General features: G+C 37.6%; 1 protein-coding gene and 1 long non-coding RNA gene across 2 annotated transcripts; one reads left to right on the top strand and one right to left on the bottom strand.

Annotated features, from left to right (window-relative positions):
- The first annotated feature begins 19,908 nt into the window (after positions 1–19,908).
- On the top strand, positions 19,909–23,288 carry LOC105637294 (uncharacterized). Its single transcript, XR_001047003.4, has 3 exons — positions 19,909–20,335; positions 20,984–21,141; positions 22,967–23,288. It is a non-coding gene; the product is annotated as an uncharacterized LOC105637294 (long non-coding RNA).
- A 372-nt stretch (positions 23,289–23,660) lies between these two features.
- On the bottom strand, positions 23,661–29,769 carry LOC105637293 (copper ion binding protein). Its single transcript, XM_012220725.4, has 4 exons — positions 29,611–29,769; positions 28,913–29,023; positions 25,612–25,650; positions 23,661–24,162 (listed from the first exon to the last, which is right to left on the bottom strand). The coding sequence occupies exons 2-4, from the start codon at positions 29,012–29,014 to the stop codon at positions 23,941–23,943; spliced, it is 363 nt and encodes a 120-aa protein (XP_012076115.1). The 5' UTR covers positions 29,015–29,023; positions 29,611–29,769; the 3' UTR covers positions 23,661–23,940.
- Positions 29,770–72,089: the final 42,320 nt, after the last annotated feature.

Raw genomic sequence — 72,089 nt, forward strand, 5'->3', positions numbered from 1 at the left:
ACGGGACACTTAGATTTTTTTTGGACTTAGACTTTATCTGGAATTTTGGCTTTGGATTTTTTCTTTGGATGTATGTTTTTCGGACTTAGACTTTTATTTTGTTTTTTTTTTGTTTTTTTGAACTTTATGGACTCTTTTGCTTGACGCTATTGGAATGACATTACAGTTTTGACTTTTGGGCTTTCCAAGCATTTCCCAATTTATTTATTCAAGCTCTAACTTTTGCCTAAGCCGCCCTTTCGAGTTTTCAGCTTAGCGAGCTACCCATTTTTGCCTAAGCCGCCCTTTCGGGTTTTCAGCTTAGCGGGCCCCGACTTTTGCCTAAGCCACCCTTTTCGGGTTTTCAACTTAGCGGGTTTTTTCCTTTTTTTTCCACTTTTTCTCTTTTCTTTCCTCTTTTTTTTTTTTTTGGCAAAGAAGAATGAATTATGAAATGATTTTTTTTTTTTCATTAATGTTTAGACCGCGCCCAAAAGAGGGCTGCCTACATATCTCCGATACATAATTTCTTTTTTCCGAGGAGAATCAGGTCTAATGTAGCTCTTTTTTACATCATGCAATGATTATAATTACACATAATATCTCTTTAACTGATCTAAATTATATGGATTCGTGAACTCCAAACCATCTAAATCAGTCAAAATGACGGCTCCGCCGGACAGTATTCTCTTTAGAATGTAGGGCCCAGCCCAATGAGGACGGAACTTCCCACGTGGGTCTATGACTGGTTGTCTAATTTCCTTCAAGACCAAACAACCTTCTTCCAATCTTCGGTCTTTGACCTTCTTATTAAAATGCTGAGCCATTCTCCTCAAGTAAACCTGCGTTCGGTGGATCGCTTGTAACCTTTTCTCATCAATACCCAGGAGTTGGAGGTGGTAATTCTGGACCCAATCTGCTTCGCTGATTTGGCTTTCCCGGATGATTCTTGTCGACCGAACTTCCAGTTCAACAGGCAGCACTGCCTCCATACCATATACCAAGGAATACGGAGTTGCTCCGGTGGGCGTTCTGATTGAAGTCCTATATCCCCATAGGGCATTAGGTAACTGTTCATGCCAAGCTTTGCGCTTTGTAACTGTCTTCTGCAAAATGACTTTTATAGCCTTATTTGCAGCCTCTACAGCCCCATTTGTTTGTGGACGATAGGGTGAGGACTTATAATGTTGGATTCTCTTTTCTTTCAACAAATCAGAAAATTCACTCTGAAAGTGGGACCCATTATCAGTGATGATCTCAAATGGCGTTCCGTACCGACAAAGGATGTTAGTACGAACGAACTGTGCCGCCTTCTTGGCATTCAAAACCGAATAAGAGGCTGCCTCGATCCACTTAGTGAAATAGTCTACAGCAACCAGGATGAATTGATGACCATTGGAAGCCTTTGGGTGGATCTTTCCGATCACATCTATGCCCCAAGTTGCGAAGGGCCAAGGTGAAGCAATGGGATTCAAATTGACCGGAGGCTGTTTTTGCAGCTTAGCAAAAATTTGACACTCATGGCACTTCTGCGCATGTCTCACGCAATCTACATTCATAGTTGACCAGTAATAACCCAGGTTCATGATTTTTCGAGCCAGAGCTATCCCGTGCATGTGTGGACCGGACTCCCCGTTGTGTAAGGAATCCATAATGGTTTAAGCTTCCCCTTCATCTACGCATCTTAGATGCAAACCGTTCCAACTTCTTTTATATAGAACTCCCCCAGGAAGGAAATATCCGGATGCTAACTGTCTCAATGTCCGTTGATCAGTCTTAGAGGATCCATCCGGGTAAGCCTCATTCCGAAGATAATTCTGTATGTCCCAAAACCAAGGCTTGTCATCGACCAAATTCATGATGTGGGCCAGCTGTTTCTGTAGCCGAACTGTCAAAGGTCGAATGATTTAATTCCCCTCTACATTGACCATGGAAGCTAAAGTAGCAAGGGCATCAGCAAACTGGTTCTTAGCTCGGGGCAAGTAATGGAAAGACAGATCCTCGAATTGTTGAGCCAATTCGTCCAAGCATTGTAAGTAAGGAACCAAACGCTCTTTCTTAATTTTCCACTTCCTTAAAGCTTGGGAGACTATTAAATTGGAATCCCCGAAAACCCTAAGGACTTTTATCTCTTTTTCCAGGGCCGCTTCTAACCCCTTAATGCAAGCTTCATACTCGGCTTCATTGTTGGTGCAGTCGAAATCTAACTTGACTGCGATTGGGACGTATTCTCCACAAGGAGTTTTGAACACGACTCCAATTCCATTTCCGTGATAATTCGAAGCTCCATCAAAATACATCTCCCAAACGTCATTTTCTACGTTCAAGAGATCTTCGTCGGGAAACTCCACTTCTTTCATTTCGTCTTCCACGGGCAGTTCCGCCAATTGGTCAGCCAAGGCTCCTCCTTTTACTGCCTTCCGTTGTACAATTTCAAGTCATAGGCTGCGAGCACTGACACCCACTTAGCCATCTTACTGTCAAGAACCGGCCTCTCCATAAGGAATTTCAAGGGGTTCGATTCAGAGATAACATATGTGGTATAGGATGAAAGGTAGTGCTGCAGCTTTGTACAAGCCCAAACTAGAGCCAGACATAACTTCTCTATCTTATTATACTTCAGCTCATAGTCTAGCATCCTTTTGCTAAGGTAGTACACAGCATTCTCTACCCTGGTGTCTTCTGCTTGTTGAGCTAGCATTGCACCCATCGCTTCTTCTGTCACTGATAGGTACAATAGCAAAGGTTTTCCTGGCCTTGGTGGTTACAAGACTGGCGGAGATAATAGATACTGTTTGACCTGATCAAAGGCTTTCTAACAATCTTCGTTCCATTTGACGGATACCCCTTTCCTGAGTAATTTGAAGATCGGACCACAAGTATCGGCCAATTGATTAATGAACCGGCTGATGTACTGTAGCCTTCCCAGGAAACCCCAAACTTCCTTTTTCGTCTTCGGTGCTGGCATTTCCAAAATGGCTTTGGCTTTTGAAGGGTCAATCTCTATGCCTTTCCGGCTGACCATATGCCCCAGAAATACTCCGGATGTAGCTCCAAACAGACATTTTGCTGGGTTGAGCTTTAAATTGTACTTTCGAAGCCTAAGGAAGAACTTCTCAAGTGCTGTGGTATGTTCTTCAGCTGTTTTTGATTTAACAACCATGTCGTCCACATACACCTCCACTTCTTTATGAATCATGTCGTGGAAGATAGTTGTTGCCATTCTTTGATAAGTTGCCCCGGCATTCTTGAGCCCAAAAGGCATGACCCTATAGCAGTAGGTTCCCCACTCTGTGATGAATGTCGTCTTCTCTTTGTCTGGCAAATGCATCATTATCTGATTGTACCCGACAGCGAGATCAGTCAAGGAGACCATCTCGTGTCCAGCCATTCGGTCAACCAATAAGTCAATATGAGGAAGGAAAATCATCCTTCGGACATGCTTTATTCAGATCCCGGTAGTCGACACACATTCGCACCTTTCCATCCTTCTTAGGAACCGGCACTATGTTTGCTAACCATGTTGGGTAGGCAATGGGCTCTATGAACTTGTTTTCCAATTGCTTAGTTACTTCCTCCTTGATTTTCAAGGACCATTCTGTTTTCAGCCTCCTTAGCTTCTGTTTTACCGGCTTAGCCTCGGGGTACACTGGAATCTTGTGTACTGCTATTGCTGGGTCAATACCCGTGATGTCACTAGCCTTCCACATGAAGCAATCGGCAAACTTCTTCAAGCATTCAATGATCTGTTCCTTGTTCACACAGTCAGATGCAATGTATGTATGTTCATTTTCTTCTTTGCCAATGATTATTTTCTCTTTTTCATTTTTTATTTCATTTATTTCTTTTTCATTATTTTTCCTGGGATATGCTTGGAAAGATTGACATGCATGGGTAGCCAATGATCTGTAAGCTTTTATTGATACGGACGGAATCGTCCTCAAAAATTACATCAAATTTAAAATCCGAATTTTCCAAATCCGATACAGAAGACTCGGAACTGGACTCTGACTCGATTTCAAACTCAGGGTCAGACTCAGACTCAGTATAGGACTCGGCATCAGGTCTAGACTCTAGGTTTGGCTCGGGAAGGGTTTTGTCAGCAGCGCGCTCCTCCTCGGTATACCAGTTGGTGAGAGGCCCTTTACTCGGCTTGATCAGGCTCAGCAAGTCTTGGTTCCCATCATTACTAGCAATAACTGCAACCTCGTCAAAGAGACTGGGCTGCATGAGATCTTCTATCTCTAGCTCGGTTATTGCCTCCGGCTTGTTGCCCCAGACATCAGCAAATATTTCCAGCCCGGGCAGCATTTTCTTAGCTGTCGGGCAGTAGAATGGTTCCTGGAAGCTACAATAAGGAATTGTTTCTCCCGGTTTGAAGAAATTACCATTCAAAGTCAAAAAGTAAGGCCGCATCTGTATACCCTTCTTCTTTCTTCCCCCGGTTCTTTCACCAAGGTCATCATCAGTGGGCTCATAACCTAGCCCAAAGGTCCCTTGGTTCACCGGACATTCCCAAGCTTGCAGTGCGGGGTATGTCTTTCCGGACCTGGCCATAACCATTCCCGGCAGGTAGGACATCTTCAGCATTAAAGGGACCATGCAGTTTATTTGCGTCGTCCCAAAATCAAAGAGAATTCGAGAGTTTGCAGTTTTTCCTTCTATGCACTGTACTGTGTCATATTGAAATCCCGAGAGGGGCAGGTTGGCATTCTCAGGGTTGACCTCAAAGAGAGGCTGGCCCTTTGTCTTCTTCAGTTGGCTATAGTCATCCCCTTGAATAGTGATAACTTTGTCCTCGTAAGGAAACTTGACCTTTCCAAGAGTTCCAGTTTTTCTTTCATTTTCTGAGCTTCCAGCTCAGCAGCAGTTCTGGAGGGCATGTCATCTAGGTTAAGCGCAGGGTTTGAGGACGTCGGTCCAGCAGCAGGTCCCTGATTAGAGGTAGCAGGATCACTTCCCCCAGCGGAAGCCCCATTTCCATTACCACTACCTAGTTCAGTTATTAGGGCAGTTCTCTGGGCAGCTAATGCCTTATTCATTCTAGCCTCCATTCTGGCTTCCAGTTGTTCCATGAGATTTTGGATGTCAGCAAGTGATGCCATTTGGATTGCGAGTGAAGTTGGTGAAACTGGTGAAGCTGGTGAGGTTGGTGATAGCACTGTAGGTGTGACTGGAACTTGGATAGGCACTCGAACAGTGGGTACCTGTAAGGATAAGGGTAACTGGATTAAGGTACAGTGGGTAGTATTCTGTATCAGGGGAGCTGAATGTGAGGTAGATCGACTCCTTTGTCCAATTGTGCATGACTAAAAAGAATATTTTGTGCTCTTTTAATGTTTTTAATGTTTATGAGATGATATGTCGTGAATGCGCACAATATCACATCATAATCAGTTTTAATGATATGGTTCACATCATTGGGTGCATACAGCCCTAAAGGATAGGTTCTATAGGCTATGACACAAATAGAAAATTGGCTTATTAAGGGACCCTTGAACCTTGAGTAAGGATATACCTAACCACATGTGAAACAAGGAGTTTCGCGTGGGTCCAACAGTACGCATACTCATGGGCCACCCCCAAAAGGATTAGGAATGGTTTGCGGTAACAGGGAGGACGCTTTGGCTGTCCGTCGACATAATCAAAGAGACCTGCCGATCAGCGTTACTTGCTATCCAGACTCAGAAGTTTGAATAGAAGAGAAGAAATTCATTTGAAATTCGTTTTTTATGCAATGGAGAAAAAGATTCTCAATCGTGCAAATAAATCAACAAATTTTAATGTTTTCATTAAATTTTAGAATTAAGTCCAAATTTCCTTATCAAGTATTCTTAAAGAAAGAACACTTGATTCGAGTTAGGGTACCTGTACAAAACAAAGCACAACAAAATAATACCCTAAAGAAGGGCAGGTTAGTTGATGCAGCAATTGTAGTCCACTTTATGCAAAATGATTACATAACTAGTCCCCAGTGAAGTCGCCAAACTGTGAACCCTCCCCCCGAAGGCAAAAATATACTTGAACGAGGTATGCTCACGTGTGTGTTTTATGAAGTCGCCACCTAGTTTATTTTTATAAGGGAAAACTAAGAAAGAACCCTAAATGACTCCAATTTTAATTAACCTAAGTCTAGGCTAATTATCCCAAAGTTTAAGGCACAATCTACGAACCCGAGGTGGATCCCGAGACTATGTCATGCTGATTAACTAACCTAAGTGTTAATGCTTTGCAGGGTAATGATGCAATTGGACCAATAAAGTGTTTTGATGATTTCGGCTTGCCGCTCGGGGTCAAATCCCGAACGTTCCTACGTACTCTCGTTGGAATGAGAGATCAAAGCCGACGTAGTTCGATAAAGCCTATTTAAAGGCATCTTGAAGGGGTATGCTTCATGCATGAGTGTGTGTATGCTTCGTGCATTTTTTAGGCATTTTGCCAAAGTTTGATTTGATTTTCTGTTTTAGGCATTTTGTTGCCAAAAAGTGCTTGATTGGGCAATTTATTGCCAAAAATTGATGTTTGGGCTTTTTGTCGTCAAAATGGTTGATTAAGGTATTTGTGCCAAAAGTTGACATTTGATTAGGCAATTTGTTGTCAAAGATTGGTTAGGCGATTTGTCGCCGAAATGATTAAGGCATTCGTGCCAAAAAATGATATGTAATTTAGGCAACTTATTGCCAAAGAAAAGGTGATTATTTAGGCGATTTTGTCGCCAAAAAAGGTGGTTATTTGAATTATAAGCAATTTGTTGCCAAAAACGTGATTGATTAGGCTTTTAGCCACAATTATTGATTAATTGGACTTTTAGCCGAACTGTTCGAAATAAAGGCAATTGCACCGTAGTTATTAATTAACTAGGCACTTTAGCCAATATGTTCGGAGTTTTAGCATTAATACCACGATTATTGATTAACCGGGCATTTTGGCCTAAACTTATTTACTTAAGGCAGTTTGCTGCCAAAATGATTATGGTGTGAATGCAGTTTTAGAATTTAGGAGTAGAAGAGAATATGCACAAAATGCTGAAATTAAATAGGCAGGGTTTCGTTATTACCTGAGTTATTCGGCGGCCGCTTCTTAGCTTCAGCTTGAAAATTCCAGGTTAAGCTCCTCGTTTGGGGAATATTAATTAAAATTAATTTGATTAAATGACCAAATATCACAATAGCAGAGTAATAAAAGCCTACACTAAATCCAGAAAAGCAGTAAAAGAACCGCAAGGAGCGTAGGAGAGAAGAGAGCGTCCGTCAACACAGACTGAGTGAGTAAAACTGTCGATTCGGGGCTGTATTTATAGGAAAAAACAGGCCGGAGGGTGGCTGCTGCCACCGTGGACGGTGGCAGCCGCCACCGCCGTGGACGGTCCACTTGCTAATTTTCCGTTCCAAAGGCTTTTTCGGGAGTTCCGTACCTCCAAAAAATATTCCGGGACCAGTTCCGCGATCCTCGTAATTTTCCGGATGTTTCAAGTACCATATTGGCATACTTTCGGTGAACTTTTTGAATGGCCTCCGGCCCGGCCGGACTGTTTGCAGTCCGGAAAAACAGGCTTTTTGAGCCTCAAAATTTGAGTATTCACAATACCACTAAATGTAACACCCTCCGCCCAGTCCCGTGAGACCCGACGACGGATGCCACATTCGGTGCCGGAGACACCGTCTTAACTTAACATACAAATCATAAAATTAGATTCTGAAGTAGAAGTAATTGAGTATTCACAAGTTTAGCGAGTAATATTTTTTTTTTATAGATAATCATTTCCTTAATTAATATAACACCATAATTCACTATTCACTAATTATTTAACTTCTCCAAAAATATTCACTACTTACTCTCCACCCATAAAAATCATGTATGCATACTCCAAAAATATTAAATAAAATATAAAACATAAATGGTAATTTTTTTCGAACAAAAATAATACCGATTCCCAGACCGGTAGTACTATTCACAGACCGGTCGTACTATTCACAGACCGGTAAATCACTATCCATTCATAGTTAATTATACTCAATATCTTCCTTAGATCTAAATAAAATATTATCCCCCTCTCTGTAGCACCATTCATGACCCGATAAAATAATATCATTTTAAGATTCGAAAATTTTGGGGCGTTACAGGCATTATAGATAAGTCCTTGTTAGCATGATGTTTAAACTTGTATACATATACATTTGGTTATTTTGCTCATATTATTGTGACACTTGGGAATTCAATTAAAGATGTGTTTTTGCTTATTTATGTGTTATCCACATTATAGATGTATACAATAATGGTTTGAGTGAGATAACAATAACATTTGATTATGACAATGTATTGTTTGTTGAATAGTTTTTCAATTAAAGTTTATGAATTGAGGTGGTCTGTGATATATGGAAAGAATCATGTCGATTAACGACTTGTGATCGCCATAATCCAATCATTTTAATTCTAATTAAGTAAACATGATAGATTCAAGAAATGAACATGGGCCAAGTGGGAGATTGTTAGATTATTTAATAATATATATGCGGCCCATGTGATTAAAGGGCTGGTTCTAATTAAGATGGCCCAAAATGATGGTTATTGGGCTTAATGGATAAGGACCAGTTAGGGTTTTAATACCCTTCCCATGCCTTATAAAAGATTAAGGAAATCAACAGCATAAAAAAAATATAGAGAGTGTGACGGCTACCTCAAACACATATGGTGATAGATTGTTTGAGAAAGCGTGAAAAGAAAACTCCTGCACTGTTGATTATTCTCTGATCATTAAGAGAACACTTACGGATAAAAGGCCAGAGTGAAGAAACATAGATCTGCTGTTACAGTGAGAATCGAATTGCCACAACGAGGTAATCCATAACATAGATATACTGTTATGGATCAAAGTACGCTTCCGCTTATTGTGTATTCTTATTGAATAAATTCTATGAACTATAAGATCTAGACTATATTAAAGTTATTTTTAACAATTTTAGCATAAAAGGGTAAAATATGAATGACAAAAAACAAAACTTGTTAAAGTGTCAATGCATTATTCAAAGAACAGTGAATTTGGATTTCATTTTCGTATACATATAAACTTTTATGACTATTATTAGAGAAAAAATAATTTTAAAAATTTTTAAATATTATTCCCATTTATATGTTAAATTACGAACTTTTATTGTATATAAGTCATTGATTTGCTGTGACAAAGATGAGAGCTGTTTTAGAAGGAAGAAGAAGTGTCTAAAGCAAGAGTTTAGGGAGACTTAGGTCGGCAAATAGCTTTGTAATGATAGAGAAGAAAATTCTGAAAGCGAAAATAATTGAGGGTTAATTTTGTAATTTTAGCATAAAAGGGTAAAATGGAAATAGCAAAAAATAGAACTTGTTAAATTGTCAATGTATTGTTCAAAGAAGAGTGAATCTTGATTTCATTTTAGTATACATATATAATTTTTTATGACTATTATTAGAAAAAAAAAGATAATTTTAAAAAATTTTAAATGTTAAATTTTGAACTTTTATTATATACAAGCCAACAATTCGTTGCGACAAGGATGGGAGATGTTTTAGAAGGGAGGAGTATCAAGAGAAATATTTTTGGGAGACTCAATTCGATATATAGCTTTGGTAACGAGAGAGAAGAAAAACCTAGAAACAAAGATAAATGATGATTAATTTTGTAATTTTAACATAAAAGGGTAAAATAAGCATAATAAAAAAACAGAACTGGTTAAAGAGTCAACAGACTGTTCAATGAACAATGAATCTAGTTTTTATTTTATGTATATATATATATATATATATATATATATATATATATATATATATATATATATATATATATATCAGTTTTTATGACTATTATTAGAAAAAAATGATAATTTTAAAAATTTTGAAATATTATTTCATTCTATATGTTAAATTTCGAACTTTTATTGCATAAGAGTCAATGATTCGCCGCAAAAAAGAAGAGAGCTATTTTAGAAGGGAGAAGAAGTGTCCAGAGCAAGATTACTCAAGTCAGCAAATAGTTTTGGTAAAGATAGAGAAGGAAAACCTAGAAGCAGAAATAATTGATGGTTAATTTTGTAATTTTAGCATAAAAGGGTAAGATAGGAATAAGAAAAAACAGAACTGATTAAAGTGTTAATGCACTATTCAATGAACGGGGAATCTGAATTTTATTTACTATATATATAATTTTTTTATGACTATTATTAGGGAAAAAAAAGATAATATAAAAAAATTTTAAATATTAAATTTTGAACTTTCATTATATACAAGTCAACAATCCGCTACGATAGGGATGAGAGATGTTTTAGAAGGGAGGAGTGTTAAGAGAAACATTTTTGGGAGACTCAAGTCGGCATATAGCTTTGGTAATGATAGAGAAGAAAAACCTAGAAGCAAAGATAATTGATGGTTAATTTTATAATTTTAGCATAAAAGGGCAAAATAAGCATAAAAGAAAACGGAACTGGTTAAAGTGTCAATGCAGTATTCAATGAACAATGAATGTGGTTTTTATTTTAGAGTATATAATCATTTTTTATGGCTATTATTAGAAAAAATAAAAATTTTAAAAACTTTGAAATATTATTATGTTCTATAAGTTAAATTTCGAACTTTTATTGCATATAAGTCAATGATTCACTGCCAAAGAGGAGAGAGTTGTTTTAGAAGGGAAAAGTGTCCAGAGCAAGATTACTCAAGTCAGCAAATGGTTTTGGTAAAGATAGAGAAGAAAAACCTAGAAAAACCTAGAAGCAAAAATAATTAATGGTTAATTTTATAATTTTAGCATAAAAGGGTAAGATAGGAATGACAAAAAAACAAAACCGGTTAAAGTGTCAATGCAATATTCAATGAACAGTGAATCTAAATTTCATTTACTATATATATATAATTTTTTATGACTATTATTAGGAAAGAAAAAAAAGATAATCTTAAAAAATTTTAAATATTATTTAGATTATAAGTTCAATTTTAAACTTTTATTATATATAAGTCAATGATTCGCTGTGACAGAGATGAGACCTATTTTAGAAGGAAGAAGAAGTGTCCAGAGCAGAATTTTAGAGAGACTGGCATTAGCAAATAGTTTGATAAAGATAGAGAAGGAAAACCTGAAAGCAGAGATTATTGATGGTTAATATTGTAAGTTTAGCATAAAAGGTAAAATAAGAATACCAAAAAACAGAATTGGTTAGAGTGTCAATGCACTGTTCTATGAACAATGATTCTGGATTTCATTTTAGTAAATATATAATTTTTTATGACTATTACAAGAAAAAAAAGATAGTTTTAAAAAGTTTTAAATAGTATTCCGTTTGATATGTTAAATTTTGAACTTTTATTGTATATAAATGTGATTCACAAGAGGATTATAAGGAGACTCAAGTCAGCAAATAGCTTTGGTAAAGATAGAGAAGAAAAACCTAGAAGCAATTAATGGTTAATATTGTAACTTTATCATAAAAGGGTAAAATATAAATAACAAAAAAAAAAACAATTGGTTAGAGTGCCCATGGACTAATCAATAAACAGTGAATCTGGATTTCATTTTAATAAATATATTATTTTTGATAAATATTAAAAAAAATCATAATTTTAAAAAAATTTAAATATTATTCCATTTGATATGTTAAAGTTCGAACTTTTATTGTATATTAGTTGATGATTCTTTGCAATAGAAGTGAGAGCTGTTTTACAAGGAAGAAGAAGTGTCAACAACAAGATTTTAGGGAGACTGAACTCGGTAAAGAGCTTTGGTAATGATAGAAAAGAAAAACATGGAAGCAAAGATAATTGATAGTTAATTTTGTAATTTTAGCATAAAAGGATAAAATAGGAATAAAAAAAACAGAACTAGTTAAAGTGTGAATGCAATGTTCAATGCATAGTGAATCTGATATTTATTTTAGTATATAATTTTTTGATGACTATTATTAGGGAAAAAATAAATTTAAAAATTTTGAAATAATAATCTATTTTAAATGTTGAATTTCAAACTTTCATTGTAAAAAGTCAACGATTCACTGCAACAGCGATGAGAAACGTTTTAAAAGGGAGAAGAAGTGTCTAGAGCAAGATTAGAGACGTCTTGATCGACAAATAGCTTTGGCAACGATAGAGAAGAAAAACCTAGAAGTAGACACAATTAACGGTTAATTTTGTAATTTTAACATAAAAAGGTAAAATATGAATGAAAAAAAAAATAGAACTGATTAAAGCGTCAATAGATAGTTCAATGAACACTGAATTTGGATTTCATTTTAGTATATACATATATAGTTCTACGACTATTATTAGGAAAAAAAAGAGAATTTTAAAAAAATTTTAAATATTATTTCATTTGATATGTTAAATTTCAAATTTTTATTGTATATAAGTCAACGATTCGCTGCGATAGAGATGAGATATCTTTTAGAAGAGAGAAAAAGTTTTCAGAGCAAGATTTTAGGGTGACTCAAGTCAACAAATAACTTTGAAAAAGATAGAGAAGAAAAACCTAGAAGCAGAGATAATTGATGGTTAATTTTGTAAATTTGGCATAAAAAGGGTAAAATAAGAATGATAAAAAGAGAACTGGTTATGCACTGTTCAATAAAAAGTGAATCTTAATTTCATTTTAGTATATATATATATATATATATATATATATATATATATATATATATATATATAATTTGTTATGACTATTCTTAGAAAAAAAGAGAATTTTAAAAAATTTTAAATATTATTCCATTTTATATGTTAAATTTAAAAATTTTATTGTATATAAGTCAACGATTTGCTACAACAGAGATGAGAGCTATTTAGAAGGGAGAATAAATGTCCAGAGCAAGATTTTTTACAGAGACTCAAGTCGGCAAATAGCTTTTGTAACAATAGGGAAGAAAAATCTTGAAGAAGAGATAATTAATGGTTAATTTTATAATTTTAGCATAAAAAGGTAAAATAAGAATAATAAAAAATAAAACTGGAACAGTGCATTTAGTGAATCTGGATTTTATTTTTGTAAATATATAGTTTTCTATGACTATTACAAGAAAAAAAGATAATTTTAAAAAATTTTAAATATTATTCCGTTTGATATGTTAAATTTCGAAATTTATTGTATATAAGTCAATGATTCATTGCGATAAAGATGACAGTGGTTTTAGAAAGGAGAAGAAGTGTCGAGAGCAAGATTTTAGGGAGACTCAAGTTGGCAAATAGCTTTGGTAACTGCAGAGAAGAAAAAACCTAGAAGCATAGAAAATTGTTGGCTAATTTTGTAATTTTAGCCTAAAAGGATAAAATAAGAATAACAAAAAACAGAACTAGTCAGAGTATCCATGCAATATTCAGTGAACAGTGAATCTGGATTTCATTTTAGTAAATATATAATTTTTTAAGATTATTACAAGAAAAAAGATAGTATTAAAAAATTTTATATATTATTCTGTTTAATATGTTAAATTTGATACTTTTATTTTATATAGGTCTTCAATTCGTTGCGATAAAGATGAGAGCTATTTTAGAAGGGAGAAAAAGTGTCTAGAGCATAATTTTAGGGAGACTCAATTCGGCAAATAGCCTTGGTAACTATAGAGTAGAAAAACCTTGAATCGGAGATAATTGATGGTGAATTTTCTAATTTTAGCATAAAAGCATAAAATTGGAATAAGAGAGAAAAAAGAACTAGTTTAAAGTGTTGCACTATTCAATGAATAGTGAATATGAATTTCATTTTAGTATATATATAATTTTTTATGACTATTACAAGAAAAAAAAGATAGTTCTAAAAAATTTTAATATTAATCCGTTTGATATGTTAAATTTCGAACTTTTATTATATATAAGTCAACGATTTGTTGTGACAGAGATGAGAGTTATTTTAGAAGGGAGAATAATTCTCTAGAGCAAGGTTTTAGGGAGACTCAAGTCAGCAAATAGCTTTGATAAAGATACAGGAGAAAAACCTGGAAGTAGAGGTAGTTGATAGTTAATTTTGTAATTTTAGCATAAAAATGTAAAATAGGAATGAAAGAAATAAAACTGGTTAAAGTGTCAATGCACTATTCTATGAACAGTGAATCTGGATTTCATCATTGTATATAAATAATTTTTTATGACTGTTATTAGAAAAAAAATATCATCTTATAAAATTTTAAATACTATTTTGTTTGAAATGATAAATTTCAAACTTTTATTATATATAAGTCAACGATTCACTGCGACAATGATGAAAGCTGTTTTAAAAGGGAGTAGAAGTGCACAGAGTAGGATTTGAGGGAAACTCAAGTCGCAAATAGCTTTAGTAAAGATAGAGAAAGAAAACCTAAAAGTAGAGATTATTGATGATTAATATTGTAATTATAACATAAAAAGGTAAAGTAGGAATAGCAAAAAACAGATCTGTTAAATTTTGATTATTACAAGAAAAAAAGATAATTTACAAAATTTTAAATATTATTATGGAATGATATGTTAAATTTTGAACTTTTATCGTATATAAGTCAATAATTTCGTACAACAAAGGTTAGAGTTGTTTTAGAAGAGAGAAGAAGTATCTAGAGCAAGATTTTAGGGAGACTAAAGTCAACAAATAGCTTTGGTAACAATAGAAAAGAAAAACCTAGAAGCAGAGATAACTAATAGTTAATTTTACAATTTTAGCTTAAAATGGTAAAATAGGAATAAACTAAAAACAAAATTAGTTAGAGTGTCGATGCATTGTTCAATGAACAGTGAATCTGAATTTTATTTTAGTATATATATAATTTTTTATGACAATTACAAGAAAAAAAAAGATAATTTTTATTGTATATGAGTCAATAATTCACTACGATAAAAATGACATATGTTTAAGAAAGGAGAAGATATGTTGTCACGACCCGTTTCCATGGGCCGGACCGACACTAGAACCTGAGTAGGCTTAAGGCCTCCGAGGCCCGTAGTAAGCCTTTATTAGTTAATCCATATTCTGTTTATAATTATGGCTTCAGACCCAATAACTTTATTCCATAAATATATCAAAGAACAAGTCATATATTTAACATATATTCTTACTATTCAGTTACAACCCATTTGGAATACAACTGCGGAACCCCATAAGCTACAGTCCTTTTCATTTACATAGTTAACATAACTATTAACAAGTTTCTAGTTTTGATATTTCGACCCAGTTGGGTTCATAGGATCCTCCTTTCTTCCTATTACCTGAAAAAAAAAAATAGTAGGCAAGGGTGAGTGCCAAACTCAATGAGTAGGGTTAGATAACCCTCTCACCCCACACAATCACACATATGCTACTATAAATCGTTTTAGTCCTCCGACTAGTTATATGATCATGCAGTTTGTCACACAAATGGCAATACAACAGCAATCACAATTATTATCATCTTCATATAATCACATCACGTGGAAATTAGTCAGTGGTGTCATCGAAACCCTCGATGAGCCGTCCTCCCACATGGCCCATCCACTCACGTGTGCACCAGGGAGCCGATCCCCCATAGCTGGCAGACCGGTCTAATCCTCACATGACCAGTCCTCTCATTGTTTTTCCATTCTCTCTTTTCTTTTCCATACCAACAGGAGGCAACCCGGTCGTCTCTATCAAATCTAGATCCATCGGCGCATACAACAGGAGGCCACCCTGCGGGCTACCATAAAATCAAGATTATCAGGTGCGCCCAATAAGAAGCCACCCTGTGGTTTCTATATAATCCATATCATCAGGTGCACACGGAGGCGCCAATCTCCCATTTACCTGGCCAAATTCCATATCATATTATAATTTCATTATATTCAGGATCCATATCACATAGACCGTCCTCACAAACCCATGGTGACCCACTTTATCCCAATTCCACACAAACAAGGCACAGCAATATCACAACACAAGTAATCAAACAATTTTTAATATCAACAAATAGTGTAGCAAAATATGCCAATTCAACAAAATAATGCATGATAACATCTAGCCGTGAATGCATGAATGCAGGTGGATGATGCGAATTATCTAACACTACTCACAGTTCCTTATTGTCCTTTACAGGATTATCTTTATTACTGCACGCTTCCAGCATTTGTCTTCACCTTTCGGGACTTTATAAATATCTAAAATAATAAGAAAATTCTAAATAAGAGGTCTAATTTGAGAAATGTATCTTATCTTAATTATTAGTTTTGGGTACTAGTCGCTTTACTCACATATCAAACTAAACTGGATATTTATATATATATCATGTTCCCTTATTTATTTATTTATTCTAATTTTATAACTTTTAAATAAATCTTCTAATAATATTAATAATAATAATCATTAAGAATAATAATAATAATAATAATAATAATAATAATAATAATATTAATAGTAATATTACTAATAATAATACTAATACCAATTAAATTTTACTTTATATTAACCTACAATCATATTTCCATAATACCATTAATTAACCGTCTATACCATAAATTATAATTCCTCCTATTTATATTTCTTAAAATTTCGAAAATTAACTTATATAATTATTAGCTAGAATTCTTATTTCAATATCAATCTTATAACTAATATTTATGAACTATATTGAACAATGTTCAATCTTATAAATGCTCATTAATTCATTAATTCCGGATTTATTCAAAAATTGCGAATTGAGTCTTAGAGTGTACCGATCGAAAATTGGACGACGAATCCACAGTCTACATGAGGAAAGAAGAATTCTGCCATTTTGGTGACTCGCCAGAGTGTCGCCGGCCGGTCGCCGGACTACTGCCGTTGCCGCCGTGCACGGTGGCCGGAAACATCGACCTTGCCCAAAAATTTATCACGATTATACCATTCGACTCGATTTTTCGTCAGGAGTCCAATTTTGGTGTCAAAAGCGCGAGATCAGTCCCCTAGTTGGCCGGATCGGACCTGGCAATCACTGCACCTCCTCCGCACACGATTGCTCCTCAAAACCTCAGTGAAATCCCAAATTTATGGAGGGGAGTTACTCACAGCGTCGTGGAGAGTCCATTGCCGCCTGTCTCCTCCACTAGGACCGCCAGAAATGGTGTGGATCGCCAAAAATGGAAGAAGAGAACTATCGAGAGGGAGATAGCTTGGAGTCGCGCCCCAGCAGCCCGTTCGGCATGAAGGATGGCTGGAATGTGACCAACGGCATGAAGGAACCTCAATTGCCACTTGCTTTTGTCGCGCGGTGGCCAGAAAACGAGGAGCGGGAGGAGCCGCGGCGCTACTTCTGGCGTGCGCAAAGAAGAAGAGAAGAATAGAGAAAAAGAGAGGAGAAGATGGATCTAGAGAGTTCTGGGCCATTTCGGTTCGATTCAAACCGGTTTGGGGCCAAATCAACGATTTAGCTCGATTTTTGTTTGGTTATCTGGTTTTTCTCTTGGTTTTCGAAAACTTTAAGCCGGTTTACGGTTCCTGTTATCAATAATTAAATATTTGCTGTATAACCCCATTTTGTGCTTTCTTATTTGATTTATTTCTCAATGATTTTCAAGCGGTTTGATTTATTTAATTGATTTTGTCAAATTTAGGATTACTAAGTGGTAAATATAATTTTTATTATTATTTTAAGTGGTCCAATATCAATTCTAAGAAGGTTAAATTATTTTCAACTAGAAGTTTCGATAACTTGTTTTGGGCTTGAGCCCAAGTCACAATTTGGGCTTAGATCAAAATTGCTCGGTACTTACAGCCCATCCCATCACAAATTTGGATTTTCGATTTATTAAAAATTCAAAAGTTTTGAAAATAAAAATTCGGGGTGTTTCATATGTCCAAAGCAAGATTTTAGGGAGTCTGAAGTTGGCAAATAGCTTTAGCAGTGACAGAGAAGAAAAACCTTGAAGCATAGATAATTGATAGCTAATTTTTTAATTTTAGCATAAAATGATAAAATAGGAATAACAAAAACCAGAATTAGTTAGAGTGTCAATGTACTGTTCAATGAACAGTGGATCTAGATTTCATTTTAGTAAATATGTAATTTTTTTATGACTATTACAAAAAAAAAAAAGATAATTTTAAAAAATTTTAAATATTATTCTATTAGATATGTTAAATATCGAACTTTTATTGTATATAAGTCCACTATTCTCTGTGACAGAGGTGAGAGCTATTTAGAGGGGAGAAGAAGTATTCACAATAAGATTTTAGGCAGACTCAAGTCGGCAAATATCTTTGGTAACGATAGAGAAGAAAAATCTAGACGGAGAGATATTTGATGGTTAATTTTGTAATTTTAGCATAAAAAGTTAAAATAGTAATAACAAAAAATAGAACTGGTTCAAGTGTTAATGCAGTCTTCAATGAACAGTGAAAGATTTCATTTTAGTATATATTTAATTTTCTATGAATATTATTAGAAAAAAAGATAATTCTAAAATATTTTAAATATTATTCTATTTTATATATTAAATTATGAACTTTTATTGCATATAAGACAAAGATTCTTTGCAACAGAGATGAGAGTTGTTTTAGAAGGGAGAATAATTGTCTAGAGCAAGATTTTAGGTAGATTCAAGTCAACAAATGGTTTTGGTAAAGATACAGAAGAAAAACCTGGAAGCAGATGTAATTGATAGTGAATTGTGTAATTTTAGCATAAAAGGATAAAATAAGAGTAACAAAAAACAAAACTGGTTAAAGTGTCAATGCACTATTCAATGAACAGTGTTTCTTGATTTCTTTTTAGTTTATATATAATTTATGACTATTATTTGAAGAAAAATATAATTTTATAAAATTTTAAATATTATTCCGTTTTATATGTAAAATTTTGAACTTTGTTGTATATAAGTCAACGATTCACTACAACAGAGATAAGAGATATTTTAGAGGGGAGAATAAGTGTCTAGAGCAAGATTTTAGGGAGACTCAAGTCGGCAAATAGCTTTGATGACGGTAGATAAGAAAAATCTGGAAGCAGAGATTGTTGATGGTTAATTTTATAATTTTCATAAAAGGGTAACATGAGAATCACAAAAAACAGAACAGGTTAAAGTGGCAATGCACTGTTTAATGAAAAGTGAATCTAGATTTCAGCTTAGTATATATATAATTTTTTATGAGCATTATTAGAAAAAAATAGATAATTTTAAAAAATTCTAAATATTATTCCATTTTATATGTTTAATTTCTAACTTTTATTGTAAATAGGTCAACGATTTGCTGCGATTAAGATGAGAGTTTTTTTGGAAGGGAGAAAAAGTGTCAAAAGCAAGATTTTAGAGAGATTCAAGTAGGTAAATAGTTTTGGTAACGATATAGAAGAAAAACCTGGAATTAGAGATAATTGATGGTTAATTTTTGTAATTTTAGCATAAAAGGTAAAATAGGAATAACAAAAAACAGAACTAGTTAAAGTGTCAATGCACTATTAAATGAATTGTGAATCTCGATTTCATTTTAGTAGATATATAATTTTTTATGACTATTATTATAAAAAAAAAAAAGATAGTTTTATCCCTTTTATATGTTAAATTACGAACTTTTATTGTATATAAGTTATTGATTCATTGTGATAGAGATCAGATCTATTTTAGGGAGACTCAACTCGGCAAATAGCTTTGTAATGATAGAGAAGAAAATTCTAAAAGCAGAAATAATTGATGGTTAATTTTGTAATTTTAGCATAAGAGGGTAAAATGGAAATAACAAAAAATAGAACTGGTTAAAGTGTCAGTGCATTGTTCAATGAACAGTGAATCTTGATTTCATTTTAGCATACATATATAATTTTTTAAGACTGTTATTAGAAAAAGGAAAATAATTATTTCGTCCCTGATGTTTACCACAATTATCTAAGTAGTCCAGTATTTTGTCAAATATTTGAACTATCCCTGAGATTTGCCTTTCGTTTACTGCTTAGTCCTTCCGTTAAAAAAACCTACATTTTCTGTTAATTTTAAAGTAAAAAGACAAGATTAACCTTTGTATACTTCTTTTCCATATCAATCTCTCTTCTCTCTAAAATACTTGCTGCCATCAAACTTCGTCTCCATCACCAAACCAACTCTTTTCCCGTGTTCCGGTCACCATTCAACCACCTCTAGCATCGGATAACTTAATGAGGGTCTGCGAGCATCATGTCGACGTCCTTTCCTCCATTAGCGCCAAGTTCTAACGAAGATAACCCAACTCTCTCTCGATTGCGGCACCTACCCATTACCTACTCCCGATTTTCGATCACCTCTCATCGATCTCAAGCCGACGAAGCCTCCTTTGACCTCTAACTGCCAACGAGATGCTTTCCTCTTCCTTTCTGATGCTAAGAAAGTTGCGAATCGCAACCTTTGTCGCTTCACTGCTATCGTAGTGATAGTCATTAAATTTCAGCGAAGTCAAGCTTTTCCGATGAAGGCTATCGATTTGGTAGGTCTCAAAACATCACTTTCTTCTTCTAGACTTCACCACTTTCTTCTTCTAAGCCTCAGTACCATGGCATCACATGCTTGACAAAATGCCCTACTGAGAATTTATTGAAATCTTGAATTCCCATTGTTCAGCGAGTGCTAGGTCTTTTGGTCTTTAGCTATGAAGCCAATTTTTTTTGTGAAAATTATATTCTTTATGTGTTGACTTTATAGCTATAGTTGTTCAACCTTTAGCTGATTGAGAGATTGAGCTATTTTAATTTGTAATTGAATTTTTTAGATAAATTACATGATATGGCTTAGACCCATTTACTGAAAATTATTCTACTTCACTAAAATTGCCAATGATTCTTGAAGAATTCAATTCTGTCCTCTTAGAGCCATAAACCCTAGTCCATATTTCATCAATATCAATTGGTAAGTAAAATAGATCAGTTTCTATTTGTCCATTTTCCTGTTTATTCTTCATAATTTTGCTGCTTAGTTGATATCTTCTTCATTTTCCCTTAATATGGATTTTTTAAATGATTTGGCAATCTAGATATCTAGTAGCAGAATGCAATTTGCTAGTTGCGGTTTTGCTTCCTAATAAACCTGATGATTAATTTTTTGGGAAACTGAGTTTGCATTTTGGTTTGATTTTCAGCTATGGGTTTGAGGTGAATGAGCCAATTCCTTCATGATTAGGTAATGAAGGGTTTACGTGAGAGGGTTGCCTCAAAATGTCTTATAAAAGTGCAATTGATACGCCAAATATATCTCTAACATCCGATTGTTCAGACCAACCAGGTTCCAGTGGTGATAGTAAGTTTTCAAAAGGGTTTTATTGTCAAGCTTTTTCACATGGATATTTTTGTGTTTGCCATTTTGTGAGTGCTCGAAATAGAGAAAAGTGAGACTAGGAGAAACTGCTAATTAGAGAATTTAGAGTAGTTTGGTCTTTTTATAAAAAATTAATGGCAAAAAGTGTGTTTTTTTAACGAAAGGACTAAGTAGTATGACGGAATCAAACCTAAGAGACGTTATAAATATTTGTATAAAAGTAAGGGACTACTTAGATAATTATACAAGCCCAGGGACAAAATAATTATTTTTCCTTAAAAAAAAAATTTTAAAAATTTTAAATGTTAAATTTCAGACTTTTATGGTATATAAGTCCACGATTCGCTACAACAGGGATGAGGGATGATTTAGAAGAGAGTAGAAGTATCCAAAGCATCATAGTCGGCATATAGCTTTGGTGATAATAGGGAAGGAAAACCCAGAAGTAGAGATATTAATTTTGTAATTTTAGCATAAAAAAGTGAAATAAGCATAAAAAAAAACAGAACTGGTTAAAGTGTCAATTCACTGTTCAATGAAAAATGAATCTAGTTTTTATTTTATTATATATATATATATATATATATATATATATATATATATATATATTTTCATGACTATTATTAGAAAAAATAATAATTTTGAAAATTTTGAAATATTATTCCATTTTATATGTCAAATTTTGAGCTTTTATTATATATAAGTCAACAATTTGCTGCAAAAGATAAGAGAGTTGTTTTGGAAGGGAGAAGAAATGTCCAGAGCAAGATTTTAAGGAGACTTAAGTCAGCAAATAGTTTCGGCAAAGATATAGAAGAAAAACCTAAAAGCAGAGATAGTTGATGATTAATTTTGTAATTTTAGCATATCATGGTAAAATAGAAATAACAAAAAATAGAACTACTTAAAATGTCAGTGCACTGTTCATTTAACAGTGAATCTGGATTTCACTTAAGTATATATATAATTTTTTATGACTATTATTAGAGAAAAAAAAAAAGAGACTTTTAAAAGATTTTAAATATTATTCTGTTTTATATATTAAATTTTGAACTTCTTTTGTATATAAGTCAATGATTTGCTGACACAAAGATGAGAGCTATTTTAGATGTGAGAATAAACGTCGAGAGCAAGATTTTAGGGAGACTCAAGTCAGCAAATAACTTTGTTAATGGTGGAGAGGAAAAACCTGCAGAGATAATTGATAGTTAATTTTGTGATATTAACAGAAAAGGGTAACACAGGAATAATAAAAAAAAAAACATAATTTGGTAAAGTCTCGAAGCACTGTTCAATGAACAGTGAATATGGTTTTTATTCTATTATATATATATAATCTTTTGACTTTTATTAGGAAAAAAAAGATAATTTTAAAATTTTGAAATATTATTCTGTTTTATATGTTAAATTCCACGTTTTTATTGTATAAACGATTCGCTGTGATAAAGATAAGAGCTATTTTAGAGAAGGGAGAAGAAGTGTCTAGAGCAAAATGTTAGAGAGAATCAAGTCGGCGAATAGCGTTGGCAACGATAGAAAAGAAAATCTTAGAAACAGAGATAATTTACGGTTAATTTTATAATTTTAGCATAGAAGGTTAAAATAGGAATAACAAAAATCAGAACCGGTTAAAGTGTCAATGCACTGTTTAATGAACAATGAATCTTGTTTTTATTTTAGTATATATAAAATTTCTTATGACTACTAATAGAAAAAAAGATAATTTTAAAAATTTTAAATATTATTTTATTTTATATATTAAATTTCCAACTTTTATTGTATATAAGTCATCGATTCGGTTCGACAGATACGACAGCTGTTTTCGAAGGAAGGAAGAAGAAGTGTTCAGAGCATGATTTTTGGGAGAAGGGAGCATCCAGAGCATGAATTGTGGGAGACTGAAGTTGACAAATAGGTTTTGTAACGATAGATAAAAAAAACTGGAAGCAGAGATAATTGTTTGTTAATTTTATAATTTTAGCATTAAAGGATAAAATAAAAAACTATCTAATGAACAGTGAATCATCTCTCATTTTGGTGTATATATATAATATGAGAAAATATATCAAGCCTTTATATTTTTAATTTGTTTATTATTAATTAATTAATAATTACAATTTTCTGAAGTATTTCTATTATATATTTTAAAATAGAATATAATGTTTTATTTATTTATATTATCGCTTAAATGTGGATAATTCTGGAAAAACAAAAGATTAAAATAAAAATAATATTTAAAAGCATCTACTGGCCCATATATCTGGGTAAACAAGTCAATCTTGTCATTCAAAGATTCAAATACACAATTTTATTAGTTTGTGCAAAATATATTTTTTCTTTTAAGAAGATAATATAGTGTGCAATCAATTTTTAGATTTCTTGAGTTATCGACCCCATGATACATGTGTTCATAAGTGCATTATTATTAATTTCAGATTGATTCTCTATTAGAATTTATTTAAACTTCCCAAAACAATTAATTGAAATCAATTAGACTCGTATGATAAAAACTGATCAAGTAATTATCTATGATTAATCGATTGCACATGCAGAAAAAGAAAAGGAAATAAAAGAAAAAAAAAAAAAAAACCCCTTTGATGTTAAGGTAAAAGCATTGAGGACATCCCCCCCATCCAAAAGCCATTTTCAAATGCAGAAGTAAATAAAATCCAGCCAAGCGTAGCTCTAAAAGTTAAAATAGAGTTGATGCCCAAAATCCTGTTTATTGCTAACTGCCACCATTTGTCTCAAGATGCCTCTTCACGCTCTATCACAGTGGTCTCAATCTTGAACCTCTTCAGTTTTCTTCCCTCGAGAATTCAGATACCATCCCAGAGCACCAAAACTAGTAACTATACCAGCAACCACTGCATAATTCTTGTATTTATCAGTTGATATCTTCTCAGTTGATTCTCCTGTTGTTGAAGAAGACGAAGCACTTGGTTTGACATCAGTTGGTGACCCCCCTGGACCTGAGGTAGCTGTCTCTTCTGGTTTGGGGCCCTGAAAGAAGGCAACACATAAGCAAAATAAATTTAACCAGAGAATGTCTGCAACATTTTGGCAGTTCGGCAAAAATTGAAAGGGGTATGGTACTGCCTCTAACAAACACTCCCCCACAAAATTCCACCACAAAGAGGAATATATTGCTAGGTATTAAGTTCGTTCAATGCCTAACCAGACATGAAAGAGTAGAATTGAAGATGTTGAAAAAAGAACACAGAAGAGAGAATTGAAGAGAGGGAAACAGAGGACCAAGAGGAATTCAAATGAATAATATTCTGTTATTTCTCAAATAGATTCCAGCTTACTTTTTAACCTGTTCACTTGTTACACAGAATCTGCCAACTCAGCTAGTCTCATGTTATTCCACTTAACAGTTCTGTTATTAATCATATCTCTACTAACAGATATATCTGAATTTCACTTACTTTTCAAACGTATTGCATGTCAAACAAGTAACACATTGGCAAGCATTGAAGGTACTTCTAAACTGTTTGTTAAGGAAATGGGATTTGACTTCACACCTCCTTATCTTTCCTTTCTAATGTTAGGCCATAGTATACGTTTAAGGAATTTCCTAAAAAATATTACATGATACAAGGTAAATAGAGCTTAACTGCTGCCTAAAAAGGCATACGATAGTCTGATGCTCAAAAGCTAGTTATCTTCCAAAATTTGCACATAGCAAGGTAGGAATTAAGACTGGATAGAAAAAGGAATAAAAGCCAATTAAACCCTTGAACTTGTTTAGTGGAATCAAAATAGTCAAATTTGACTTTTTAGGCCAATTGAGTTCCTAAACTTGCTTAAAATGATCAAAAAAGTCAGTTTTAACTTTTTAGGCCAATTTTGCCCCTGAAATTGTTTAAAAATTTTTACAAATTAATAAATTAATTCAATTTAACAAGATTGACTTTTCTCCCTTGTTTTGTACTAAACACAACATATCAAATTTCTCTAATATTTCTGAATAGAATTTTAAAATCCATAAAAGTATCATTTCTTCTAACATAGAAAATTTATAAAACATGTAGTATGAGTTTAATATGTTCAACATGAGAAATATATAGATTTCATATGCAATAACCCAATAATAAAGATCAATTTTAAATTGTTCAAATTAATATATATCTATAAACTCAAAATCATCAGTCAAAGTAAAGAATGATGCAATATACTTTTGTACATTGTTTTCCTCTATTATATATTTAATTAATTTTTTAATAAATTATACAGCCTAATCCCAAATATAGTCTTAAATGCCTGCAAAGATAATGATGTGGCTAAATTGACCCAAAATGTTATATCCAAACTTTTTAATCATTTTAAACAAGTTTAGAGGTTAAATTGGCCGGAAAGGTCAAACCTAAACTTTCTTTTTTTGTCCCACTAAACAAGTTTAGAAACTAGCTTGACTTTTATTCCGATAGAAATATGCTATTATCAAACCTTGCGTGCAAGCTTCTCCAATTTCTCTTGCTCAGTTTTCTGCAAAGTCAAAAGAATTAGCATAAGTTAAAAAACTAATGATATAATGAAGTAGAAGCAAATGCTGCCTCATAATGCTGAGTATTTACTTGCTAATTTTCATGTCCTTTGCGAACTGGAACTCAACAATCTAGTCAGGCTAGCAACCTAATACAAGGAGTTGAACATGGCAATTATTCATGATTGCATTACATTAACCAAATAAGCGTTTTCTCACCATGTGAATCTTGACAAGAAAACATAATATTGGCAGGTAAAATGATTCCTTAAAATTACATGACATTCATATCAATTACAACTCTTTCAGGGTCCATAAGTTATTTCCTTGTATAATCAAAAGGGATATTGTCCAATTAAGAAAATGATATTTCTCCTGTGGTTTCCACGTGTCAACATCCATCCAAGATGTGGATAATAATTACCCTAGTTGGAGTAGCATGGCAGAGGAATTAATAATCCAACAAACACACAAGATAGGGAGAGATTTATTGGATTAGAATATTCCCATTGCATAGCTATACGTATTCATTTTCTGGGGAAAATAAAGGGTTCAAGGAACTTATTTCCAAAAGAATCCTATCCAGTTATAAAACCTTCCTGACCATCATATACAGGTTCATGTTTCTGAAAAGTGTCTAATCATTCCAACAACAACTAAGCGTTAATCCCAAATTAGTTGGGGTTACTATTGTTTGAAAATTGACCATCCTTTTTACATTGTACAAGCAGACATCCACTTATCAACTACAAATAGAAGGATCAATAATGATTAACTATATTCCAATGTTTTGGTCTTTCTTTTTCCCATCAACCAATTGACAAACTTGATCTCAGAGAAAGCAAAATATGATAGAAGACAAAAAAAACTGGTCAAAAACTCAATATATCTATTTACAACGGCAGAAACCTCGCTTCATAAACTACAACATATTTCTGAGAAATAGATAAATTGCTTTTAAGAGACTACAATCTGAGCCCAAGAAGAACAGAAAACGTTAAAGCTCTTACCAAGAAACAAAAAAAAAAATCAAAGCATTCACAATAAAAGAAGCCCACTGTTCAACATAGGATTCTGGAAAGGAAAAGATGGAGAAAGTCCTACTCCCAACATTTTTTTTATTAAGTGGCTACTCTAATGACCTGAAATTGCATTGCAGCTGCAAGCCAAGGACTTTGAACATCACATCCAACAAGTGGCGATACCTCACAAAATAATTTGCACATATAAAAATATCCCCTTTCTAAGTTCAGTAAATTGATTCTTTACCCAACATACATGGAACAAGAATAAGAATCATGCATATAGTAACCCAAAGTCCCACAATAATTTAGACAATATTGTCAACAAATAAACATATGGTAGCAACTCCATATTCACATTATAAACATCATACCTAATTAATTCTCGTTCAAACAGAAAACAGTGAATGATGCACACGTAAATAAAGCAATTTCAACTCCTTGGTGGGTGGGTGTGTGGATGTAGGCCTTAACTAAGCTAAATGGAGGACAATGATCCATAAAGCCTGCTGCAACTATTAGACTTAGCTGAGTATAAGAAGTTACATTTCACCAACTCACATAAAGTATATCTCTTTCAAATAAAAATTTTGATGACAGAATCTACTAGATAAATAGCTATGAATACTTTTAAATGTCTCTGCATATTTTCAAGCTTACACCCTATTTGGTGATAAGCAATAACGAAGATCGACCTTTTTCCTGGAATATAAAATCTATCAGGTCATTTGGGGAATATTCAAAACAATGTCTATTCATAAGTTTGTTGTTGAACCAAGAGGTTCTAAATTATTGTCTTTGGATGATAATGAATAATTGGTTGTCTTACTATTACGTTTCAAGTATTTGTGTAAGTTTTATAAATCCCTCAAAATATTGAAATCAATTTCTCTCTAGTACTTAAAGTTTATGGATGTTGCTACAATTATTTAGAGCTTGAAGAAGAAAAAGATTGAAGAAAAACACCATCCAAGATCAAGGATTATTAAATTATTGTATTGTAATTTTATTTTGCTGTGAATCTTCATAGCTTCAATTTCCTTAAAAATTGCATTTGGCTCTTTGACTCAGTTATGAACCTTAGGAACTGTTAATCATTCATATAAAATCTTAATTAGGCTCTCATGGCTTCATTCAATTAATGTTATGAGAGGAAAATAATCAAGTTTTTCAGGTTAGGAAGCACCCCAGGAAACATTCTAGGAAGCTGTCCGGTAAGCTCCCTAGGGAGCAGTCAAAACAGCAGGTTCGGCTGCTGAAGCTTGGTGTTCTGCTTCTCACAAGTTCAGCTGCCGAACCTTAATCTGGGAAACAGAAATAAGAGCTCGTTTTGGTTGTTGAACAGCAAAAAATGCATCAATGCACCCAATGGTTATTTAATCATGTAGAGGTATAAATATCAACCTTGGGCATCATTTATGGAGTTAATTAAAACAACCAACTTGAGGATTTAATTGAGTTATTAAAGTGCCTACCAATTTTCTATCTATAGAAAGCCTTAAGCCAATCTTTGCAGTTCTTCTTGAAATTGAAGAATTTCTTTGAGTTGTTTTTGCTACTAAAGAGTTAACGATTTTGTAATAGGCTTTGTGTGAAGTCGTTTCATTATTTGTAATTGGGTTTAATAAGATTACTAGGGGTTGCTATCAAAAAAGGAAAATTGTAAAGTGTTTGACCTATGCCTTAAAAAACATCGAGTTAGGGTAGAAAACTCTCCAGGAGCCCATGGGGAGAGGACATTGGCTTGGTTAGAAGTCGAACTTCTGAAATTCTAGTGTTTTTTTTTTTTTTTTTCTTTCCTCACTCATTTTTGTTTTATTTGCTTGACTAAATGAAAATAAGAATAGGTTAACAAAATTTTTAAAAGAACCCAATTCAACCCCCATCTTGGGTTGCCCACAAAGAACATGAATTGTTAAACCCACATCTCATAAGAATCCATCTAGAATTGATAAAAGGCTGAACATTGTAACTATGAATGTTCTATATGAAAGAAAAGATAAAAAAAAAATAGAATAATAAGGACATGTTTCATAGTTTGGGAACCCAAAAATGTAAGTACAACCAGCTATAAGGTTATACAGTATAAGCAGTAATCCAATCCCAGGCTCACATGTCAAAAAAGCCATGCCTATGGCACTTGCCTTTATATCATAAACAATATACCACACATCCAAAAAAAAAAAGGGAAGGGGCCAGGGGGACACATAACTGAATACATTAAGGATAATGCAGGCATTACCTTGATGTAAACATTTTCAGCAGCTTTTTCCTCCTCACTAAGTATTTTACCACCACTTGAGAACCTTCGAGATACATATCTAGCAGCCATCCTTGTTGCCATGGTAAATTACTACAAGACCAAACAAAATATTGGATGATATAAACTGTAGCAATTACAATAACTAAGCTGCAGACACAAAAAAAATTTAAATTATAAATTAAAGCACCACATTACACTTGTACAATTCTACTGAAATCTTGATTCTAATTCCAGAACTTAGAGACACATATTCTACAGGTCAGATATCCGCTAAATTTACATCCCAGGCTCACATCAATTCTTAAATCCCTACCAGTTACAATTAAGGCACCAGCTGCCTAAAAGCATCAGATAACTTCATTCTCTACACTAGGAAAGTATAGATATTCATCAAAATAATTTTAACTTCCATAACCCAATGGCAGAAAAATCAAATTAGGATCAAACCACTTTAATAGATTGCCTGCAAATTGGGATTAGTTCCGATTGGGCCGTAGAGATTATTGTAGTTCCAACAAGTCATACGGAAAAAGAATCAACTCCATACCCAGAAATTAGCGTATTAGATAAAAAAATAAAATTAAAATAAGGAAAATTAAAGCGTTAACAGAATATGAACAACCAGAAATGGCAATGCCAAAAATCTTAGATCAGAAGTTTCCATCGAGATCGCTTACCTAGAGAACGCAGTTATGCGAGAGACTAAGGGACTAGAGAAGAGGTTGGAGATAATAAAGAAAGTGAAAGCACCGCTTATTTATAGGGGTTGAAAATGGGCCCCTTTCGGCGTTAGGGTCCGATTATTAGAGGTAAAAGAATAGTAGCCGTTCGATCGAAGAGAGGAAGTGATCTATAGAACCGGATCCATGATAACAAATGGATTAGGCATTTTTATTTCTAAGTTCTATGTTTTTTATTTTCTATTTTGTAAGAAAACAGCTCGTTCACTAGTTTCTTTTTTTTATTATGTGAGTTGCATATTGATTATGCTCTTTATATATTTTTACTTTGTATTCGTTTATTTTTTTTATTTATATAACTAGATGGAATTGTGCGCTTTGCGTAGATTACTTTGATAGTTTATGATTTCTAAATCTATATCTTATACTATATATAAATGTAGGAATAAGAGAAGAATAATGAAATTTCTGATATTGTCTTTAATAAAATTTGAAATATCCTTAAATAGCTTTAGTTGTAGCCAATTAGAAAATTATATTTTTATACCAACAAGTGTTAGGATAAGTGGTTTGACACTCTTTTTCCTTTAGTGAGATCGAGGATTCGATCATTACTGGGAGCACTTTATCCTTTATTGGGCCAACTCGGAGTGGATTCGGGATACATGTGGTTAAGAAAAAAAGAAAAATTACATTTTATTATTTGATTGGATATAATTTCTAAAAATTATTTTTAAAATAAATACATATAAATAATAGAAAAGGAAAAGTTATACTCTTCTTTTTCTAAATGGTTGTAAGGAAAATTGAGTGTTTATTCAGCGATGGTAGAACGTTTCTTTTATGTAATCTTTTTTATTAATTAATTAATTAATTAATTTTTAAATTTGTAACTTAGAAAAATAGAGAAATAAAATTAGATCCTAGCATTATGTGCTTTGTAATTTTCATTTGTTCACTTGACTATAAACTTTTTTTTTTTTTTGGTCCTTCAAAATTACAGCATTTCTAGTGAAAGAAGAGCTTGATTTTTGAAATTTAAATTGATAATTTTTTTTGATATAATTTGTTTCTTGTTATACGTTGAGAGAGTTCTATTCTTAATAATAATTTTTTTTTATTTTTTTTCTTTTTCGGAATTAATTTGTAACTAATGTCATTTAAATTTAGTAAGAGATATATATTTCCATTGCAATAAATAGATGACCTCTTGAGATTAAACATTTTTAATTTTCTTAATATTTTTCTATTATATTCTAAATCTATTTGATTTGAAAGAAAATAATGCTTATAAAATTGAAAAAAAATAAAAACTATATATTTCTGTTTGGGGTCATTTTTTGGGTTTCAAGAATTTGAGTGTATGTGCATATATTCATTTCTCTAATGCACTCGGTAAGTAATATTGTCACTATAGCCAAAGTAATTACCATTATCATTTTAGATCATCTGCTCATTTCTTTTTTTTACCTAACAGTTTCATTCTAGTTGTATATAGATATTGATTTGGGGTTGATGGCAGGAAGTTGGAGATCGAGTGATGATTTGATTTTCTTTTTAAGCACTTATTAAGGTGAATCTGCATTTATAAATTAGGGACTGAAAGATTAGGTCTAGGGATTAGGTTGAATTTTATTTTGAGATCACTTCATTATAAAGTAGCTTGTACAACAAAATCCAATACAAATTAAGCAATTATATTTATTTTAATCTAAATAAAAACTCATGCTTTAATATTATATAGATATAAAAAAAATTAAAGAGTACAAATATATAACTGTTAGCTAGAACAGTTTTACCATATGATAATATTAGAATTAGTTTGTTTTAGATGATAATTATCATTGTAACAGATTTATCTTTATCATTTTGTTAGAGTTAGAGATAAAGTCAAAGTAGTAAGGGAGTTAATAAATACCTTTGTACCTGTAGGTATGAAATGAAGTGATGAGAATATTTTCCTCTACAATTTCTCTCTAAGTTTTCTAGATGGTATCAGAGCATTCATGGAAGATTTAGAGAAGGATGAAATCAAACAAACACCACATGATCCTACCCTACTAATTGTAAACATGAATCCAAACCACGTATCCTTGCCACAATCAATAATTGTGCAGCAAGACAAAACCAGCTTCACCTCCACTATAATCTTGGATGAGACCAATTATGCATTATGGCGACAATTGATGGAAATGCAAATTGGTGCCCGAAACAAGCTTGGATACTTAACTGGAGCAACAGTAAAGCCACCAGAGATCTATCTGAATTATCCAGCTTGGTACGAAGTTGGTTAATTGATTCAATGAATCCTTCGAATATGCAACGTTTTCTTCAACTATCAACGCAAAGGAAATATGGGACATTGCAGCCAAGACATTCTATGAAGGCATAGATGAAACATAATTATTTGAGTTGAATAAGAGATCCTTCACAACGGTGCAAAATGGACGACCGCTGCTGACATACTATTATGAATACTCAAATTTTGAGGCTCAAAAAGCCAGTTTTCCCGGACTGCAAACAGTCCGGCCGGACTAGAGGCCATTTTGGAAATTTATCGGAAGTATGCCAATATGGTACTTAAAACGTCTGGGACGTCGCGGGGCTGGTCCCGGAATATTTTTTGGAGGTCCGGAACTCCCGGAAAAGCCTTCGGAACATAGAACTAGAAAGTCCGCCGGCGGCGGCCGCCCTCACCGGCGGCAGTGGCCGCTGGCGACGGCGGCGGCGGCCGCCCTCCTCGGCGGGAGCTGCCGTCGGCCACGGCGGCGGCGGCCGCCCTCCCCGGCGGCAGCGGCCGCCGGCCTCAGCGGATCCAGCCGCCGGCCTCCGGCGGCAGCGGCCGCCGCTTCAGGCGGCAGTGGCCGCCCTCAGCCCGGTTTTTTGCCTATAAATTGGCCCCGATGTCTTCATTTCAACTCACTCAGTCTGTGTTGACGGACGCTCCTTCTCCCTTACGCTCCTTGCGGTTCTTTACTGCTTTTCTGCATTTAGCATAGGCTTTTATTATTTTATTGTTGTGATACTTGGTCACTTAAATTAAATTAAATTAATCAATATTCCCCAAACGAGGAGCTTAACTTGGAATTTTCAAGCTGAAGCTAAGAAGCGGCCGTCGATTAAATCAGATACATAAACGAAACTCTGCCTATTTAATTTTAGCACTTCATGCATGCTCCTCTTCTACTCTTAATTCTACAACGGCATAAATGCATTCACGTCATCATTAGGCAAATAAACTGCCTCAATTAAATAATTTTAGGCTAGATGCCCGGTTAATTAATAATTGTGGTATTAAAGCCTAAATCCGACAATATTGGCTAAAGCCTAGTTAATCAATGACTATGGTGTGATCGCCTTTATTTCGAACAGTTTGGCTTAAGTCCAATTAATCAATAATTGTGGCTAAAAGGCCTTAATTAAACACGTTTTCTTGGCAACAAATTGCCTACATTGCAATTCAATTGATCTCTTTTGGCAAACAAATTGCTTATAAGTGAGATTAATCTTTTTTAGCGACAAATCGCTTAAATCGAAGCTTTGGCAAAAAGCCTCTAATTAATCAACCTTTTGGCTAAAAGCCTTAAAACCAACCAATTTTGGCGACAATCGCCCAATCAAACACTTTTTTTGGCAAAATAATTGCCTAAATCAACTCTTTCGGCTAAAAGCTTTTAAATAATCAATTTTGGCGACAATGCCTAAATCATATCAATTTTTGGCAACAATTGCCTAAATCAATCCTTTTGGCTAAAAGCCTTAAATCAACATTTGTGGCAACAAATGCCTAAATCAAATCAATCAATTTTTGGCAAAATGCCTAAACAAAATGCACTAAGCATACACACACTCATGCATAAAGCATACCCATTCAAAGCCCTTTTAAAAAAGGTCTATCGAACTACGTTGACTTTGATCTTCCATTCAAACGGAAGTACGTAGGCACGTTTGGGATTTAACCCCGAGCGGCAAGTTGAAATCACTTAAACATTCCATTGGTCCAATTACCTTGCAAAGCATTCATTTTATTTGGTTAGTTCATCAACATGACATGGTCTCGGGATCCACCTCGGGTTCGAAGATTGTGCCTTAGACGTTGGGATAATTAATCTAGTAATTAGGTTAATTAAAATTGGAGTCAACTTAAGGTTTTTTCCTAGTTTACCCTAAAATAATTAAACAAGGTGGCAACTCATACATTCACGTGCATTTCTGCCCTTAGTCATATGCATTCATATGCTTGATATTCGGGGGAGGGGTTCATAGTTTGGCGACTCTGCTGGGGATGATTATGCAATCTTTTTGCATAAAGCGGACTACGATCGTTGTGTAAACTAACCTACCCTTCTTTAGGATATTATTTTACTATGCTTTGTTTTGCAGGGTACCCCAACAAAAAAAAAAATTTTAAGTATTCTTTCTTTAAGAATGCTTAACAAGGAGAATTTGGACCTAATTGAACTTTACTTTAAATCATTTTAATTTGTTTATTTATTTGCACGAATTGAGAATCTTTTTCTCCATTGCATAAAAAATGAATTTCAAATGAATTTCTTCTCTCTCTGTTCAAACTTCTGAGTCTAGATAACAAGTAGCGCTGATCGGCAAGTCTCTTTGATTATGTCGACGGACAGCCAAAGCGTCCTCCCTGTTACTGCAAACCGTCCCTAATCCTTTTGGGGATGGCCCATGAGTATGCGTACCGTTGGACCCACGCGAAACTCCTTGTTTCACATGTGGTTAGGTATATCCATGCTCAAGGTTCAAGGGTCCCTTAATAAGCCAATCCTCTATTTGTGTCATAGCCTATAGAACCTATCCTTTAGGGCTGTATGTACCCAATGATGCTGAATCATTCCGTTAAAATGAATTATGTTGTGATGTTGTGCGCATTCACGCATTCATCCCATACTTCACAAAAAAAAAGGGGTCTGGAAGATGATAAAAAAGAGAATCTTAAAAAAAAAAAACATTCCATTTCAAAGCTGGAAAATCACATTTTGGTCCCTGAGACCTGAAAAATTACATTTTGGTCCTTGAGACCTGAAAAATTACATTTTGGTCCTTAGGCCCAAAAATTCACATTTTGGCCCCTAAGGCCCCAAAAAAATTTTTTTTTTTTTGAGAACTTAGGGCCTTTCGAAAAGTCGAGGTGTCCAGCCTTAAGCACTCTACCTTACATATCACATCCCATTGGGTCCTATCCTAGGTGTCCTAGCATACCAACATTACCCTACCACACAGGGTCAAACCGTCCCATCTCACAGGGTCAAGTCATTCTTCCCTATACCAACACTACCCTACATTGTTTGGTCATACCACCCCACATCACAAGGGTCAAGTCCAAATACCTTACCCATACACTACCCTACCTCACACTATCTCACATACCCTATGAAAACACCTTATATAGGATAGTCTAATCGTTTTGACTATGTCCTTTCATAGGTACCCGCTGTTCGAGTGCCTATCCAAGTTCCAGTCACACCTACAGTGCTATCACCAGCTTCACCAACCTCACCAGCTACACCAGCTTCACCTACAACTCCAACAACCCCACCTGCACCAATGTCATCACTTACTGACATCCAAAACCTCATTGAACAACTGGAGGCTAGAATGGAGGCCAGAATGAATGAGGCATTGGCTGCCCAAAGGACTGCCCTAATAGCTGAACTAGGTGGTGGTAATGGAAATGGGGCTTCCGCTGGGGGAAGTGGTCCTGCTACCTCCAATCAGGGTCCTGCTGCTGAACCGACAAACCCTGCCCTTAACCTAGACGACATGCCCTCCAAAACTGCTTCTGAGCTGGAAGCTCAGAAAATGAGAGAGAAACTAGAACTCCTAGAAAGGTCTATTACTGCCCTCAAGACACACAAGGAAGTGGTGGACATGGACTCCTTGTCCTTGTTTCCCGAAGCAAGACTGCCCACAAAGTTCCAAATGCCTAACATGGACAAGTTTGACAGAACGACTTGTCCCAAAACGCACCTGAAAATGTATGTGGGTGCCCTCAACCCGTTTGGCCTGAACAGCGAGCTCCTTGCTCAGTTGTTTCAGCAATCTTTGACTGGTGCTGCATTAAGATGGTTTGTAAGCTTGGATCGTTCCAAAATGAAGAATTGGGAGGACATATGCAATGCTTTCAACACGCAGTACCATTATAATATCGAAGTGGATGTTACCCGGAGGGAGCTGGAAACCACTAAACAAAAGAACAATGAGCCCTTCTCCTCGTTCCTTTCGAGGTGGAGAGCCAAAGCTGCTCAAATGATCAACCGACCCTCTGAACAGGAACAAGTTGACATAATAATCAAGAATTTACTGCCTGTCTACCAGTCACAGCTTCAAACACAGTACTTGCCTACGTTCCAATCGCTCATTGCAACTGCAACTAAGGTGGAAGACTTAATCCAGTTGGGTCAACTCAAAGAAGACTCATACAAGAAGCAGAATCATGCTGGGTCTAGTGAGACAAATGAAATAGCCAGTATAATCCCCATGAATCCTTTACGTGTTGGGAATTTGGGAAACAATCAGCCAAGGAGGCAATATACTGATCTCGGCATGCCAATCCTTTTGGTGTTCCGAGAAGCAGTGAAAGCAAATTTACTGAAGCCCTTAGAAGCAAGGCCATTACCAAATCCCCTGCCCTGGAATTTCAAAGCCAATGAATACTGTGAGTACCATCAAGGACATGGGCATAAGACCGAATCATGCTGGACTTTGAAAAACCGTCTACAAGACCTGGTTGACAATGGGTCCATCATCCCCAAGAGCAAGCTGAACATCAACCAATCCCTTGCCTAACCATGGGATTAATGCAAAAAAAATTGCTGAACAAGAATCGTTTGATCCTTTCGAACTTTTTCTTAGAAATGAATGAAGTTTGTGTCTGAGAAGGTTGAGATCAAACCTCCAAAAGAACAAAGGAATTGTTCAAGACCAACAACAACCTGTCTGATCGATTTTAGCATCGAGAAGAACAAAGTCACTACAGTCAATCCAATCCTAGTCCATCACAGTCCACCTAGAGTCTATCTTTTAGGGTCTAGTTTTTTCTTTTCATTTTCATTTCCATTCAAGTTTTCATTCAATTCAAATTTATAAATCTAAGTGTCTTTTGTACACAAATTTTGTCTTATCCATAAAAAGGGATCAGTTTACGTTCCAATCATGTTTATACTCTTTCTCTATCCTTTCCTGTGAAAGCAAAAAAAAAAAAAAATCGAAAAAAAAATAATAATAAAAAATTAAAAAAAAATGATGATAAAAAAAGATAATAAAAATTGGCAAAGAAAAATGCATTCATTTGCTCTGCATCAATCAAAGTTGGGGGCATCCTAAGAAGCACCATCAAAGGGGAAGTTTTGAAGAGTAATCATGGAAAGGATCCAGCAAAGGGTACGCAAGACTTCAAACAGTACCGAGGTAAAGCCGATTGAAGGGGTTAGGGCCAGAATGGTTTCTCCGAAAACCCAGGAATGGAAGATGCTCCGACAGAGAGGTGTCTGAATTTTGAGCTTAAAAGTGACAGAATAAAGAAGTTATGTTTGGAATTGGGTTGGGTCTGCACGAAGTCGCAATGCTATCCATACACTACTCAAGTCATCTCAGAATCAAGTTGCCTCGAAATTCTTTATGGAGAGGCTGCTTCTAAGCAAACAAAAGGAACCCCTGGTCAAAAGGAAGCAAACAAAGCAAAAGAAAAAAATGGGTCAAAAGGAACTTTTGCACAAAAGAAAGAAATCAAGGACAAAGCTACAGGAAATCAAGTTGTCAAAAACGGGTCAACTGCAAGCTCTCCGTTAAATTCAAGCCCATCAAGGGTAGATGACAAATCATTTCAGCCATAAGGACAAAGACCAAGCGGCTACTCACATTTTGAAAAAGCAAGTTAAAAGAAGCAGTCATTTCCACAAATTGGATGACAACAAACACCTTGAAAATCAAGCGCCAGGCATGGCACAAGTACAAGTGTCCTTATAAACAAGGAAAAGGAAGAGTCTCCTCAAAATTCCTTATGGAGAGGAGAACCATTGAGGAAATAAGTTTCAAATTTGGAGGAAGATAAAGTTCAAGAAAAGGGATCAAATTAACCTCAAGAATTCAAACATGGCGAAGCCACAAACTCAAAGCATAAAAGCTTCTTCAACACTCAAGCCACTCAAGTTACCACCACAATGTGGGTATTCAAAACTCTTTGTGATGAATACAAGTCATATTTCAGTCAACTAGTGGTAAAACCACTACAACAACAAAGTCAGATTCGCCTAGGGTCATCACTATCATACGAGCTCGAGTCAATAAGTTGATTCAACATCATCAAAGTCGGGAATGAATCCCGTAAAGACATCAAGTCGGGAAGGGGTCCCACAAAGACATCAAGCCGTGAAGGAATCCCGCGAAGAAATCAAGTCAGAAATGAATTCTGCATCAACATCAAGTCGGGAAGGAATCTCGCAAAGACATCAAGCCGGGAAGAAATCCCGCGAAGAAATCAAGTCAGAAATGAATTTTGTATTAATATCAAGTCGGGAAGGAATCCCGAAGAAATCAAATCGGAAATGAATTCCACAATCAGCATTAAGTCGGAATTGAATTTTGCCCCAACAGCAAGTCGGAAATAAATTCCGCACGAAGACGGAAAGGAATTCCGCACTAACATCAAGTCGGAGATGAATTCCGCACCAGCCGAGCACGGAGTTCGCATCCCGGAAGGAACTACGAAAGACCTGATTCTCCCCATCCCCCAAAGAGTTCTTGGAGATACGTAGGCAGCCGCAAAGGCGCGGTCACAAACATAAGTTTGCATCATAAATAGCATTTTCTCTTTGCCAATATAAAAAATAAAAATAAAATAAAAATAAAAGAGAAGAAAAGAAAAATAAAAGCTGAAGTTGAAAACCCGAAAGGACGGCTTTAGGCAAGAATTGAGCCCGCTAGGCTGAAAACCTGAAAGGGCGGTCTAGGCAAAAGTTAGGGCAAAGAGCCTGCTAGAGTCGAAAACCCGAAAGGGCGGCTACTGGGCAAAAGTTAAGGCAAAAAAAAAAAAAAAAAATCCCTTTCAAAGGTCTCCTTGGGAGTATATAAATCATTTTGTCCAGGAATCACTGAGTTCCTTCGAGTCAAAATTCGCTACAAGAAAAATTTGAGTCTCTAAATCGAGTCTCCAATGAGTCTCTAAAATCAAGTCTCCATCACCAGTGGTCATTCCACAACGAGTCACAAAAATCGAGTCATTCTCAAAAGTTCGTTTTGAAAGCGTCACTCTTTGAGTCATTCCTAGAAAAAAAAGAGAGAGAGGAAAATGTCAATTCAATCCCCGGGGTTTCCAAAACAACCCTAAAAAATGTCAAACACAATTGTTGAGAGGTAATTCTTTAATGCCTCGTCTCCACTCGGACCATCGTTTCTTCGATCCTTTCAGACGAGCGATGTCATCCACATTGTCCATTTCCTCGAGTCATATAAGTGGCTTTGTTCTCTTAGATTCCTCAATCGATTGGACAAGTGCAACACCAATGTTTTGAAGTATTCCATGGTCAGCACCATTCTGGGGGCAAGAAGTGATAAGAACCTTCACCATTCTCCCATCACAGAAGTAATCACGGAATTTTTAGTCTTTCATTAAGAAGAAATTCTATTTCAGCTAATAAGGGCATCAATTCTCTCAAGCAGGGGGCAAAATCCTCCAAGTCGGATTCAGGGGCAAGTGTTATGAAAAAAAACAACATACACAACCCAGGGTGAAACCCGACCATCGTCAATCTCTTTTACACAAACCCAGGGTAGAACCCGATTAATGGTTAACCTTTTTTTACATAAAACCTAGGGTGAAACCCTAACCACTAACCAACCATTTTTCATCCAAAACCAAGCCATTTGATCATTTCGACTTTAGTTGGCGACGGCAGCGGCGGCCGCCCTCCTCGGTGGCAACAGCCGCCGGACCAGGCGGCAGCGGCCGCTGGGCTCGGCGGATCCAGCCGCCAGCCACGGCGGCAGCGGCCGCCCTCCCCGGCGGCAGTAGCCACCGGACCAGGCGGCAGCGGCCGCCGACCTCGGCGGATCCAGCCGCCTGTGTAACATCCCTTCCCGGTCCACCCGTAAACCCGAATAAACCGAGTCGAGATGCTACAAACTGGTTGACTGTATGGCCTGACATGCTGAAATCATAATGTATATTGAATATAACATCATGCTGATGTTGTTTACATAACTAATGTATTTAATATTTACAAGACATGATACTAGTTTACAAAATGAAATGGGCCCAACTGTGTGCCCTGTACATGCCATAAAAAGGGTAGACAAAAGATACACATCCAAATGAATAGCTACCCTGAAGACTGAGTCTTCTACAGATGAACTACAGCAGTTGTAAGCTGACTCTCTACGGTCCAGACTCAAAACCTGCGAGTTAAACAGGTAACTCGCTGAGCAAATAAAGCTCAGTGGATATCTCAACATATAAAGAAACAAGTAAGCACATACATGTGTAGAAATAAGCATGTAAATGCATATGGATAATTTAAACATATAAGCACATATAACATGATCCTTTCATTATACCTTGATTATCTTTTTTTACTGTTTATAATACTGTATGTGTGAACCCCTCCCCAAATATCAAAGGCATGCGAAATGCATGTGACTAAGGAAGAAATGCACGTGATGTGTGAGTCGCCACCTTGTTTAATTATTTCAGGGTAAACTAGGAAAAAACCCTAAGTGACTCCAATTTTAATTAACCTAAATGATAGATTAATTATCCCAATGTTTAAGGCATGGTCTTCGAACCCGAGGTGGATCCCGAGACTATGTCATGCTGATGAACTAACCATGAATGAATGCTTTGCAAGGTAATTTGGACCAATGAAAATGTTTATGATGATTTTGACTTGCCGCTCGGGGTTAAATCCCGAACGTGCCTACGTACTTCCGTTTGAATGGAAGATCAAAGTCAACGTAGTTCGGTAGGCCTCTTTTAGAGGGCTTTGAATGGGGATGCTTTATGCATGAGTGTGTGTATGCTTTGTGCATTTTGTTTAGGCATTGTGCCAAAGAATTGATTGTTTTAGGCATTTTGCCAAAAAGTGTTGATTGGACTTATTTGTGTGCCAGAAAAATGTTGATTGGACTTATTTGTTTGCCAAAAAATGAATTAAGGCTTTTAGCCAAAACATTTTGTGATTTAGGCAATTTAATTGCCGAAAAATTGATTTTAACGGCTTTTAGCCAAAATGTGTTGATTTGAAAGCTTTTAGCAAAAAGTGTCGATTTAGGCAAGATGTTGCCAAAATTGATTGATGATTTATTTAGGCGACTGTCGCCAAAATTGAATGATTTAAGGCTTTAAAGCCAAAAAGATTGATTTAGTTTTAAGGCATTTTGCCAAAACTTTGATTTAAGCGTTTTATTGCTAAAAAATAACTGATCTTACTTATTGGCAATTTGTTTACCAAAAGTAATTAATCAAACTGCAATGTAGGCAATTTAATGCCAAAAGAACGTGAATAATTTAGGCTACTTAGTCACAATTATTGATGAACTGGACTTAAGCCGAAAATTGTTCGAAATAAAGGCAATCATACCATAGCCATTGATAGACTAGATATTTTAAGCCAATATTGTCGGATTTAGGCTTTAATACCACGATTATTAATTAACCGGACATTTAGCTTAATCCTATTTTAATTGAGGCAATTTACATGCCTATATGATGGTATGAATGCATTTATGCAGTTGTAGAATTTTTAGGAGTAGAAAAGAAGCATGCATGAAGTGCTAAAATTAAATAGGTAAAGTTTGACTTACGTACCTGATTTAATCGTCGATCGCTTCTTAACTCCAGGTTAAGCTCCTCGTTAAGGGAATTAATTTTAATTTAATTTTAAGTGACCAAGTATCACAACAATAAAATAAAACTAAAATTAAAAAATGCAAGAAAGCAGTAAAGAATCGCAAAGAGCGTAGGGAGAAGGAGCGTCCGTCAACACAGACTGAGTGTCTCAAAACGGAGCCCCAGAGCTGTCTTTTATAGGAAAAAAGTGACCCCAGGCGCCCCTGCCCGCCTTCAAGGGCGGGCCTGCCCGCCGCCCGCCTGGCTTGGGCGGGCGTGCCCGCCTGGCCTGGGCGGGCATGCCCACCCCCGCGGGCGGGCACGTGTGCCTTTTCCCCTTTTTCTTTTTTCGTTCCGGAGGCTTTTCCGGGAGTTCCGGACCTCCAAAAAATATTCCGAGACCAGTTCCGTGATCCTCGTAATTTTTCGGACATTTCAAGTACCATATTGGCACACTTCCGGTGAACTTTTTTGAATGACCTCCGGTCCGACCGGACTGTTTGCAGTCCGGAAAAATGGCTCTTTGAGCCTCAAAATTTGAGTATTCACAGTTGCCCCCCACTGACTATCATAAAAATGATTTATGGGAGTCGGTGGTTGTCTGAAACACAAATTTTGGAGGCGGTAATCGGACGCGTCCAAAAGACCCGCCTTTTGATTGGGAATTTTGGGCCTTATGGGCCAAAATGTGGACTTTTGGGCCTTAGGGGCCAAAATGTGAATTTTTGGGCCTTAGGGGCCAGACGTGAACTTTTTGGACCTTAAGGGCCAAAATGTGAATTTTTGGGCCTTAGGGGCCCAGACGTGAATTTTTTGGATCTTGAGGGCCAAAATGTGAATTTTTGGGCCTTAGGGGCCCAGACGTGAACTTTTTGGACCTTGGGGGCAAAAATGTGAATTTTTGGGCCTTAGGGGCCGAGAGGTGAACTTTTGGGCCTTAGGGGCCAAAATGTGAATTTTTGTTTTCTTGCCTGTATTCTGATACTGAACTTCGACTGTACCTGCACTTGGTTAGTACTGAAAATCTCATATGTATGCATGATTATCAAATAGGATTTTTTTTTCAGCCCGTTTTATGGAAAATATATTTTTTTCTTTTTTTTTTTTTTAGTACTGAAAAGAACTCTCTCTTTTTTTTCATATTCCTCATCTTTTCTCTCTCTCTTTTTTTTTTTTTTTTTTTTTTTTTAAAGATGAATCCTTTCTTTAACCACAGCATGCACAGCTGGACTAGGAGTCTCTCCAAAGTCAAAAAGATCAATTTGGGGAGGTACGGTCCTTCTCCTGTCATTACTCTTAGGGGTGTAGTAGTTGACTGGGACTTTTTGCGAGCCTGTATTAGATTTTGGGATCTTGAGGCTCACGTTTTTCGGTTTGGGGCTATGATGGAGGAAATGTGCCCTCTTTTTGAGGAATTTTGTGCGATTATAGGGTGTGATCCCAATGCTCCCTTGGTTAGGCACGAGGTGAAAGTTGGGTATGTTAAGTCGTTTGAGAACTTGTTTCGGTTTAGCCGGCCACAGGCTAAGGCTATGATTGTGGATGATCAGAAGGCGATTCTGCTGCCCCTGATTGATGAATTTTCAGAGACTTGCTTGGACGACCTTGACCGGATGAGGCTGAGGATGCGGGCCCTGGTTTTCTGCTTATTGGCTGGTTTCTTATTCAACCGGGACCCAGGTTTTGGAGACTTGAGGCTTTGTCCCATGGTTTGGCAAATGGAGGATATGGGTTGCATTGGCGGTGTTGTGCTGGCAGAAACCATTAGAAGCCTTGACAGAGCCGCTTTAGGGTTCAATGATTGGACAGTTTCTCCCATTATTCTCCAGGTATCTTCCTTCTTCCTTCTTCTTATATATTGTCATTATTTTTTATTCCCTTGTAATAGAAAGGATCCATTACTCAGGTTTGGTTGAAGGACCATCTTCAAGTGGTTACTGCTCCTACCTCCCTACCTTATAACTCCACTCAGTATCGTATGCGGAGGATCTTGATCACACACCCATCTACTGATGCGTGGACTTCATGGCTGATTGAGTTGGGCCCAAATGAGATACTATGGTTCATCTCGTGGTACAACGTCACCCGCTTTATCCAGGTTAGCTTCCGCCATACACGGGTTTACCTTTTAGGTCTTACACACTGTACTTGGTACTGTGCTTCGCGCGTTTTGAGGCAGATGGGGATAGATCAGACTGTTCCGGTTATGGATGACATTCCAGCTGATTCAGCCGTCCTTAGGGCTTGGGTTAGAGATCATCACATGGTTAGGCCCTTACCTAATCCTGCCAGTGTTCAGACTTCTCCTGAGTATCGAACCTGGTTCATTGCCACTGTCTGGCCGATTGAGAGACCAAGGAGGACCGCACTGCTGAGTGTACTCGAAGGTTGGGTTCAGGCTGACGCTGATGATGAGGTTGGGACTGGTGAGGAGATTGTGCTGGCTCCTCAGACAGGCGAGATTGGACAGAGTTCAACAGCTAGGGATGACTCGAAGGATGTTGCCCCACGGAGGCGACGGGACACCTAGACTTTTATAGGCTTTAGGACTTTATTGCTCTTTTTTTTGACTTTTGTTGGGACTTTGGACTTTGGTTTTTTTTTTGGATGTGTGTTTTGCCTTTTTGGCTTTTTACTTGAGACTTTGGTTTAGACTTTATTATTTATTGGACTCTTTTGCTTTCTGCTTGATTTGAACTGCTTGCTTGAATTATGAATGTCATTTGTCTTTCAAGCTTTCCAAGCATTTTCCAACTTTATTTTTTTTTTTTTTTAAGCTCTAAGTTTTGCCTAAGCCGCCCTTTCGGGTTTTCAACTTAGCGAGCTACCCATTTTTGCCTAAGCCGCCCTTTCGGGTTTTCAACTTAGCGAGCTACCCATTTTTGCCTAAGCTGCCCTTTTCGGGTTTTCAACTTAGCGGGCCCCGACTTTTGCCTAAGCTGCCCTTTCGGGTTTTCGACTTAGCGGGTTTTTCTTTTTTCCTTTTTTTCTTTTCTTTTTTTTTTATTATTGTTGGCAAAGAAGAAAGAATTATGAAATGATTTTTTTTATTAATGTTTAGACCGTACCCAATGAGGGTTGCCTACATATCTCCGATACATAATTTCTTTTTTTTCCGGAGAGAATCAGGTCTAATGTAGTTCCTTTTACATTATGCAAATGATTACAATTACACAAAATACCTTTTCAACTGATCTAAATTACATGGATTTGTGAATTCCAAACCATCCAAATCAGTCAAGATGACGGCTCCGCCAGATAGTATCTTCTTCAACACATAGGGTCCAGCCCAATGAGGACGAAACTTCCCACGTGGGTCTATGATTGGCTGTCTAATTTCCTTTAGGACCAAACAACCTTCTTCCAGTTTCCGGTCTTTGACCTTTTTATTGAAATGCCGGGCCATTCTTCTTTGATACACTTGAGTTTGGTGGATTGCTCGCAGTCGCTTTTCATCCATACCCAAGAGTTGCAAATGATAATTCTCAACCCAATCTGCTTCGCTGATCTGGCTTTCTCGGATGATCCTCGCCGACTGAACTTCCAGCTCAATAGGCAACACTGCTTCCATGCCATATACTAAGGAATACGGAGTTGCCCCAGTAGGCATTCTGATTGAAGTCCTATATCCCCATAAGGCATTTGGTAACTGTTCGTGCCAAGCTCTATGCTTTTGAACTGTCTTCTGTAAAATGACTTTTATAGCCTTATTTGCAGCCTCCACAGCCCCATTTGTTTGTGGACGATAGGGCGAAGACTTGTGGTGCTGAATCTTCTTTTGCTTCAGTAGCTCCAAAAATTCACTTTGAAAGTGAGATCCGTTATCAGTGATGATCTCGAATGGTGTTCCATACCGACAAAGGATGTTGGTACGAACGAACTGTGCTACTTTCTTGGCGTTCAAGACTGAATAGGAGGCTGCCTCAATCCACTTAGTGAAATAATCAACAGCAACCAGGATGAATTGATGGCCATTGGAAGCCTTTGGATGGATCTTTCCGATCACGTCTATGCCCCAAGTTGCGAAAGGCCATGGTGAAGCGATGGGATTCAAATTGACCGGAGGCTGTCTTTGCAGCTTAGCAAAAATCTGACACTCATGGCACTTCTGCGTGTGCCTCACGCAATCTGCATTCATTGTCGACCAGTAATAACCCAGGTTCATAATTTTTCGAGCCAAGGCTATCCCGTGCATGTGTGGACCGGACTCCCCATTATGTAAGGAATCCATGATGGCTTGAGCTTCTCCCTCATCAACGCACCTTAGGTGCATGCCATTCCAACTTCTTTTATACAGAATTCCCTCAGTAAGGAAATATCCAGATGCTAACTGTCTCAATGTCCGTTGATCAGTCTTGTTAGACCCCTCCGGGTAGGCTTCATTCTGAAGATAATTCTGTATATCCCAAAACCACGGTTTGTCATCGACTAGTTGCATGACATGTGCTGGCTGTTTCTGTAGCCGAACTGTCAGAGGTCGAATGACTCGGTCCTCCCCTATATTAACCATGGAGGCCAAAGTGGCCAAGGCGTCAGCAAACTAATTTTTGGCGCGCGGCAGGTAGTGAAAAGATAGTTCCTCAAACTGCTGAGCCAATTCATCCAAGCGCTGTAGGTAAGGAACCAACCGCTCTTCCTTGATTTTCCATTTCCTTAGAGCTTGAGAGACTATCAGGTTGGAATCTCCGAAAACCCTAAGGATTTTCATTTCTTTTTCTAGGGCCGCTTCTAACCCTTTGATGCAAGCTTCATACTCAGCTTCGTTGTTGGTACAGTCGAAATCTAGTTTGACTGCGATTGGGACGTATTCTCCACAAGGAGTTTTGAATACGACTCCAACCCCGTTTCCATGGTAGTTTGAAGCTCCATCGAAGTACATCTCCCAGACCTCACCTTCCAAGCTCAACAAGTCTTCATCAGGAAATTCTACTTCCGGCATTTGGTCTTCGACCGGCAATTCTGCTAATTGATCAGCCAAGGCTCCGCCTTTCACTGCCTTCCGTTGTACAAATTTTAAATCGTAGGCTGCGAGCACTGACACCCACTTTGCCATCTTACAGTCAAGAACCGGCCTTTCCATAAGGAATTTCAAGGGGTTCGATTCAGAGATTACGTGTGTAGTGTAAGACGAGAGGTAGTGTTGCAGCTTGGTACAGGCCCAGACTAGAGCCAGACACAACTTCTCTATCTTGTTGTATTTCAACTCATATTCCAGCATCCTCTTGCTAAGGTAATACACGGCATTTTCTATCCTTGTATCTTCTGCTTGTTGAGCCAATATGGCACCCATTGCTTCTTCTGTCACAGACAGATACAGTAGCAAAGGCTTTCCTAGCCTTGGTGGTTGTAAAACAGGCGGGGATAGCAGGTATCGCTTGACTTGGTCAAAAGCCGCCTGACAATCCTTATTCCATTTGACTGCTACTCCTTTCCTAAGTAGTTTGAAAATCGGACCACAAGTATCGGCCAACTGATTGATGAACCGGCTGATGTACTGTAGCCTTCCTAGGAAACCTCGGACTTCTTTTTCGGTCCTTGGTGCTGGCATTTCCAGAATAGCTCTAGCTTTCGAAGGATCAATCTCTATGCCCTTCCGACTAACCATGTGCCCCAGAAATACTCCGGATGTAACTCCAAACAGACATTTTGCCGGATTGAGCTTTAAATTGTACTTTCGAAGTCTAAGGAAGAACTTCTCAAGCGCTGTCGTATGTTCTTCAGCTGTTTTTGATTTGACAACCATATCGTCCACATATACTTCTACTTCTTTGTGAATCATGTCATGGAAGATGGTCGTCGCCATTCGTTGATAGGTTGCCCCGGCATTTTTGAGCCCAAAAGGCATGACCCTGTAGCAATAAGTTCCCCATTCCGTGGTGAACGTCGTTTTCTCTTTGTCTGGCTCATGCATCATTATTTGATTATAACCGACAGCAAGATCAGTCAAGGAGACCATCTCGTGTCCAGCCATTCGGTCCACTAACAAGTCGATGTGCGGCAGAGGAAAATCGTCCTTCGGACATGCTTTATTCAAATCCCGGTAGTCCACACACATTCGCACTTTTCCATCCTTCTTTGGCACCGGCACGATATTTGCTAACCATGTCGGGTAGGCGATAGGTTCTATGAACTTGTTCTCCAGCTGCTTGGCAACTTCCTCCTTGATTTTCAAGGACCATTCTGTTTTCAGCCTTCTTAGCTTCTGTTTTACTGGCTTAGCCTCTGGATATACTGGAATCTTGTGCACCACTATTGCTGGGTCAATTCCGGTGATGTCACTTGCTTTCCACATGAAGCAATCAGCAAATTTCTTCAAACATTCACTGACCTGTTCCCTGTTCATGCAATCAGATGCAATGTATGTATGTTCGTTTTCTTCTTTGCCAATTATTATTTTTTCCTTTTCATTTTTTATTTCATTTATTTGATTGTTATTGCTTGGAAATGCTTGGAAAGATAGACACGCAGGGTAATCAAGAATTTGCAAGCCTTTATTAATTATGACGGAATCGTCTTCAAAGAATACATCAAATTTGAAATCTGGATCTTCTAAATCCGACACAGATGACTCGGAACTGGAACTAGACTCTGACTCGGTTTCAGACCCGGGGTCAGACTCGGACTCAGTACAGGACTTTATTACAGACTCCGATACTAGGTTTGACTCGGGAGGGGGTTTATCAGCAGTGCGCTCCTCCTCGGTGTACCAGTTGGTGAGAGGTCCTTCGTTCGGCTTGATCAGATCTAGCAGGTCTCGATTCCCGTCATCTCCTGTGATAACCGCAACTTCGTCAAAGAGACTAGGCTGCATGAAGTCTTCTGCTTCCAGCCCAGTTACTGTTTCGGGCTTGTTGCCCCAGACATCTGAGAATATCTCCAACCCAGGCAGCATCTTCTTAGCGGTTGGGCAGCAAAAAGGTTCTCGGAAGCCACAGTAAGGAACTGTTTCTCCCGGTTTACAGAAGTAGCTGTTCAGAGTCAATAGGTAAGGCCGCATTTGTACATTCTCTTTCCTTCCTCTTCGGGTCCTCTCAGCACGGTCCTCATCAGTGGGCTCATAACCCAGTCCGAAAGTTCCCTCATTCACTGGACACTCCCAGGCTTGCAGTTTGGGGTATGCTTTCCCGGATCTGGCCATAACCATTCCTGGCAGATAGGACATCTTAAGCATCAAGGGCACTATGCAGTTTATTTGCACCGTCCCGAAATCAAAGAGAATTCGAGAGTTTGCAGTCTTTCCTTCTATGAACTGCACAGTGTCGTACTGAAATCCCGAGAGGGGTAGATTGACAGTTTCAGGGTTGACCTCAAAGAGAGGCTGGCCCTTTGGCTTTTTGAGCTGGCTATAGTCATCCCCCTGAATGGTGATGACTTTGTCCTCGTAAGGAAACTTGACCTTTTGGTGCAAGGACGAGGGTACTGCCTTAGTGTGGTGTATCCATGGTCGGCCCAGAAGCAGGTTGAAGCTAGTCGGTACATCAATTACCTGGAAGGGGACTTCCATCACAGCTGGCCCAACCGTTAACGTTAGCGTAGCAACCCCCAACACTTCCCTCCGGGTGCTGTCATAGGCCTTCACTATCTGGTCCGAGGGAGTGAAGTCAGTTTCTTCCAACCCTAGACAGCTGGCTACTCTCAGTGGGCAGACGTTCAGCGCCGACCCATTATCAATGAGAACCATGGGCACGGTTTTGTCTCGAGTCTGAACAGTGACATAGAGAGCATTGTTATGACTGCCTCCCTCTTTGGGCAAATCGTCATCGGAGAAATCGATGCTTCGTGTTTTAGATGATTGGGTGAGGGTGGATACTAGCATTTCTGGGCTAACTTCCACAGGTGTCTGAAGTTGACTCAAAGCCTTGCAAAGAGCTTGGCGATGAGGAAAGGATGATGCCAAAAGTTCCCAGATTGACACCCTAGCTTGTGTCTTTTTTAATTGTGACAGCACCGGGTCCTCCTTTGGCTCCTCTGCCCTCTGGTAGGGTTTATTTTGAATTTTGTCCAAAACTAAAGGTTCATATTGTCTCCCGCTCCTGGTTATAGCATCAAGTTCTCCGGCTAGGTCATTCAAATCCAAAACACAGATGTTATTCATTTCTAGGAACAGTTCGAAAGGATCGATCAGTTCCTGATCAGCCATAATAGCATTTACCCCGTGATTTGGTAAGGGGTTAGTACTAATGTTTGGCTTACTTCTGGGAATAATTGAACCATTGTCCACCAGGTCCTGGATGCGATTCTTGAGCGTCCAACATGCCTCAGTCTTGTGCCCATGTCCCTGATGATACTCACAGTATTCATCAGCCCTGTAATTCCTCGGTAATGGATTTGGTGGTGGCCTTGCTTCCAAAGGCTTGATGTAGTTGGCCTTGACAGCTTCTCGGAATACCACAAGGATCGGCATCCCGAGATCAGTATAGGTTCTCCTGGATGATTGATTATTATTTCTCATGTTCCCCACACGTAAAGGATTCGTGGGGGTGATGCTAGCCACTTCGTGGACCTTGCCAGCTTGGCTAGGTTTCTTATACTTTGAGGTTCCTGAGTCTTCTTTCAGTTGCCCCATTTGAATCAGATCTTCTACCTTAGTAGCAGTGGCAATGAGCGACTGGAATGTTGGTAGGTACTGAGTCTGTAGTTGGTGTTGGTAGACAGGCTGCAGGTTTTTTATTATTATGTCTACCTGCTCTTGTTCAGAAGGCCGGTTAATCATTTGGGCGGCTTTGGCCCTCCACGTCGTAAGGAACGAGGAAAAGGGTTCATTGTTTTTCTGCTTGGTGGTTTCTAGTTCTCTTCGAGTGACATCCACCTCCATGTTATAGCGGTATTGGGAATTGAATGCATTGCAGATGTCTTCCCATGTTTTCATTTTGGACCGGTCTAAGCTGACAAACCACCTCAATGTAGCACCGGTAAGAGATTGTTGGAACAACTGAGCAAGGAGCTCGCTGCTCAATCCAAATGGGTTAAGAGCACCTACATACATTTTCAAATGAGTCTTAGGACAAGTGGTTCCATCAAATTTGTCCATGTTGGGCATCTTGAACTTAGTTGGCAACCTGGCTTCAGGGAACAAAGACAAGGAGTCCATGTCCACCACTTCCTTGTGGGTTTTGAGAGCAGTGATGGACCTCTCTAGGAGCTCTAGTTTCTCTCTCATTCTCTGAGCTTCCAGCTCAGAGGCAGTTTTAGAAGGCATATCATCCAGGTTTAGGGCAGGGTTTGTAGGTTCAGCAGCAGGACCCTGGTTGGAGGCAGTAGGTCCACTTCCCCCAGCGGAGGCCCCGTTTCCATTACCATTCCCATTACCCAGTTCAGCTATCAGGGCGGTCCTTTGGGCAGCTAGTGCCTCATTCATTCTAGCCTCCATTCTGGCCTCCATTCTAGCCTCTAGTTGTTCAATGAGGGTTTGGATATCAGCAAGTGATGCCATTGGTGCAGATAAGGTTGTTGGAGTTGTAGGCGAAGCTGGTGTAGCTGGTGAAGCTGGTGAAGCTGGTGATAGCACTGTAGGTGTGTCTGGCACTTGGGTAGGCACTCGGATTGTGGGCACCTGTAAGGATAAGGGTAGCTGGATTAGGTACAGTGGTCGATGTATCAGGTAGCTGATGTGAGGTGAATTGACTCTCTTGTCCAACTGTGCATGACTGAAAGTAAAAGGGTATTTCACGCCCTCTTTGTGTTTACCCCATGTTTATGATATGTCGTGAATGCGCATAACAACACGTCGTAATCTGTTTAATGATATGATTCACATCATTGGGTGCATACAGTCCTAAAGGATAGGTTCTATAGGCTATGACTCAAATAGAGAATCGGCTTATAAGGGACCCTTGAACCTTGAGTATGGATATACCTAACCACATGTGAAACAAAGAGTTTCGCGTGGGTCCAACGGTACGCACACCCATGGGCCACCCCTAAAAGGATTAGGGGCGGTTTGCGGTAACAGGGAGGACGCTTTGGCTGTCCGTCGACATAATCAAAGAGACCTGCCGATCAGCGCTACTTGCAATCCAGACTCAGAAGTTTGAACAGAAAGAGAAGAAATTCATTTGAAACTCATTTTTTATGCAATGGAGAAAAAGATTCTCGATCGTGCAAATAAATCAACAAGTTTAAATGTCTTAATCAAGTTTGTCAATTCGGTTCAAATCTCCTAATCAAGTATTCTTAAAGAAAGAACACTTGATTCGTGTTAGGGTACCCTGCAAAACAAAGCATAATAAAATGATGCCTTAAAGAAAGGCCGGTTAGTTTTCACAACAATTGTAGTCCACTTTATGCAAATTAATTACATAAGACTCCCCAGTGAAGTCGCCAAACTGTGAACCCCTCCCCAAATATCAAAGGCATGCGAAATGCATGTGACTAAGGAAGAAATGCACGTGATGTGTGAGTCGCCACCTTGTTTAATTATTTCAGGGTAAACTAGGAAAAAACCCTAAGTGACTCCAATTTTAATTAACCTAAATGATAGATTAATTATCCCAATGTTTAAGGCATGGTCTTCGAACCCGAGGTGGATCCCGAGACTATGTCATGCTGATGAACTAACCATGAATGAATGCTTTGCAAGGTAATTCGGACCAATGAAAATGTTTATGATGATTTTGACTTGCCGCTCGGGGTTAAATCCCGAACGTGCCTACGTACTTCCGTTTGAATGGAAGATCAAAGTCAACGTAGTTCGGTAGGCCTCTTTTAGAGGGCTTTGAATGGGGATGCTTTATGCATGAGTGTGTGTATGCTTTGTGCATTTTGTTTAGGCATTGTGCCAAAGAATTGATTGTTTTAGGCATTTTGCCAAAAAGTGTTGATTGGACTTATTTGTGTGCCAGAAAAATGTTGATTGGACTTATTTGTTTGCCAAAAAATGAATTAAGGCTTTTAGCCAAAACATTTTGTGATTTAGGCAATTTAATTGCCGAAAAATTGATTTTAACGGCTTTTAGCCAAAATGTGTTGATTTGAAAGCTTTTAGCAAAAAGTGTCGATTTAGGCAAGATGTTGCCAAAATTGATTGATGATTTATTTAGGCGACTGTTGCCAAAATTGAATGATTTAAGGCTTTAAAGCCAAAAAGATTGATTTAGTTTTAAGGCATTTTGCCAAAACTTTGATTTAAGCGTTTTATTGCTAAAAAATAACTGATCTTACTTATTGGCAATTTGTTTACCAAAAGTAATTAATCAAACTGCAATGTAGGCAATTTAATGCCAAAAGAACGTGAATAATTTAGGCTACTTAGTCACAATTATTGATGAATTGGACTTAAGCCGAAAATTGTTCGAAATAAAGGCAATCATACCATAGCCATTGATAGACTAGATATTTTAAGCCAATATTGTCGGATTTAGGCTTTAATACCACGATTATTAATTAACCGGACATTTAGCTTAATCCTATTTTAATTGAGGCAATTTACATGCCTATATGATGGTATGAATGCATTTATGCAGTTGTAGAATTTTTAGGAGTAGAAAAGAAGCATGCATGAAGTGCTAAAATTAAATAGGTAAAGTTTGACTTACGTACCTGATTTAATCGTCGATCGCTTCTTAACTCCAGGTTAAGCTCCTCGTTAAGGGAATTAATTTTAATTTAATTTTAAGTGACCAAGTATCACAACAATAAAATAAAACTAAAATTAAAAAATGCAAGAAAGCAGTAAAGAATCGTAAAGAGCGTAGGGAGAAGGAGCGTCCATCAACACAGACTGAGTGTCTCAAAACGGAGCCCCAGAGCCGTCTTTTATAGGAAAAAAGTGACCCCAGGCGGGCCTGCCCGCCTTCAAGGGCGGGCCTGCCCGCCTGGTCTGGGCGGGCGTGCCCACCTGGCTTGGGCGGGTGTGCCCGCCCATGCTGGGCGGGCATGCCCGCCTGACTTGGGCGGGCGTGCCCGCCCTAGCCGGGGGGGCATGCCCGCCTGGCTTGGGTGGGCGTGCCCGCCTGGCCTGGGCGGGCATGCCCACCCCCGCGGGCGGGCACGTGTGCCTTTTCCCCTTTTTCTTTTTTCGTTCCGGAGGCTTTTCCGGGAGTTCCGGACCTCCAAAAAATATTCCGAGACCAGTTCCGTGATCCTCGTAATTTTTCGAACATTTCAAGTACCATATTGGCACACTTCCGGTGAACTTTTTTGAATGACCTCCGGTCCGACCGGACTGTTTGCAGTCCGGAAAAATGGCTCTTTGAGCCTCAAAATTTGAGTATTCACAGTATGATTCATGAAATGTTATGTCAAGATATCTGTATGGCTCCATAAGGTTATAGTGAAACCGAAGTGATAAGAAAAATTGTATGAAACTGGATGAATACTGTATGCTTGGCTGCTATGGCCCATATATAATCATATCCACTCAACGGCCTGTAGCCGGAGTATCGAACTGTATGGGGTGCAGATCTGCTATCCTATGTCGCGACATAGCCTTATCTACATGGTTTCTACCTAACCTCAATGGAGCATAATGTTGGTATGTCAATAGTATAATACAACATCATATTAATAGTTCATAACTTCATAAATCATAATGTTTATTTGATTTCACATCATTTGCATGCTTGCATGTTGGTTTGATACATGTTCTAATGTTGTATTTTTGTTTTAAAATGATTGGAGGCATATAAGTTGAGCAAAGGAATCCAATTGCATAGAAAATGAAGTCCAAAAGTGCATGAAAACACAAGTCGCGAGCGCGCCTTGCAAAGTCGCGAGCGCAAGATGCAAAATGAGAGTCATCGCGAGCGCGCAGTGCAAAGTCGCGAGCGCGTAAAGCACCAAATGAGAGTCAGTGAGTATCGGGCACAAGTCGCGAGCGCGCAGTGCAAAGTCGCGAGCGCGAGAAGTGCCAAATGAGAGGCAGTGAGTTATCGGGCACAAGTCACGAGCGCGCAGTGCAAAGTCGCGAGCGCGAGAAGTGCCAAATGAGAGTCAGAGAGTTTCAGGTGAAAGTCGCGAGCTCGTCATGCAATTCGCGCGCGCATCGCGTTTTCCAGCCTGCACTGTCTGTACTCTTTTGGTCATATCTCTCAATATACAACTCCGATTTGAATGATTCAAAAACCCATGTAAAGATAACACATAGAGGAACAAATAACTCTTCTATGACACTTCCTAATTCCATCATTAAATGGGGTCAAAATCAAGATGAAGTTACTGGTAAAATTTCCAGCACAACCTGTTTCAGCATAAACTCAATTCCTCCCCTGTTTTCTCACCATTACCAGTCCTCCCACTCAACATGAAGCAATATTGTCTCATTAGCAACACACCACACAAATTCTCATGCAAAGAAAATGGTAAATGAAAAGAGATATCAAACCTTTACTCCAAAAAGCTTGAGCTCTTCTTTAACTTCCTTTTTCTACTACCTTTGAACTCACTTCACCTATAAATAAGAATTCTTATAAATATTCTAAAAATAGCACCAAATGATTCAATTATGAACTTCAAGAAGGTTTACTTACTTGGATAGAAGAGAAGTTGAAGTTAAGGCTTAACTACCATGAAAATGGATGGAGAAAGGAAGGAGATGAAGTAGATGAAGATAAGGATGAAAATGGGAAAGTGAAATGGTTATTACGGGTAGGCCATCAAAATATCAATGAATTTGTTGTGAAACTTACTAAATGGTACCTCAATTGTCAACAGGTTACTACTTAAGACCCAAGCTTGATCTTTTAATGCAAATAAATCCTCACCCATATGCTTTGATCTTTTTCTCTCACTCAAGTAAGTCCACTTATAATCCCATTCTACCCCAACCGGGTTTGGTTCAACTCGACTCAACTCGACTACTCGACTCTATGCTAAGACTTGACTCGGTAGGATGTCACAATTCTCCCCTCCTAAAAAAAACTTCGTCCCGAAGTTTACCTGTTGTGAACAATTGCGGATACTGTTGTCGCATGGTGTCTTCAGATTCCAAGTTGCTTCTTCTGTCTTATGATTCCTCCAAAGAACTTTTACCAATGCTATTTTCTTGTTCCGCAATTCTTTAATTTCTCTGGCTAAGATCTGAACTGGTTCTTCTTCATAAGTGAGATCCGGCTGAATTTCAATCTCTTCTGCTGATAACACATGTGATGGGTCTGATCTGTATCTCCTTAACATTGATACATGAAAAACATTATGAATTCGATCTAAGGTTGAAGGTAACGCTAGGCGATAGGCTAATGGTCCTACACGTTCAACAATCTCGTATGGACCAATAAACCTAGGGCTAAGCTTACCCTTTTGTCCAAACCTTAGGATCTTTTTCCATGGTGAAACTTTCAGAAATACTTTATCACCAACCGAGTACTCAATATCCTTTCTCTTTAAATCAGCATAAGACTTTTGTCGATCACTTGCTTCTTTCAGCCGTTTTCTGATGATTTCCACTTTCCCTTCTGTTTCTCTAACCAAATCTGGACCCAAAATCTTCTTCTCACTCAGTTCTATCCAACATACAGGTGTCCTACATTGTCTACCATACAATGCTTCATATGGTGCCGTCTTAATGCTTGATTGGTAGCTGTTGTTGTAGGCAAATTCCATGAGAGGTACATATCTGTCCCAACTGCCTTCAAATTCTATAACACATGATCTCATCATGTCTTCCAGAATTTGAATGACTCTCTCTGATTGACCATCTGTTTGAGGATGAAATGCAGTGCTGAAATGCAATTTCGTTCCTAATGCTTCCTGCAGTTTACCCCAAAACTTCGATGTAAACCTTGGATCACGATCAGATATAATGGATGATGGAACTCCATGTAGTCGAACTATTTCACTAACATAAATGTCTGCTAACTTGTCCAGAGAATAGTCCATCCTAACTGGTAGAAAGTGTGCGGACTTAGTTAATCTGTCCACGATCACCCATACTGCATCATGCTTCCGCTGCGTCTGAGGTAATCCAGTAACAAAATCCATCGTGATCTGATCCCACTTCCATGTTGGCACTGTTATTGGATGAAGTAACCCAGCTGGCAGTTGATGTTCTGCTTTTTCTTGTTGACATGTTAAACATCTTGTTACAACATTTCCGATATCTTTCTTCATGCCCGGCCACCAATAGCCTTTCTTCATATCTTGATACATCTTGGTACTACCTGGATGCATTGTATATGGACTGTTATGAGCTTCATGCAGAATCTTTTGTCTAAGCTCCCCTATCTGTGGTACAACAACTCTGTCTTCATAGAATAAGACTCCACTGTTATCCAATCTGAATTTCCCACCATGATCTTCCTGTACTTGTTTCACCCATAGTGCTGTTTGTGCATCTTTCTCCTGTGCTTCTGCAACTTCTTGAACCCAAGATGGCTGTACTTGCATCTGTGCTAGAATAACTCCCTGCTGTTGCAACTCCATGCTAATTCTCATTGCTCTCAAAGCAAACAAGGATTTCCGGCTAAGGGCATCAGCTACCACATTAGCTTTGCCCAGATGGTAATTAATGACATAATCATAATTAGCCAGAATCTGCATCCACTTCCGTTGTCTTGAATTCAAATCTTTCTGTGTCGGTAAATACTTTAAACTCTGATGATCTGTGTAAATGTGACACTTTTCACCATACAGATAATGCCGCCATACTTTGAATGCTAGAACCATGGCTGCCAATTCTAAATCATGGGTTGGATAATTCAATTCATGTGGCTTTAACTGTCTGGAGACATAAGCTACCACTTTCCTGTCTTGCATGAGTACACATCCTAACCCAGTATGAGAGGCATCACTGTAAATCTCAAAGTCTTTACCTGACACTGGCTGGGTCAACACAGGTGCTTCAGTCAACTTTTTCTTCAAAGTGTCAAAACTCTGCTGACATCTATCATCCCATTGAAATACGACTGCTTTCTTCAATAATCTTGTTAAAGGTGATGCAATGATAGAGAATCCCTTTACGAACCTTCTGTAATAGCCGGCTAAACCCAGAAAACTTCGAACTTCTGTGACATTTCTGGGTGGTCTCCAATCAACAATAGCTTCAATCTTATGAGGATCCACTCTGATACCCTCCGATGACACCACATGTCCTAAGAAAGAAACTTCTTCCAGCCAAAACTCACACTTACTGAGCTTGGCATAAAGCTGTTTATCCCTCAGTGTCTGAAGTACAATCCGCAAATGTTTATCATGTTCGACCTTATCTTTGGAGTAGACCAAAATGTCATCTATAAACACCACCACAAACTGATCCAGATATGAATGAAACACGCGGTTCATGAGATCCATGAAAACCGCTGGTGCATTTGTGAGACCGAATGGCATGACTAAAAATTCATAGTGACCATATCGGGACCTGAATGCAGTCTTAGCGATATCTTCTTCCTTTATCCGCAACTGATGGTATCCCGACCTAAGGTCGATCTTAGAAAACATACCTGCACCTTTTAGTTGATCAAACAAATCATCGATTCGAGGCAATGGATACTTATTCTTGATTGTCAGTTTGTTCAGTTGTCTGTAGTCAATGCACAATCTGAATGATCCATCTTTCTTCTTTACAAATAATACCGGTGCTCCCCAAGGTGATACACTGGGTCTGATAAAGCCTTTGTCCAATAACTCCTGCAGCTGAATCTTCAACTCTTTTAACTCTACTGGTGCCATTCTATAAGGTGCAATTGACACTGGTGCTGCTCCAGGATAGACATCTATGGTAAACTCCACTTCCCTCCTTGGTGGTAACCCTGGTAACTCTTCTGGAAATACGTCTGGATAATCACACACTGTTGGTATATCTTGCACTTCTGACTGTTCTTTCTCTGCTTGTAATGCACATACCAAGTATGCTTCACAACCTTTCTGAATTAATCTCTTTGCTGCCATGGCTGATATCACATTACCCAGAAACTCTCGCCGCTTCCCGACTACTGTAATCTCTTCCCCTGCTGTTGTATATAATGTCACCCTTTTCTTTGCACAATCAACTATAGCCTGATGTCTGGATAGCCAATCCATACCCAGAATAACATCAAATTCTCTAAATGGCAACTCCATAAGATCTCTTGGAAACTCTTTTCCATGAATAACAATTGGACATCCTTCAACCACTGTATGAGTTTGTACTACATCTCCTAATGGATTTGTAACTAACATACCCTGACTCACATATGCAACTTCTAACCCTTTAACCCAAGGTTTAGGTACACTAATGTATGAATGAGATGATCCAGGATCAATTAAAGCAGAAACTGTATGATCACATAAAGAAAACTCACCAACTATTACATCTGGAGCTCCCTCATCTTCCCTGGTTCGCATAGCATAGACACTGGCTGGGCCTCTTGTATCGGGTCTGTCCACAGTCTCTGATTGCTGTCTCTGCCCTCCGGAGCTCTCACCTCTACCTCTGCCTGCTATGAACTGTGTAGGAACTTTTGCCCTCTTCGGACAATCCTTCTTCTGATGGTCTAATGCTCCGCATATCCAACATTTACCAGTCACCAACCAACAATCTCCACCATGCCGTCTGCCACAATGCTCACAAGGTGGAAAAGTATAACCGGCTGACTCTGCACCTCTACCGGTGCCTCTACCAGTTCCTCTGCCTGAACCTCGACTACCACCGGCAGAACTAGCCACAACTGATACCGCTGGCGCGTTAGCAACCCTAGCTGCGCCTTGGCTAAAAGAAGGTCTAGAACTAGCTGAACTACTAGCACCTCTGAATCTCTTGCTTTCTGACTGATATGCACTGGGTGCACTCTGAGTTTGGTCTCTCCTCTGCTGAGACCGCTGGCGTCTGGTACGCTGACTGGCCTGAATTCGCTCTATCTCCTGAGCTGCCTCTACCAAAGCTGAGAACTCTCTGAATCTGGAAGCTACCACTCCCATCTGAATCTCATCGTTCAGGCCTTCCTGAAACTTTTTACACCTTTCGGCCTCTGTAGTCACTATCCCCTTACCATACCTGCTTAGCCTGGTGAATTCTCTTTCATATTCGGCAACTGACATTCTGTTCTGCCTCAGGTATAAGAATTCTTTCCTTCTCGCATCTAGGTAAGCCACTGTGATGAACTTTTTCTTGAATTCATCCAAGAAGAATTGCCATGTACGTTGCTCTGCTGATACTCGCTGCTGAACAGTAGTCCACCATGTATATGCCTCATCTATGAGCAATGATGTGGCACAAATCAACTTGTCCTCTGGTGTACACTGCAATTGTTCCAAGACTCTCGATGTCCCATCTAACCAATACTCAGCTATTTCTGGACTATCATCCTTGTTAGCACTGAATTCTTTCGCCCCATATTTTCGAAGCTTCTCTAGTGGGGGCTTTCTTTCTCTTTCTACTACTATTGGTGCTTGAGGTATCACCCCTGCAATCTGTCTAAAAGTATCTACAAGTTGCTTTAACAACACCTCTTGCCCTGGTGCTATTGGAGCCTCAACCTCCACTGCTCTGGCTTGACCTGGTGCTACTGGAGCCTCACCCTCCACTGCTCTGGAGGCGTGTGACTCGCTCTCACCTTCCTGTGACATCCTCCTAAAAGGACAACAACTGCTTAGTTCATCAGGGTAGACATGGCATGTACACTATACTGACTTATGCATGCAAGCCCGGGGAAACTAAACCTAGGGCTCTGATACCAAAATTTGTAACATCCCTTCCCGGTCCACCCGTAAACCCGAATAAACCGAGTCGAGATGCTACAAACTGGTTGACTGTATGGCCTGACATGCTGAAATCATAATGTATATTGAATATAACATCATGCTGATGTTGTTTACATAACTAATGTATTTAATATTTACAAGACATGATACTAGTTTACAAAATGAAATGGGCCCAACTGTGTGCCCTGTACATGCCATAAAAAGGGTAGACAAAAGATACACATCCAAATGAATAGCTACCCTGAAGACTGAGTCTTCTACAGATGAACTGCAACAGTTGTAAGCTGACTCTCTACGGTCCAGACTCAAAACCTGCGAGTTAAACAGGTAACTCGCTGAGCAAATAAAGCTCAGTGGATATCTCAACATATAAAGAAACAAATAAGCACATACATGTGTAGAAATAAGCATGTAAATGCATATAGATAATTTAAACATATAAGCACATATAATATGATCCTTTCATTATACCTTGATTATCTTTTTTTACTGTTTATAATACTGTATGATTCATGAAATGTTATGTCAAGATATCTGTATGGCTCCATAAGGTTATAGTGAAACCGAAGTGATAAGAAAAACTGTATGAAACTGGATGAATACTGTATGCTTGGCTGCTATGGCCCATATATAATCATATCCACTCAACGGCCTGTAGCCGGAGTATCGAACTGTATGGGGTGCAGATCTGCTATCCTATGTCGCAACATAGCCTTATCTACATGGTTTCTACCTAACCTCAATGGAGCATAATGTTGGTATGTCAATAGTATAATACAACATCATATTAATAGTTCATAACTTCATAAATCATAATGTTTATTTGATTTCACATCATTTGCATGCTTGCATGTTGGTTTGATACATGTTCTAATGTTGTATTTTTGTTTTAAAATGATTGGAGGCATACAAGTTGAGCAAAGGAATCCAATTGCATAGAAAATGAAGTCCAAAAGTGCATGAAAACACAAGTCGCGAGCGCGCCTTGCAAAGTCGCGAGCGCGAGATGCAAAATGAGAGTCATCGCGAGCGCGCAGTGCAAAGTCGCGAGCGCGTAAAGCACCAAATGAGAGTCAGTGAGTATCGGGCACAAGTCGCGAGCGCGCAGTGCAAAGTCGCGAGCGCGAGAAGTGCCAAATGAGAGGCAGTGAGTTATCAGGCACAAGTCGCGAGCGCGCAGTGCAAAGTCGCGAGCACGAGAAGTGCCAAATGAGAGTCAGAGAGTTTCAGGTGAAAGTCGCGAGCTCGTCATGCAATTCGCGCGCGCGTCGCGTTTTCCAGCCTGCACTGTCTGTACTCTTTTGGTCATATCTCTCAATATACAACTCCGATTTGAATGATTCAAAAACCCATGTAAAGCTAACACATAGAGGAACAAATAACTCTTCTATGACACTTCCTAATTCCATCATTAAATGGGGTCAAAATCAAGATGAAGTTACTGGTAAAATTTCCAGCAAAACCTGTTTCAGCATAAACTCAATTCCTCCCCTGTTTTCTCACCATTACCAGTCCTCCCACTCAACATGAAGCAATATTGTCTCATTAGCAACACACCACACAAATTCTCATGCAAAGAAAATGGTAAATGAAAAGAGATATCAAACCTTTACTCCAAAAAGCTTGAGCTCTTCTTTAACTTCCTTTTTCTACTACCTTTGAACTCACTTCACCTATAAATAAGAATTCTTATAAATATTCTAAAAATAGCACCAAATGATTCAATTATGAACTTCAAGAAGGTTTACTTACTTGGATAGAAGAGAAGTTGAAGTTAAGGCTTAACTACCATGAAAATGGATGGAGAAAGGAAGGAGATGAAGTAGATGAAGATAAGGATGAAAATGGGAAAGTGAAATGGTTATTACGGGTAGGCCATCAAAATATCAATGAATTTGTTGTGAAACTTACTAAATGGTACCTCAATTGTCAACAGGTTACTACTTAAGACCCAAGCTTGATCTTTTAATGCAAATAAATCCTCACCCATATGCTTTGATCTTTTTCTCTCACTCAAGTAAGTCCACTTATAATCCCATTCTACCCCAACCGGGTTTGGTTCAACTCGACTCAACTCGACTCTATGCTAAGACTCGACTCGGTAGGGTGTCACAGCCGGCCTCCGGCAGCAGCAGCCGCCGCCTCAGGCGGCAGTGGCCGCCCTCAGCCCGTTTTTTTGCCTATTAATTGGCCCCGATGTCTTCATTTCAACTCACTCAGTCTGTGTTGACGGACGCTCCTTCTCCCTTATGCTCCTTGCGATTCTTTACTGCTTTTCTGCATTTAGCATAGGCTTTTATTATTTTATTGTTGTGATACTTGGTCACTTAAATTAAATTAAATTAATCAATATTCCCCAAACGAGGAGCTTAACTTGGAATTTTCAAGCTGAAGCTAAGAAGCGGCCGTCGATTAAATCAGGTACATAAACGAAACTCTGCCTATTTAATTTTAGCACTTCATGCATGCTTCTCTTCTACTCCTAATTCTACAACGGCATAAATGCATTCACGTCATCATTAGGCATATAAACTGCCTCAATTAAATAATTTTAGGCTAGATGCCCGGTTAATTAATAATTGTGGTATTAAAGCCTAAATCCGACAATATTAGCTAAAGCCTAGTTAATCAATGACTATGGTGTGATCGCCTTTATTTCGAACAGTTTGGCTTAAGTCCAATTAATCAATAATTGTGGCTAAAAGGCTTTAATTAAACACATTTTCTTGGCAACAAATTGCCTACATTGCAATTCAATTGATCTCTTTTGGCAAACAAATTGCTTATAAGTGAGATTAATCTTTTTTAGCGACAAATCGCTTAAATCGAAGCTTTGGCAAAAAGCCTCTAATTAATCAACTTTTTGGCTAAAAGCCTTAAAACCAACCAATTTTGGCGACAATCGCCCAATCAAACACTTTTTTTCGCAAAATAATTGCCTAAATCAACTCTTTCGGCTAAAAGCCTTTAAATAATCAATTTTGGCGACAATGCCTAAATCATATCAATTTTTGGCAACAATTGCCTAAATCAATCTTTTTGGCTAAAAGCCTTAAATCAACATTTGTGGCAACAAATGCCTAAATCAAATCAATCAATTTTTGGCAAAATGCCTAAACAAAATGCACTAAGCATACACACACTCATGCATAAAGCATATCCATTCAAAGCCCTTTTAAAAAAGGCCTATCGAACTACGTTGACTTTGATCTTCCATTCAAACGGAAGTACGTAGGCACGTTTGGGATTTAACCCCGAGCGGCAAGTCGAAATCACTTAAACATTCCATTGGTCCAATTACCTTGCAAAGCATTCATTTTATTTGGTTAGTTCATCAACATGACATGGTCTCGGGATCCACCTCGGGTTCGAAGATTGTGCCTTAGACGTTGGGATAATTAATCTAGTAATTAGGTTAATTAAAATTGGAGTCAACTTAGGGTTTTTTCCTAGTTTACCCTAAAATAATTAAACAAGGTGGCGACTCATACATTCACGTGCATTTTTGCCCTTAGTCATATGCATTCATATGCTTGATATTCGGGGGAGGGGTTCACAACTATATAATGAACTCGTGGCTATTTTTCAAGAAATAGGCATGCGAAATGACACTATGGAAGGTACTATTGCTGGTTTTGTTCAAACTCATATTAACAAGAATGCGAGTCCATATTTTCCTTGGAGTTTTTGGATGCTGAATTTGACCCGATTCAAGGAGAGATGTTGCGAGCTGAACCAAAGATGGATCTTGAAAAAACATATGTATATATTCGTAGGGCAGCGCAACAACAACAAATCATGTCAGCTGTGAAAATAACTAAACCAATTGCTCTAGCAGCAGGAAACCCACGAGGTAAAAATTCAATTTCAAAAACGGATATGCTTTAGCACAAGCCATATGGAGAGACGCTGCTATGAGAAATGAGGCTATCCAACGTGGTGGAATTTCAACAAAACACCAAGAAAAGTCATACCAACTGGATTTGAAGGATATAAAGGCAAGCAAAATGATGCTCCATCCGCAAATGTAGTCCTATCAGGTAAGGCCGTAAACTCTATCCATACTACAAAGAATCAAACTTGGATCGTTGACTCCGGGGCAACTGATCATATGAGTATGAATGATAATGAATTAATTAGATACCAAAAAAGTAATAAATCACATACATTTGCTGCCAATGGAAGCATTGCACCAATTTTAGGAGAAGGGACTGCTGTACTTTCTAATACTATCACACTTGATACAGTTCTTATCTTACCTACGCTTAAACAAAATTTGTTATCTATCAGCCATATAACCACAACTTTATATTGTTGTGTTACTTTTTTTCTTGGTTATTGTGTCTTCCAGGACCTGTTAACTAGGAGGACGCTTGGCTTTGGTGTTAAAAGAAACCAATTATACTATCTAGATCTTACAATCGAGGGCCATGCGAGATTTTGCAATTCGGTTCAGTCTAGAGCCGTAGGACTTGGTGAAACAACGGTGTGGTTATGGCACCGAAGGTTAGGGCACATCTCATTTGGGTATTGGAAACAATTGAAGCCTTTGTTATTTAAGAATTGTGATGTTTCAAATTTTAAGTGTGACATTTGTGAGTTTGCAAAAAGTCATCGTGTCATATATTCTCCTAGTTTGAATAAAAGTTTCTCTCCTTTTGATGTTATACATTTTGATATTTGGGGCCCTGCAAAAGTAAATTCTTTTTCCAATGCAAAATATTTTATTACATTTACTAATGAGTGTACACGATTTACATGGGAAAATTTATTGAAAAAGAAAAGTGACGCACCATCTATCTTTAAAGAATTTTACAAAATGGTAAAGAATCAATTTGAAAAGCAAATTAAAACTTGGAGAACTGATAATGCAGTTGAATTTTTAACACATGATTTACATGATATTTTAAAAGCAAACGGTGTTCATCATCAAACCTCATGCACATATACACCCCAACAAAATGGATTGGCAGAATGAAAAAATAGACAAATTTTAAAAATTGTAAGAGCATCACTTTTTGGAATGAATGTTCCAATTTTTTATTAGGGTGAAGCAGTAAAATCAACTGTGTATTTAATGAACAGGGTACCTTCTCGTGTCTTGAATTTTAAAACACCACAACAAAGGTTGCAACATCATTCTAAACAAATGCATGTACCAAATCTAGAACCTAGAATATTTGGTTGTCTTGCATTTGTTCATGTACCAAAAGCTCTTAGAAACAAATTAGAACCATGTGCCAAAAAATGCATTTTTGTAGGTTATGGAGATTTGCAAAAAGGGTATAGGGTATATGAATCGGAAACTAAAAAATTTCATATCACACTAGATGTTTCATTTCATGAAGATAAGCCTTTTATGAAAACAATAAGCATGCATCAACTTAGGGAGAGAGTATAATCATGAAAACGAGTTGATTGCTAGGTTTGATAGTGTGGAAAATGATTTTATAGAAGTGGAACAAATAGAAGAAACATTAGCAACCAAGTATGGTCAAGGTAGTGTGGAAAGTGTTGCTTTGGCATAAGAGAATGGGCGGCTTTCAAATCAACAGGACATTGGAAGGAATGATATGCCAAATGCCAAACAACAGCCTAATCAAGTAAACTACAACAGTGCTTTCACCCCAATCCAAACTGCACCACACCAGCCACAAATGAACGACCAAACTAACCTAACAAGTGAAGTCAAAACTGAAATCCTAAACCTAGAAACTGAACTAAGAAATGAACCCGAAACTGAGACTTTTAATAGTGAAACAACTAAAACCATTTTGCCAAATCGAACCAACAGGGGAAAACCAAGAAAGCAGTATGAACTTGACGTAAGAGCTAATTCAAGGTATCCAATTAATAATTATATTTCTACTCATAATATTTCAGGTCCATATGCCCTAATTGTTGATCAATTATCCGAAGTTTTTGTTTCAAGTAATGTGCAAGAAGCTTTGGCTGATCCTAGATGGAGGAAGGCAATGATTGAGGAGTTAGAAGCATTACAGAAGAATGGAACCTGGGAAGTTGTTACATTGCCTGATGAGAAACGAATTGTTGGTTGTAAATGGGTACTTACAGTGAGGTTAAAGCCTGATGGAAGTAATGATCACTTTAAGGCAAGGCTAGTTGCTAAGGGTTTCACTCAGAAATATGGGGTTGATTATCAAGAAACCTTTGCACCTATACCAAAACTCAACACTATAAGAAATCTAATCTCTGTTGTTGTTCATAAGGATTGGATTTTGAAATATTTTGATGTTAAGAATGCTTTCCTGAATGGAGAATTAGAGGAGGAATTTTTTATGGCTTATCCACCTAGTGTAAATGAAATACTTAAACAATAAGGCAAAGTTTGTAGGCTTAAGAAATCTCTTTATGGCTTGAAACAATCTCCTAGCTAGGGCATGGTTTGGAAAATTTAGCGATGAAATGAAGTCTATTGGTTATAAATGAAGTAATCATGATCATCCTATGTTTTTAAAATGGAGAGATGGAAAGATTACTGTATTACTTGTTCATGTTGATGACATGATAGTAACAGGAGATGATATTGAAGAGATTGAAAAGCTACAACAATTCCTAGGGAAAACTTTTGATATGAAAGACTTGGGAAATTTGAAATATTTTCTAGGAATTGAAGTGGCTAGATCAAAAAAAGGGAATTTTCTTATGTCAACTGAAACATATGTTAGATATATTAAATGAAATAGGTATGCTAGACTGTAAGCCAGCTGAAACACCAATGGAAGTAAATAGCAATTTTGAAGGTGGATCGAATGAGAGATATGATGATGTGGGGCGATATCAAAGGCTAGTAGGGAGATTGATTTACTTAACACACACTAGGCCTGACATTACTTTTGCAGTTAGTAAGGTCAACCAATATATATGTATGAACCACTTGAAAAGCATATGGAGGCTGTGTTTCGAATTTTAAGGTATTTGAAAGGATCTCCAGCAAAGGGGATTTTATTTAAAGACAATGAAATTTGGGATATTACATGTTTTACTGATGTAGATTAGGTAGGAGATAGAGATACTAGGCATTCTACCTCAGGGTATGTTACTATGATTGGTGGAAACTTAGTATCTTGGAAAAATAAGAAACAAAAAGTTGTTGCTATTAGATAAGATAACAACGTAGTTGTTACAAAGACTTATTCAAATTCTATTCTGTTATATTTAGATATATACAAGTTCCTTGAAACAAGGATTAGAAGAGTCTGTAATCATGTATTTAAATTACACTTGTATGTGAATAGATTATCTCTTCCTCTAATCGTTTTATGGTATCAGAGCCTTTTGCTCAAACAGCATTTTTTTTCGATCCTATATGTGATTCTTCTATTCCTTGTCAATGACTAATCCTCTGGAAGAAACCAGTTCCACTACTCCTACCGTTCTTCAAATGCCAACCCCAAACCCCTCTGAAACTCAATTAGTTTCCATTAATGCCTCCGCTCAAGCTCCTCTTAAACTGACTGCCACAAACTACCAATCGTGGCATACTCAGTGGTACTCTCTATTGGTTGGTTATGATTTTCTTAAGTTTGTTGAGAACCCTATTGCTAGTAATCTGACAACCAGTTCCTATCTGTTTCGTCAAGATCAGCTCCTTCGAAGCGCTATGATCGCTTCTCTTTCTCCCGATGTTGTCTCTTATGTTGTTGGTGAGAAAACTTCTCACGATGTTTGGGTTACTCTGGAGAAAACCTATGCTAAGCCATCTCAAGCTCGCATTATGAGCTTGAGAGAGTCTCTATTTACAGCTAATAAAGGGATCTCATCAGTTACTGAGTTTCTCCAGAAAATTAAATCGATCACCACTACACTTGCTGCTGCTGGTGTTGTTATTACGATGAATGAAACTGTTCTCCATGTTCTTCATGGTCTACCTGCTGAATATAAGGAGGTTTCGGCTGCCATTCGAGCACGTGACTCTGAGATTTCTTTTGACGATCTTCATGATAAATTGACTGACTTTGAGAGTCAATTGAATCGTGAGTCGAATTTGGTTGTTACTCCCACAACGGTGAACTATACTGCGAAAAACAAAGCTGGATCGTCAACTGCTGCTCCTCAATCTTCCGCTTTTGTTAATTCTGGAAATTTTTCAAGTACTCCTACTTCCTCGACCTACAAAAACAGGGTTAAATGTCAATTTTGTGACAGGCCTGGGCATGTCACCAAACAATGTTTTAAACTCAAGAAATTGCTCCCAAGGCTGTTTAATGAAAACTCCACTGCTGCTGGTTCAAAGACTCAAGCTCAAGTTAATTGTGTTACTAGTAATCGGCAGACAAATGATCCTCGTTGGGTTGTCGATTCAGCTGCAAATCAGCATGTGGTAGAAGATTTAAAGAATTTGGCTATTCATTCAGATTATGAAGGCAGTGATAATGTTTTTCTTGGTGATGGTAAATCCTATCCAATTTCTCATACATGGACTGTTACCTTAAATTCTGCCACCAAGCCTTTGAGTTTAAAGAATGTTTTATGTGTTCCTGCTCTTGACAAGAATCTTATTTCTGTTTATAAATTGTGCACTGATAATAATGTTGAGGTGACATTTAATCCCTTTCTGTTTACTGTGAAGGATTTGAGCACGGGGGCGCTGCTAGCGGAAGGGAAGCCCACTAATGGCATTTATGAATGGCCGCCCAATCTGTCATGAGGTTCTTCTTTGAACATTAATCATATTGTTGCTTCTTCACAGCCCCTATGGCATCGTCGGCTAGGCCACCCTTCAACACCTATCTTGCGTCTTATTTTGCAGTCATTTGATTTATCAGTTTCAAACAATAATTTCTTTTGTGATTCATGTAAGTGCAACAAAATGCACAAGTCTCCATTTTTTGAGTCCACTATGACAAGCTCTGCTCCATTGGAGTTAATTTATAGTGACATTTGGGGACCGTCACTGGTCACTTCTATTGATGAATTTCAGTATTATATCATTTTTGTCGATCATTTTACCAAATTTGTGTGGTTGTTTCCTTTGAAAAGAAAATCTGACGTGTCTTCAATTTTTCCGGTATTTCAGAATCTTGTTGAAAACTACTTCAATAGGAAAATTAAATCAATCTATTCGGATAATGGGGGGGGGAATTTATACACCTGAAAGCTTACTTGCAAGAAAAAGGGATTTCTCATTTTCTTACTCCACCCTACACACCAGAACATAACGCCACAGCTGAGCGTCGACATTGACACATTGTCGAAACCGGGCTCACATTACTTCATCAAGCCATTGTACCCCTATCTTTTTGGACATATGCTTTTCAGACAGCCGTATATTTAATCAATAGAATGCCAACCTCTATTTTGGACAATAAATCACCTTTCTACTGTCTTCATGGCAAAGAACCCAATTATGCTAAATTAAAGGTTTTTGGGTGTTTATGTTATCCTTGGATTCGTCCATTTAATAAACATAAACTGCAAAAATGTTCTCTTCCTTGTGTTTTTATTGGGTATTCAGCTACTCAAAGTGCTTACAAGTGTTATGATCCTCATTCATCCAAAATGTATCTTTCTCGTCATGTTGACTTTATAGAATCTGACTTTCCGTTTAATTCTCTAGCCACAGCTTTAGAACGACCTGATTCTCATACATTAGATACCTGGTCACCCATACATTTTATTTTACCAATGTCTGTAGGTCTTGACAGTAGTGGGCAACCAAATTATGTGAACCCTGATTCCTCGGCTTCTCCTTCGCTAGTTCAGCAGCAACCCGAACACTGTAACATCTCGGATTCTGGTTCATGTACTGAAATTTCTAATTCACCTATTTTATTACCTACTCAAAGTGATGTTGTGAGCAGCTTGCCGTTGGCCTCTAATCTCAATCATAATGTACATCCAATGGTGACACGCAGCAAAAATCAAATTCGAAAGCCAATTAACAGACTGTGTCTATCCACTGAAGTTCAATCTGATATTCAATTTGTTCCCAAGACTGTTGCTCAGGCATTGAAGGATCCGAAGTGGCGATTTGCCATGGAAGAAGAATATCAAGCCCTCATGAAGCAGAAAACTTGGAGTTTGGTTCCTTTGGAAGAAGCAAATAATGTTGTTAGCTGTAAATGACTGTTTCGCATAAAGCATGATTCCAAGGGAATTCCAGTTCGGTATAAAACACGTCTAGTGGCACGAGGATTTACTCAAAGACCAGGACTTGATTTTGATCAGACCTTCTCTCCTGTTGCAAAACATCCCACAGTTCGGGTTATACTATCTATTACTGTTAGTAAAAATTGGCCACTTCAACAGGTGGATGTCAATAATGCCTTCCTTCATGGCAAATTAAATGAAGATGTGTTTATGGAGCAGCCACCTGGTTTTATTCAACATCACAATTTGAAATTTGTGTGCAAATTGGAGAAGTCTCTCTACGGATTAAAACAAGCTCCAAGGGTGTGGTACTCTGCTTTAACGTCGTTTCTGATAGCTGCTGGTTTTCAGCAATCCAAATCAGATTCTTGCCTATTTATATATCATCGACAAGGGACTGTTCTTTATTTACTAGTTTACGTTGATGATATAATAATTACTGGGAGTAGTGCTATGCGAATTGAAGCATTCATTAATCAATTGGGTAAGGCATTCTCTATTAAAGATTTGGGGAACTTTCACTATTTTCTAGGTGTTGAGGTCAAGAGAACAGCCACGGGTCTGTTTCTCTCACAACATAATTATATACGTGACCTTCCAAAGAAAGCTCACATGCATGAAGCCAAATCTGCATCTACACCTATGTCTTCGACCATGACCCTCAATTCTTCAAATTCTGCTTGTTTACAGGATGCTACTGTCTATCGAGCTCTAATAGGAAGTTTACAATACCTATTGCTTACAAGACCAGATGTGGCATTTGTTGTTAATAAACTAGCGCAATACACATCAAAGCCGACTGAAAAACATTGGACTGCTCTTAAACGGCTTTTGCGGTATTTGGTTGGTACATTTGATTTTGGATTGAATCTTTGTAGACAAACTGATGATGATTTACATGCATTCTCCGATGCGGATTGGGCGGGAAATCACGATGATAGGACCTCTACTAGTGCCTACATAATTTTTCTAGGAAAGAACCTAGTTGCCTGGTCTTCAAAGAAGTAGAAAACTGTAGCAAGAAGCTCAACTGAAGCTGAATATAAATCCGTAGCCTCCACAGCGGTTGATTTGGCATGGGTCAGAAATTTATTAGATGAATTGCAGTTTCCAAGACCCAAATCTCCGGTGATCTACTGTGATAATTTGGGAGCTACTTATGTTGCAGCAAACCCGGTCTTTCACTCCTGCATGAAACACATTGCCATAGATTATCATTTTGTACGGCAACAAGTGCAAAATGGAACTCTTCGAGTCACTCATATCTCGACAAAAGACCAACTTGCTGATATGCTAACAAAGCCCTTATCTTTCACAGCATTCAGCAATTTCAGAACAAGATTGGTGTTACAGACTGTACACCATCTTGCGGGGGCGTATTAGATAAGATAACAATGTAGTTATTACAAAGACTTATTCAAATTCTATTCTGTTATATTTAGATATATACAAGTTCCTTGAAACAAGGATTAGAAGAGTCTGTAATCATGTATTTAAATTACACTTGTATGTGAATAGATTATCTCTTCCTCTAATCGTTCTAGTTGCAAGATCAAGTGCAAAAGCAGAATTCAGGTCACTAGCCCAAGGACTGTGTGAACTGATTTGGACAAAAGAAATCATGAAAGAGTTGGGGTTCGATTCAACCAAACCGATGGACTTAATGTGTGATAATCGAGCTACAATCCAAATTGCAAAAAATCCAATTCAGGATGATAGAACAAAGCACATAGAAATTTATAGACACTTAATTAGAGAGAAGATTGATCAAAGATTGGTCCAGTTGGTATTCATTAAGTCAAAAGACCAACCTGTAGACGTGTTAACTAAAGCAATTAATGGAAGAAGTCATCATTCTGCATGTAGAAAATTATTTATCTTTGATATCCATACTAAAATTGAGGGG

This window comes from Jatropha curcas, chromosome 1 (genome assembly GCF_041381405.1).
Source record: "Jatropha curcas cultivar XTBG-Jc1 chromosome 1, XTBG_Jcur_1.0, whole genome shotgun sequence".
Classification (NCBI taxonomy): domain Eukaryota; kingdom Viridiplantae; phylum Streptophyta; class Magnoliopsida; order Malpighiales; family Euphorbiaceae; genus Jatropha; species Jatropha curcas.

What these genes read in the sequence shown, in the direction of transcription:
- LOC105637293 (XM_012220725.4), bottom strand. Translation starts at nt 29,014, where the DNA reads ATGGCAACAAGGATGGCTGCTAGATATGTATCTCGAAGGTTCTCAAGT. An exon ending in CTGAAAATGTTTACATCAAG is followed by an intron (nt 25,651 to 28,912) that starts GTAATGCCTGCA and finishes TTGACTTTGCAG; the next exon opens with AAAACTGAGCAAGAGAAATT. An exon ending in TGGAGAAGCTTGCACGCAAG is followed by an intron (nt 24,163 to 25,611) that starts GTTTGATAATAG and finishes GCCTTCTTTCAG; the next exon opens with GGCCCCAAACCAGAAGAGAC.